General features: G+C 40.7%; 2 protein-coding genes across 2 annotated transcripts in view; both read left to right on the top strand.

Moving 5' to 3' along the window:
• Positions 1-2,504, top strand: part of LOC138015393 (transcription initiation factor TFIID subunit 3-like) — a 14,229-nt gene extending 11,725 nt beyond the window's left edge. Inside the window, exons 6-7 of the mRNA XM_068862419.1 lie at positions 124-218; positions 1,316-2,504. Coding sequence (XP_068718520.1) covers positions 124-218; positions 1,316-1,448 — 228 coding nt within the window. The 3' untranslated portion in view covers positions 1,449-2,504. The remainder of the gene's footprint in view (positions 1-123; positions 219-1,315) is intronic.
• Positions 2,505-18,619: 16,115 nt separating this feature from the next.
• LOC138017482 (transcription initiation factor TFIID subunit 3-like) lies at positions 18,620-33,945 on the top strand. Its single transcript, XM_068864557.1, has 7 exons — positions 18,620-18,698; positions 20,423-20,668; positions 22,837-24,023; positions 27,643-27,785; positions 27,940-28,114; positions 29,636-29,730; positions 31,350-33,945. Exons 1-7 carry the CDS (start codon positions 18,620-18,622, stop codon positions 31,480-31,482), a joined length of 2,058 nt encoding a protein of 685 aa, XP_068720658.1. The 3' UTR covers positions 31,483-33,945.
• Positions 33,946-72,089: the final 38,144 nt, after the last annotated feature.

The raw sequence follows: 72,089 nt of genomic DNA, 5'->3' as shown, positions 1-72,089 counted from the left end.
CGATCGCTACGCACCAAACTGCGTTTTGGCTTCCCTCAATCAAATTCTCAACATATCCAGGTTAACTAGGTGTAATTGACATCTAACTAAATCACATTATTTAGGTATCTGTTGTATTTTCAGGGTTACAGCAAGGAGTATTTTTGTCCTGTTTGTGGGGACCCTGATGATGGTAGTTTTATGATCGGCTGTGACGGCTGTGATGAATGGTATCACGGGTGAGTTTAAAATAGACTTAGGCATGCCGGGGATTATAGTTAACCATGTGCTTATCTGTTTCTGTGAAGGACTTGATGAATGAAACGAATGTGCCTGGAAGTGCGGGTTGTAGACAACAGATGAGCCCAACAAAAAAATGAGTTCTGATCCCAACTGTGTTTCTTCATGGCGCAGTTGGAACAGCATTGCACTGGAATCGCAGAGATTATGGGTTCGAATCCGGTTGGAGCCACCTAAATTTCTCAGGGCCTGGTTGTTCAAATGCCAGTTAACACTAATCCCAGATTAAAAATTAACCAAGGAGTTTATTTCTCTACTCCCAAATGCTACATTCAACGCTGATATTCGGCAAAACTTTACATTAGAGGAAGTCAATCTTGGAAAACAAGAATAAGCAAAACAAACTTTCACCAAAAAGTTGAAAACATGAAAGAAATGTTTACGCTAATTCTGGATTAAGTTAATCGGCTTTCGAACAACCGGGCCCAGGTGTCTATTTGAGACATTTACTTAAATTCTCTAGCTTCATAAATGCGAGGATCACTTCTCTCATTTGTCTATAACTGACACAAATTACATTCATTTCATTCAAGAACAGCAGCAATTAAAATAGTACTGTACTTCAAGTTTGTTCAGTTGAGTGTTTTGTTAATTTAGCATGACAGCACCAATTGGGAACCACCGCAGAGAAACTAAACATTACATGTGTGGGGATTTTAGAGGGGAAAATTGGAGGACTTCCGGATACCTGAAAAAAAACCTGATCAGGATAGAAAACAATTAAATTCAGCCCGCTTATGTCAGTCTGCACTGTCGAACTCAGAACACACTGGTGAAGGGCAAGTGCTCTTTGTCATATTCACACCCGTCTTAATATGGCTGCCACATTCTCTTCCTTTGAGTGATAAGTCATACAGGACACTTGGCAGTGAATCAAGTGATGTTTGACAAAGGGTTGGCTGTTGGTATTATTACATGTATGTAGTAATGGTTTATTTCAATTTCCACTGTTGAATATAAATTATGAACATTTCATAAGATTTCACTTTTTCTTCTAAACTATCAGTGATAATACTATCTCCTTGTCTTGTTGCAGGAGATGTGTTGGAATTTTAGATGATCCCGGCAATGATTGGTTCTGTTCCTCTTGTCTCGCAAAGAAAGACAACGACAGCAAAGACAAGCCAAAGAAAAAGAAAAAGAAGAAAAGTAAGGACAAGGGAAAATGATTCAGTCTGAGCATTGAATCAGATTGTCTGGCAAACCACTGTATCATTCAGTGAATGGAGGTAGCAAAAGAAAGATGGTGTGACATGGTGAGCCAATGTTCTTGGAAAACTGGACCTGTCTTTTTATCTTTGAAAGGGAAATTGAAAATAATGAAACTGGGTTCAAAAAATGGAGTCTGGTAACCCTTGGGCTTGCTAACATTTTGTAAAATGTGAAAGGGAGAGGTGATCATTGCACTTATCTGGACAATTAATTTTAAGCAATTATCTCTTTTAGTCAGAGACAAAAAAGGTGGCTTTAACGCGACTCAAACCCATGTCCCCCTGCGGTGCTGGTGCATGCTTTCGCCCCTCAGATGGGAGCAGGTCAATTTGTTGGGCTCGTGTTCCCGTGAAAGGACTTGATGTCAGTGATACATGTGAAGTGCAAGGAAGAATTCATTATCTTGGTAGAACAAATGCACCGGCATGATGCAGAGGTCACGAGTTTGAATCCTTTTAGAGCCACTGGAATTTTTTGTCTCCCCAGATGAGTGTGAGGATCAGACGTACTCATAAGTTTATTTAACTCATTTCATTGACGATTTGTACTGTGAGCCACCATAAAAAATTATCCTATGGCTTATCTCTTCTACTAAGCCCGTTCGTCACTAGCATTTCAAGTGCAAGCACAACTCATTACCAAAATATCCTTTGTGAGGACAAAATACACGAATAAACCTCAATTTAATGAGGCTGGCTGCATAATGTGCTTGTGCTTGCATCATCGCTGGTGAAAACCAGGTTTTGCAGTTTTTATCTGTTGACTGGAATCCTGCCATTTCTATTTTGTTGGTTATTGCTGACTGTACACATTATATTAATGACCACTCCTCATTTTAACACAGGTGACCTTTATATACTTTCTTAACATTTTTTATTATTATTGTCAATGCATTTAGTGCAACAGTGTTGCAGGTCATAAGAGGAGCCACTGGTATACGAAGTGAATTGACCACATGAAAATAGTATTCCGTTGCTGTATTTGGTCAAAATAAAAAAAAAATGCTGGCCTACTGCACGAATGCTTTTCATTAATTTTGTTTCTTGTGTCAATTTCCATGTCATGCATTTTTGGCAGTTTTGTTAAAGAAGAACATTGCTGTGTTTTTTTGTCATAGTATGCCAAAAAGACGCCAACACAACGGCATAGAAAGTCACACAAGTAAACATCATTTTGTAACGATGTCAACAATACAGCAATTTTACCTTTTTAAATGGTCCATAAGTTCCCTATACTTGTTGCTGCAATATGAGCAAGGCTTGGATAAACTGTGAGTTTAAGGACGGTGCCTACTATTGTTATTGCGCATATGTTGTGCGCATCTCGAGATACTCGGGTTTCCTATCGGTGATGCTTACTAATACAGTGATATTTTGCGCGGTATAAAACTATCCGGAGAAAGCAGATCTTAGTAAGTACTATTGGTATCCAAAAAGAAAATTGGGGGTAACCATGCATTTTTGAGAGAGAATTAGAGAAAGAACGCCATACATTGCTTTGTATTTTAAAGCTTTTTACAAATATTATTCATCCATCATCTTTGAAAAATGCGTGGTTACCCCCAATTTTCTTTTTGGATTTCAATAACACTTGTTAAGATCTGCATTTCCTACATTATCATAAACCGAAGCAAAAATACCTTTGAATTAATAGGCACTGTCCTTAATATTTTGGGTGTAGCTGTATGCAGTACTGTAAAATGTGGTGGTGTTACAAGTAATCACACTTGGAGCTCCAAGTTTACTGTAAATATTTTTTAAAAGGTTTGACTGTTCACTGCAAACAATGAATGCCTGTTAATTGAATTGTGTTTGTTAGGTCTGTTCCAGAAAGTTTACAGCGTTTTTTTTTACTCAAAGATTTGTTCGGTATAGTTGTACAAGCTTGTATATAAGTAGAGTGTACATGTAGAATGGCTGTCTTGGTGCAAATTATATTTTAACCGTATAGCAGTGTAATGAGGGGAAAACCTCTGGTTGGAAAGTTGTGAGTTGTGAAAGAGACAACATTATTGGATTGTGGTTTATGTAATTGGACTGGGAAAAAGATTCAAAATAGGAGTTATTTATGGCGCTGACTTGCCAAACAGTTTTGATTTGGGGATTTGCGACTACGGGTCGTTACGCAATACAACAGACGACACCCTCGTGAATTCGTCCGAGCTTCAATTGTTGGATTTCATTATATTATTTGAGATCTTTGCTTTCGAGTTTTTGACTTAATTAAAATATAATTATTGGCTAGAAAGTAAACCTCCAACTTTCAGCTTGCTTGGTGAGAAGTTCGGTTAAACTAGTGCGGTGATGATTTGTGGAAGTCTGCTCGGCGCTGGAGTGGTTCACCATCAACCTGCGTTCCTTGGCTCTTTTGTTACGCGCAAAGTTAAGTGTTAATTTGAACTCTCCTGAGCAGAGATTAAAATACACACCAAACCCAGCAAAAACACTCCCTATTCCACTTTTAAAAGTAAAAAAAAAATCACGCTTAATGCTTTTTTTCACCACCTAACGGTTAACTTTTCTTGACGTGTCACGGCTAACGGTTAACCCCATTGAGACCCTCACCTAACAAAGCCAACAACAGCTCTATTCCACAAACCAATGCCTTATGCAATATCTAACACTAACAGACAAGATGGCATGCATCCTTCATAGAAACAAGTGTTAAAACTTGGTGCACAAAAGAGGTTGCTCCAACATGACGGCCCCATACAAAACTCTGCAAAGTTGCGGGAAATAATTCGACAAATAACTCAGAAACGATGCACCACACAGACCTGAGAATTGGAGAGGAGGTTTCTAAATTTGTCTCCTACAACATTCAAGTTTTTGGCTATTTTCATTCGTGAAATAGACACGAAAGTGATGTTCCAAAATTTGTCATAAATGTTACAGGAAATTTTCATGACGATGCCATGTTGCGGCAGATCACCGAGGCGGTCATGATTATTACTCCCCACTCTTTGTATCACTTGTTAACCTTTTAAGTGCTAAGTGCTTCTTTGTTTTTGCTTTTGTTTTTGTTTTTGTTTTTTGTTTTTTTTTTAATTTTTCGGCGATAAACGGTCTGCAGAACTTAGCTCCGCCGTGCAAGGGTCCGTGTAAGAAGTACTCATTGAAACATTGCTGTTTCAGTCAATTCTCCCTTGTCACACGGCGGCCATATTGTCCCGGGAGACCAAAAGAGCTTTGTTTGACCACGCCCAAGCTTATTTGGTCTCCCGGGACAATATGGCCGCCGTGTGACAAAGGCGAATGTGGGCTCAGGTACCAAAATCACGTGACAAATGCCAGTTCATATTAGGAGAGCGAGCGAGTTCGCCTTAATCTGGTAGCTTTATCATTTTAGAAGTGGTTTTGAAGGCCATCTTCGACCACAGAAGCCCCCAGGTTGGCATCATTAAGCCAGAATGTGGGTAAAGGCAAACCTTTGAAAGAAAACAGAGGTGAGAGATCATTTCATGCAGACTGGGACGCCTAAAATGCTCTGTTGTAAACATGGCGGTTCACGAGTGAAGTTGTCTCTCTGGCCTTTCTGTGGACGAATTCCAGGACCTACCGATACAATTTGGGCACGTTCTGAAAGCTAAACACCTCACTCGATGCGGCATTTTGCTGGTAGGACTGGGTGGCCCGACACTTATGAAAACAAATATATCATTTATATAAAATGAGAATCGGGAGTCTTCCCTTGTCATGGAATGGCAGAATTACCCAGAATTCTTTTTGGGCATGAGCGAGGCAACTTGAGAAGCACGAGACTGGCCCTCATCGAATGGCTGAAGCGCGGCCAGAGAAAAAGATTTATAGCCAGATACTCAGGAGTAGGCCTGGAGTGTGCTTTTAACGTAGAGTTTGGATTTCTAAACAAGTTTTTATCATAGAAGATTTGCGAGAAAGTTGTGCTTTCATTTCGCTGTAATCCTCGCGTCAAAGAAACGGTGTAATGTAAATAAGAGAATAACCAGATTTATATTTGCAGATCGCCTGTCCTCTTACTACTAAAGTCAAACTCTACATCTCTATGCAATAAGCGCATTCAAATTTCTTCATTTTACTTTATAAAAGTATGGCGTTTTTTTCTGGAAAAAACGAGGGTTTTTCTGCTTACATGAAAATTACGTTTTCTCTCCCGTCCTCTTCTTATGCATGATCTTCGCGGAAAGTACATTTTGTCCCTCAATAAACCTAGAACAACCAGTTATGGTCTTAGTTCTCTCTTCTTACGTATCAGCTAAATTGTGGAATGCGATACCTGATTTTATCCGTACCCCCTATGAGTTTACTGGTTTAAAAAGAGAATCCAGGGCCGCATTTTGTACAGCGGCTTTTCTTTTTAATGAATTTATCTTTAAATATTATGTATTTAGTATGTATCTGTATATGCTATGTATTTTAGCTGCGAATGTAATGTCTCGAAGACATTAGCCCCTGTAGTTATCCTGAAATTCGAGATGAAATAAAGTTTATGCATGTACGTATGTTACTTTTGGCAGGGCGCGTGCGCAGACTTTGTAATCTGCGACTGCAGTGCTTACCATATGAGAGAAAAAATGACTTAACTTGAATATATAAGCCATCGAATCCTTACGTTAAATTGACAAGGGCGGTCTGGAGCTGTGAGTAGGCGTGGGATTTGTCTCATATGGTTTAGGGGCCGACATATCTCTCCCTCAATGCCGTACCGGGAGGCAAGGTCGGTAGCAGAAAGCAGCGAAGGGCCAACTGCGTCCAAAAGCGATCGCACGGGCCGAAATCCCGGGATGACTCGTTTGGTACGACGCTCCAGCGCCGGATGTCTGGAGGTACTGCGTTTTTCTCTCTTGTTCAAACATTCCGTCAGCGCATGCGCAAATGTTCTGTGGCTCTCCGATACTTAGCCTACCAAAAAAATTAACATGCTGGTCTTTTACCAGCAAATGACATTTCAGTTCACGATTCTACAGGCATAAACGTAACGTAAGAACCGTGCGTGTCTGTTCTTCTCGAGACAGAAGTGAGAGATGGTCTCATGCAGACTAGGACGCCTAAAATGCTCTGTTGTAAACATGGCGGTTCACGAGTGAAGTTGTCTCTCTGGCCTTTCTGTGGACGAATTCCAGGACCTACCGATACAATTTGGGCACGTTCTGAAAGCTAAACACCTCACTCGATGCGGCATTTTGCTGGTAGGACTGGGTGGCCCGACACTTATGAAAACAAATATATCATTTATATAAAATGAGAATCGGGAGTCTTCCCTTGTCATGGAATGGCAGAATTACCCAGAATTCTTTTTGGGCATGAGCGAGGCAACTTGAGAAGCACGAGACTGGCCCTCATCGAATGGCTGAAGCGCGGCCAGAGAAAAAGATTTATAGCCAGATACTCAGGAGTAGGCCTGGAGTGTGCTTTTAACGTAGAGTTTGGATTTCTAAACAAGTTTTTATCATAGAAGATTTGCGAGAAAGTTGTGCTTTCATTTCGCTGTAATCCTCGCGTCAAAGAAACGGTGTAATGTAAATAAGAGAATAACCAGATTTATATTTGCAGATCGCCTGTCCTCTTACTACTAAAGTCAAACTCTACATCTCTATGCAATAAGCGCATTCAAAATTTCCTCATCTTACTTTATAAAAGTATGGTGTTTTTTTTCCGGAAAAAAACGAGGGTTTTTCTGCTTACATGAAAATTACGTTTTCTCTCCCGTCCTCTTCTTATGCATGATCTTCGCGGAAAGTACATTTTGTCCCTCAATAAACCTAGAACAACCAGTTATGGTCTTAGTTCTCTCTTCTTACGTATCAGCTAAATTGTGGAATGCGATACCTGATTTTATCCGTACCCCCTATGAGTTTACTGGTTTAAAAAGAGAATCCAGGGCCGCATTTTGTACAGCGGCTTTTCTTTTTAATGAATTTATCTTTAAATATTATGTATTTAGTATGTATCTGTATATGCTATGTATTTTAGCTGCGAATGTAATGTCTCGAAGACATTAGCCCCTGTAGTTATCCTGAAATTCGAGATGAAATAAAGTTTATGCATGTACGTATGTTACTTTTGGCAGGGCGCGTGCGCAGACTTTGTAATCTGCGACTGCAGTGCTTACCATATGAGAGAAAAAATGACTTAACTTGAATATATAAGCCATCGAATCCTTACGTTAAATTGACAAGGGCGGTCTGGAGCTGTGAGTAGGCGTGGGATTTGTCTCATATGGTTTAGGGGCCGACATATCTCTCCCTCAATGCCGTACCGGGAGGCAAGGTCGGTAGCAGAAAGCAGCGAAGGGCCAACTGCGTCCAAAAGCGATCGCACGGGCCGAAATCCCGGGATGACTCGTTTGGTACGACGCTCCAGCGCCGGATGTCTGGAGGTACTGCGTTTTTCTCTCTTGTTCAAACATTCCGTCAGCGCATGCGCAAATGTTCTGTGGCTCTCCGATACTTAGCCTACCAAAAAAATTAACATGCTGGTCTTTTACCAGCAAATGACATTTCAGTTCACGATTCTACAGGCATAAACGTAACGTAAGAACCGTGCGTGTCTGTTCTTCTCGAGACAGAAGTGAGAGATGGTCTCATGCAGACTAGGACGCCTAAAATGCTCTGTTGTAAACATGGCGGTTCACGAGTGAAGTTGTCTCTCTGGCCTTTCTGTGGACGAATTCCAGGACCTACCGATACAATTTGGGCAAATTCTGAAAGCTAAACACCTCACTCGATGCGGCATTTTGCTGGTAGGACTGGGTGGCCCGACACTTATGAAAACAAATATATCATTTATATAAAATGAGAATCGGGAGTCTTCCCTTGTCATGGAATGGCAGAATTACCCAGAATTCTTTTTGGGCATGAGCGAGGCAACTTGAGAAGCACGAGACTGGCCCTCATCGAATGGCTGAAGCGCGGCCAGAGAAAAAGATTTATAGCCAGATACTCAGGAGTAGGCCTGGAGTGTGCTTTTAACGTAGAGTTTGGATTTCTAAACAAGTTTTTATCATAGAAGATTTGCGAGAAAGTTGTGCTTTCATTTCGCTGTAATCCTCGCGTCAAAGAAACGGTGTAATGTAAATAAGAGAATAACCAGATTTATATTTGCAGATCGCCTGTCCTCTTACTACTAAAGTCAAACTCTACATCTCTATGCAATAAGCGCATTCAAATTTCTTCATTTTACTTTATAAAAGTATGGCGTTTTTTTCTGGAAAAAACGAGGGTTTTTCTGCTTACATGAAAATTACGTTTTCTCTCCCGTCCTCTTCTTATGCATGATCTTCGCGGAAAGTACATTTTGTCCCTCAATAAACCTAGAACAACCAGTTATGGTCTTAGTTCTCTCTTCTTACGTATCAGCTAAATTGTGGAATGCGATACCTGATTTTATCCGTACCCCCTATGAGTTTACTGGTTTAAAAAGAGAATCCAGGGCCGCATTTTGTACAGCGGCTTTTCTTTTTAATGAATTTATCTTTAAATATTATGTATTTAGTATGTATCTGTATATGCTATGTATTTTAGCTGCGAATGTAATGTCTCGAAGACATTAGCCCCTGTAGTTATCCTGAAATTCGAGATGAAATAAAGTTTATGCATGTACGTATGTTACTTTTGGCAGGGCGCGTGCGCAGACTTTGTAATCTGCGACTGCAGTGCTTACCATATGAGAGAAAAAATGACTTGACTTGAATATATAAGCCATCGAATCCTTACGTTAAATTGACAAGGGCGGTCTGGAGCTGTGAGTAGGCGTGGGATTTGTCTCATATGGTTTAGGGGCCGACATATCTCTCCCTCAATGCCGTACCGGGAGGCAAGGTCGGTAGCAGAAAGCAGCGAAGGGCCAACTGCGTCCAAAAGCGATCGCACGGGCCGAAATCCCGGGATGACTCGTTTGGTACGACGCTCCAGCGCCGGATGTCTGGAGGTACTGCGTTTTTCTCTCTTGTTCAAACATTCCGTCAGCGCATGCGCAAATGTTCTGTGGCTCTCCGATACTTAGCCTACCAAAAAAATTAACATGCTGGTCTTTTACCAGCAAATGACATTTCAGTTCACGATTCTACAGGCATAAACGTAACGTAAGAACCGTGCGTGTCTGTTCTTCTCGAGACAGAAGTGAGAGATGGTCTCATGCAGACTAGGACGCCTAAAATGCTCTGTTGTAAACATGGCGGTTCACGAGTGAAGTTGTCTCTCTGGCCTTTCTGTGGACGAATTCCAGGACCTACCGATACAATTTGGGCACGTTCTGAAAGCTAAACACCTCACTCGATGCGGCATTTTGCTGGTAGGACTGGGTGGCCCGACACTTATGAAAACAAATATATCATTTATATAAAATGAGAATCGGGAGTCTTCCCTTGTCATGGAATGGCAGAATTACCCAGAATTCTTTTTGGGCATGAGCGAGGCAACTTGAGAAGCACGAGACTGGCCCTCATCGAATGGCTGAAGCGCGGCCAGAGAAAATGATTTATAGCCAGATACTCAGGAGTAGGCCTGGAGTGTGCTTTTAACGTAGAGTTTGGATTTCTAAACAAGTTTTTATCATAGAAGATTTGCGAGAAAGTTGTGCTTTCATTTCGCTGTAATCCTCGCGTCAAAGAAACGGTGTAATGTAAATAAGAGAATAACCAGATTTATATTTGCAGATCGCCTGTCCTCTTACTACTAAAGTCAAACTCTACATCTCTATGCAATAAGCGCATTCAAAATTTCTTCATTTTACTTTATAAAAGTATGGCGTTTTTTTCTGGAAAAAACGAGGGTTTTTCTGCTTACATGAAAATTACGTTTTCTCTCCCGTCCTCTTCTTATGCATGATCTTCGCGGAAAGTACATTTTGTCCCTCAATAAACCTAGAACAACCAGTTATGGTCTTAGTTCTCTCTTCTTACGTATCAGCTAAATTGTGGAATGCGATACCTGATTTTATCCGTACCCCCTATGAGTTTACTGGTTTAAAAAGAGAATCCAGGGCCGCATTTTGTACAGCGGCTTTTCTTTTTAATGAATTTATCTTTAAATATTATGTATTTAGTATGTATCTGTATATGCTATGTATTTTAGCTGCGAATGTAATGTCTCGAAGACATTAGCCCCTGTAGTTATCCTGAAATTCGAGATGAAATAAAGTTTATGCATGTACGTATGTTACTTTTGGCAGGGCGCGTGCGCAGACTTTGTAATCTGCGACTCCAGTGCTTACCATATGAGAGAAAAAATGACTTAACTTGAATATATAAGCCATCGAATCCTTACGTTAAATTGACAAGGGCGGTCTGGAGCTGTGAGTAGGCGTGGGATTTGTCTCATATGGTTTAGGGGCCGACATATCTCTCCCTCAATGCCGTACCGGGAGGCAAGGTCGGTAGCAGAAAGCAGCGAAGGGCCAACTGCGTCCAAAAGCGATCGCACGGGCCGAAATCCCGGGATGACTCGTTTGGTACGACGCTCCAGCGCCGGATGTCTGGAGGTACTGCGTTTTTCTCTCTTGTTCAAACATTCCGTCAGCGCATGCGCAAATGTTCTGTGGCTCTCCGATACTTAGCCTACCAAAAAAATTAACATGCTGGTCTTTTACCAGCAAATGACATTTCAGTTCACGATTCTACAGGCATAAACGTAACGTAAGAACCGTGCGTGTCTGTTCTTCTCGAGACAGAAGTGAGAGATGGTCTCATGCAGACTAGGACGCCTAAAATGCTCTGTTGTAAACATGGCGGTTCACGAGTGAAGTTGTCTCTCTGGCCTTTCTGTGGACGAATTCCAGGACCTACCGATACAATTTGGGCACGTTCTGAAAGCTAAACACCTCACTCGATGCGGCATTTTGCTGGTAGGACTGGGTGGCCCGACACTTATGAAAAAATATATCATTTATATAAAATGAGAATCGGGAGTCTTCCCTTGTCATGGAATGGCAGAATTACCCAGAATTCTTTTTGGGCATGAGCGAGGCAACTTGAGAAGCACGAGACTGGCCCTCATCGAATGGCTGAAGCGCGGCCAGAGAAAAAGATTTATAGCCAGATACTCAGGAGTAGGCCTGGAGTGTGCTTTTAACGTAGAGTTTGGATTTCTAAACAAGTTTTTATCATAGAAGATTTGCGAGAAAGTTGTGCTTTCATTTCGCTGTAATCCTCGCGTCAAAGAAACGGTGTAATGTAAATAAGAGAATAACCAGATTTATATTTGCAGATCGCCTGTCCTCTTACTACTAAAGTCAAACTCTACATCTCTATGCAATAAGCGCATTCAAAATTTCCTCATTTTACTTTATAAAAGTATGGCGTTTTTTTCTGGAAAAAACGAGGGTTTTTCTGCTTACATGAAAATTACGTTTTCTCTCCCGTCCTCTTCTTATGCATGATCTTCGCGGAAAGTACATTTTGTCCCTCAATAAACCTAGAACAACCAGTTATGGTCTTAGTTCTCTCTTCTTACGTATCAGCTAAATTGTGGAATGCGATACCTGATTTTATCCGTACCCCCTATGAGTTTACTGGTTTAAAAAGAGAATCCAGGGCCGCATTTTGTACAGCGGCTTTTCTTTTTAATGAATTTATCTTTAAATATTATGTATTTAGTATGTATCTGTATATGCTATGTATTTTAGCTGCGAATGTAATGTCTCGAAGACATTAGCCCCTGTAGTTATCCTGAAATTCGAGATGAAATAAAGTTTATGCATGTACGTATGTTACTTTTGGCAGGGCGCGTGCGCAGACTTTGTAATCTGCGACTGCAGTGCTTACCATATGAGAGAAAAAATGACTTAACTTGAATATATAAGCCATCGAATCCTTACGTTAAATTGACAAGGGCGGTCTGGAGCTGTGAGTAGGCGTGGGATTTGTCTCATATGGTTTAGGGGCCGACATATCTCTCCCTCAATGCCGTACCGGGAGGCAAGGTCGGTAGCAGAAAGCAGCGAAGGGCCAACTGCGTCCAAAAGCGATCGCACGGGCCGAAATCCCGGGATGACTCGTTTGGTACGACGCTCCAGCGCCGGATGTCTGGAGGTACTGCGTTTTTCTCTCTTGTTCAAACATTCCGTCAGCGCATGCGCAAATGTTCTGTGGCTCTCCGATACTTAGCCTACCAAAAAAATTAACATGCTGGTCTTTTACCAGCAAATGACATTTCAGTTCACGATTCTACAGGCATAAACGAAACGTAAGAACCGTGCGTGTCTGTTCTTCTCGAGACAGAAGTGAGAGATGGTCTCATGCAGACTAGGACGCCTAAAATGCTCTGTTGTAAACATGGCGGTTCACGAGTGAAGTTGTCTCTCTGGCCTTTCTGTGGACGAATTCCAGGACCTACCGATACAATTTGGGCACGTTCTGAAAGCTAAACACCTCACTCGATGCGGCATTTTGCTGGTAGGACTGGGTGGCCCGACACTTATGAAAACAAATATATCATTTATATAAAATGAGAATCGGGAGTCTTCCCTTGTCATGGAATGGCAGAATTACCCAGAATTCTTTTTGGGCATGAGCGAGGCAACTTGAGAAGCACGAGACTGGCCCTCATCGAATGGCTGAAGCGCGGCCAGAGGAAACGATTTATAGCCAGATACTCAGGAGTAGGCCTGGAGTGTGCTTTTAACGTAGAGTTTGGATTTCTAAACAAGTTTTTATCATAGAAGATTTGCGAGAAAGTTGTGCTTTCATTTCGCTGTAATCCTCGCGTCAAAGAAACGGTGTAATGTAAATAAGAGAATAACCAGATTTATATTTGCAGATCGCCTGTCCTCTTACTACTAAAGTCAAACTCTACATCTCTATGCAATAAGCGCATTCAAATTTCTTCATTTTACTTTATAAAAGTATGGCGTTTTTTTCTGGAAAAAACGAGGGTTTTTCTGCTTACATGAAAATTACGTTTTCTCTCCCGTCCTCTTCTTATGCATGATCTTCGCGGAAAGTACATTTTGTCCCTCAATAAACCTAGAACAACCAGTTATGGTCTTAGTTCTCTCTTCTTACGTATCAGCTAAATTGTGGAATGCGATACCTGATTTTATCCGTACCCCCTATGAGTTTACTGGTTTAAAAAGAGAATCCAGGGCCGCATTTTGTACAGCGGCTTTTCTTTTTAATGAATTTATCTTTAAATATTATGTATTTAGTATGTATCTGTATATGCTATGTATTTTAGCTGCGAATGTAATGTCTCGAAGACATTAGCCCCTGTAGTTATCCTGAAATTCGAGATGAAATAAAGTTTATGCATGTACGTATGTTACTTTTGGCAGGGCGCGTGCGCAGACTTTGTAATCTGCGACTGCAGTGCTTACCATATGAGAGAAAAAATGACTTAACTTGAATATATAAGCCATCGAATCCTTACGTTAAATTGACAAGGGCGGTCTGGAGCTGTGAGTAGGCGTGGGATTTGTCTCATATGGTTTAGGGGCCGACATATCTCTCCCTCAATGCCGTACCGGGAGGCAAGGTCGGTAGCAGAAAGCAGCGAAGGGCCAACTGCGTCCAAAAGCGATCGCACGGGCCGAAATCCCGGGATGACTCGTTTGGTACGACGCTCCAGCGCCGGATGTCTGGAGGTACTGCGTTTTTCTCTCTTGTTCAAACATTCCGTCAGCGCATGCGCAAATGTTCTGTGGCTCTCCGATACTTAGCCTACCAAAAAAATTAACATGCTGGTCTTTTACCAGCAATTGACATTTCAGTTCACGATTCTACAGGCATAAACGTAACGTAAGAACCGTGCGTGTCTGTTCTTCTCGAGACAGAAGTGAGAGATGGTCTCATGCAGACTAGGACGCCTAAAATGCTCTGTTGTAAACATGGCGGTTCACGAGTGAAGTTGTCTCTCTGGCCTTTCTGTGGACGAATTCCAGGACCTACCGATACAATTTGGGCACGTTCTGAAAGCTAAACACCTCACTCGATGCGGCATTTTGCTGGTAGGACTGGGTGGCCCGACACTTATGAAAACAAATATATCATTTATATAAAATGAGAATCGGGAGTCTTCCCTTGTCATGGAATGGCAGAATTACCCAGAATTCTTTTTGGGCATGAGCGAGGCAACTTGAGAAGCACGAGACTGGCCCTCATCGAATGGCTGAAGCGCGGCCAGAGAAAAAGATTTATAGCCAGATACTCAGGAGTAGGCCTGGAGTGTGCTTTTAACGTAGAGTTTGGATTTCTAAACAAGTTTTTATCATAGAAGATTTGCGAGAAAGTTGTGCTTTCATTTCGCTGTAATCCTCGCGTCAAAGAAACGGTGTAATGTAAATAAGAGAATAACCAGATTTATATTTGCAGATCGCCTGTCCTCTTACTACTAAAGTCAAACTCTACATCTCTATGCAATAAGCGCATTCAAAATTTCTTCATTTTACTTTATAAAAGTATGGCGTTTTTTTCTGGAAAAAAACAAGGGTTTTTCTGCTTACATGAAAATTACGTTTTCTCTCCCGTCCTCTTCTTATGCATGATCTTCGCGGAAAGTACATTTTGTCCCTCAATAAACCTAGAACAACCAGTTATGGTCTTAGTTCTCTCTTCTTACGTATCAGCTAAATTGTGGAATGCGATACCTGATTTTATCCGTACCCCCTATGAGTTTACTGGTTTAAAAAGAGAATCCAGGGCCGCATTTTGTACAGCGGCTTTTCTTTTTAATGAATTTATCTTTAAATATTATGTATTTAGTATGTATCTGTATATGCTATGTATTTTAGCTGCGAATGTAATGTCTCGAAGACATTAGCCCCTGTAGTTATCCTGAAATTCGAGATGAAATAAAGTTTATGCATGTACGTATGTTACTTTTGGCAGGGCGCGTGCGCAGACTTTGTAATCTGCGACTGCAGTGCTTACCATATGAGAGAAAAAATGACTTAACTTGAATATATAAGCCATCGAATTCTTACGTTAAATTGACAAGGGCGGTCTGGAGCTTTGAGTCGGTGTGGGATTTGTTTTTTATGGTTTAGGGGCCGACATATCTCTCCCTCAATGCCGTACCCGGAGGCAAGGTCGGTAGCAGAAAGCAGCGAAGGGCCAACTGCGTCCAAAAACGATCGCACGGGCCGAAATCCCGGGATGACTCGTTTGGTACGACGCTCGAGCGCCATGTCTGGAGGTACTGCGTTTTTCTCTCTTGTTCAAACATTCCGTCAGCGCATGCGCAAATGTTCTGTGGCTCTCCGATACTTAGCCTACCAAAAAATTAACATGCTGGTCTTTTACCAGCAAATGACATTTCAGTTCACGATTCTACAGGCATAAACGAAACGTAAGAAACCGTGCGTGTCTGTTCTTCTCGAGACAGAAGTGAGAGATGGTTTCATGCAGACTAGGACGCCTAAAATGCTCTGTTGTAAACATGGCGGTTCACGAGTGAAGTTGTCTCTCTGGCCTTTTGTGGACGAATTCCAGGACCTACCGATACAATTTGGGCAAGTTCTGAAAGCTAAACACCTCACTCGATGCGGCATTTTGCTGGTAGGACTGGGTGGCCCGACACTTATGAAAACAAATATATCATTTATATAAAATGAGAATCGGGAGTCTTCCCTTGTCATGGAATGGCAGAATTACCCAGAATTCTTTTTGGGCATGAGCGAGGCAACTTGAGAAGCACGAGACTGGCCCTCATCGAATGGCTGAAGCGCGGCCAGAGAAAATGATTTATAGCCAGATACTCAGGAGTAGGCCTGGAGTGTGCTTTTAACGTAGAGTTTGGATTTCTAAACAAGTTTTTATCATAGAAGATTTGCGAGAAAGTGTGCTTTCATTTCGCTGTAATCCTCGCGTCAAAGAAACGGTATAATGTAAATAAGAGAATAACCAGATTTATATTTGCAGATCGCCTGTCCTCTTACTACTAAAGTCAAACTCTACATCTCTATGCCTGGTTTTAAAGAGAATCCAGGCTTTTTGTGTACAGCGGCTTTTTTTTTTAATATATTATCTTTAAATATTATGTATTTAGTATGTATCTTATATATTGCTATGTATTTTAGCTGTATTTTAATGTAATGTCTCGAAGATATTAGCTCTGTAGTTATTCTTCTAAAATTTCGAAAAAAAGAAAAAAAGTATATGCATGCTGTATGTATGTTACCTTTAGCAGGGCGCGTGCGCACACACTTTGTAATCTGCGACTCCAGTGCTTACCATATGACAGATAAAATGACTTTTCCCTTGTATATATAAGCCATCTAATTCTTACGTTAAATTGACAAGGGCGGTTTGGAGCTGTGAGTAGGCGTAGCGTGGGATTTGTCACACATGGTTTAGGGGCCGACATATCTCTCCCTCAATGCCGTACCGGGAGGCAAGGTCGGTAGCAGAAAGCAGCGAAGGGCCAACTGCGTCCAAAAGCGATCGCACGGGCCGAAATCCCGGGGGATGACTCGTTTGGTACGACGCTCCAGCGCCGGTGTCTGGAGGTACTGCGTTTTTTTTCTTGTTTGAAAAATTCCCGTCAGCGCATGCGCAAATGTTCTGGCTTCGATACCTAGCCTACCAAAAAAAAAAATTAACATGCTGGTTTTTTTTTTTTTTACCAGCAATTTGACATTTTTTTTTTTTTAAAAAATGTTTGAAGCACCATTTTTGTTTTTTTCATTGAATTTCATGAATGTACCGCCTTTTTTTTTTTTTTTTTGCAACTTTTCGAAGAACTCAGAAAATTTTTTGAGATGGCTTCACATAAAGAACGAGAGGCCTGTGTGCTGGCTAGAGTAAACATGCCAGATACTCAAGAGTAAGTTGGGTGTCTCTGAGCAGTTAACTGTAGATTTTGGATTTCTGAACTACTGGAGACAATCATAGAAAAATTCGCGACTGTTACCTTGCTTCGATGCAAGATTTTGTAGTTCAAACTGGATTCGTCTCAGTGTGCTCCGACACGAAATGAAAAAAAACGCTGAAAAATGAATGTAAATAAGAAAAATAATTACCAGATTTATATTTTCTTGCCTGATTACTTGTCCTTTACTTCTTCACTAATCAAGAATCGGGATTCTTGAAAAAATAATCGAATTTTTTTTTTTCCCTCATTTTTTTTTTTTTGAATTTTTTTTTTTTTTTTTTTTTTTTTTTTGGTTTTTTTTTTCTTATTTAATGAAAAATACGTTTTTCTCTCCCGTCGTCTTCTTCTTATGCATGATCTTCGCGAAAATTACATTCTGTCCCTCAATAAACCTGAACCAGTTATTCTTAGTTGTTTTTTTTTTTCTTACGTATCAGCTAAGTTGCGGAATGCGCTACCTGATTTTATCCGTACCTATGAGTTTACTGGTTTTAAAAGAGAATCCAGGGCCGCATTTTGTACAGCGGCTTTTCTTTTTAATGATATATCTTTAAATATTATTATGTATTTATGTATATATATATCTATGTATATTATGCTGTAAAGTAAATGTAATGTCTCGAAGATATTAGCTCCTGTAAGTTTCTTGAAATTCGAATAAAATGCTTATGCATGCATGCATGTATGTATGTATGTTTTTAGTAGGGCGCGTGCGCACACTTTGTAAATCTGCGACTTCAGTCAGTGCTTACCATATGACAGATAAAATGACTTTTCTTTTTCAATATATATATAAGCCATCTAATTCTTACGCTATATTGACAAGGGCGGTTTGGAGCTGTGAGTAGGCGTGGGATTTGTCACATATGTTTAGGGGGGCCGACATATCTCTCCCTCAATGCCGTACCGGGAGGCAAGGTCGGTAGCAGAAAGCAGCGAAGGGCCAAAAGCTGCGTCCAAAAGCGATCGCACGGGCCGAAATCCCGGGGATGACTCGTTTGGTACGACGCTCCAGCGCCGGTGTCTGGAGGTACTACTGCGTTTTTCTCTCTTGTTCAAACATTCCGTCAGCGCATGCGCAAATGTTCTGGCTCTTCGATACCTAGCCTACCAAAAAAAAAAATTCTGTTTTCTTTTTTTTTTTTTTTTTTTTTTTTTTTTTTTTTTTTTTTTTGACATTTTTTTTTGAACGTTTTTTTTGAAGCATCAAATGTAAAAGTAAAGAACCGTGATGTAAAGTAGTACTTGCAGTGTCTCAGATGTAAACAGAGGCGGTTGTGAGTGCTCAGTTTTGTGGACTTTTGGACTTTTGGATTACGTGAAAATTTGTGCTTTGTTGTAAAAATGGCGGTTCACGACGAATTTGTGCTTTTTTCTTGTGTCTTTCTGTGGACGAATTCCAGGGTTACTGACACAAATATGGGCAAGTTTTTGAAAGCTTTATTTTCAATCGATGCGTTATTTTTTGGTTTTTTACTACATGGGTATGCAATACACGCATTCAAAAATGAAAAATGATGATGAAATGGAATATTTTTTTTTGTTTGTTTTTTTTTTTGAAAAGGGTTTTTCTGCTTATGAAAAATTTTTTTTTTCCCGTGAGCTTCTTTGGCAGATGATCGCGAGACTGGCCCTCATTCTGTCCCTCAATAAAACTGAAACACCAGTTATGGTCTTAGTTTCTTTTTTTTCTTAGTATCAGCTAAGTTGCGGAATGCGCTACCTGATTTTATTTTCGTACCATGAGTTTACTGGTTTTAAAAGTTGTGATTTTTTGCATTTTGTACACAGCGGCTTTTTTTTTTATTAATTATCTTAAAATATTATGTATTTAGTATAGTATCTGTATATGCTATGTCATTTCGCTGTAATTCTCGTGTCTCGAAGATATTAGCTAATGTAGTTATTCTGAAAAAAGATGAAATAATGATATATGCAATGCTGCATGTATGTATGTTTTTTTTTAGTAGGGCGCGTGCGCACACTTTTGTCTGCTGCTTTCAGTGCTTACCATATGACAGATAAAAAAAAAAATTTTCCAAATATAAATATAAGCCATAATTAATTCTTACGTTAAATTGACAAGGGCGGTTTGGAGCTGTGAGTAGGCGTGGGATTGAAATGGTTTAGGGGCCGACATTCTCTCTCCCTCAATGCCGTACCGGAGGTCAAGGTCGGTAGCGGAAAGCATGAAGGGCAACTGCGTCCAAAAGCGATCGCACGGGCCGAAAACCCGGGCTTCGTTTCGGTAATCTAATTCGTCGCTAAAAAGCGAAGTTGAAACTGGGTTTTTCTCTCGCACGAAAAATCCCGTCAGGATGACTGTTTTTTACGAAGCTCCAGCGCCGATTTTGGACAAGGTACTGCGTTTTTTCTCTTTTTTTTAAAAAAAAAAAATTTGAATGAATGTATGATGGCTGTTTCCTTGTCTTGTAATTTCAGAATTAATGAGAATTTTTTTTGGAAAACATTTTAAGATCTCACCTGAACAATTCGCAAAACAATAAGCAAGCTAATGAGGCAGACGCGTATATTGGTATACGCGCATACGCGTATGGTTATACGCACATACGTGTATGGATATACGCACATACGCGTATAGATATACGCACATATGCGTATAGATATACGCGTATTGTGCGCATATTTTGGTTAACATATTTCTGAGCGGTACTGTATTTAGCAGTCATGTACAATGTACTCCTGACTCCTGACAGTCTGTGTGGGTTTACGTAACAAACTACCCTTTTGAGGTCATTAAGGGATTGCAGTGATTACACCTGTACTTCGTTTAAATGATGCCATTTATAAAATTATGAGTATATTGCCGAACAATTTGAAGATTTGCATTTTACATGACTGTATATAATTATGCATATCATCCAGCCATATCCATTTTTCCATCTTACATGTATTGACAAAACTATCCTTCATACATGTACAGTAGATCTAATAAAATACACCGCATATTTCAAGCACAACATTTTCTCATTGAAGAAAAATGAACTTTGTATTAATCCCTTCACTCCTAGTAGTGACACTCTTGGATTTTACCCCGCCCAATTCCAGACAATGTTTCTTGTCATTGGTGAACCCGTTGGGAGTGCAATGATTAAAACCCAGACACTTTTTACCTCAAATCAACAGATTCTCGAACAGAACCAAACCTAGATGACCTGAACCAAGCCTTCCAAGACGTTGGTGTCTGTCTGCACGAACTGGAAGACTTTGTCAGCCAGGTAGACCAAGTTCCGTTTATACACCAGTTGCCACGGTTCCCCAAGCCCAAACCTTGTTCCCTTCATCATCCGCGTAATGGAGAGTTCGCTGAGAGACTGGAGCAGTACTATGACTACCTGCCTCCGCTCGTCTCGAAGCTTCTTCAAAACGAAGGTATTCCTGCCAACTTTTTGTGAAGCCTAATGGTGAGACTTCTGTGGAGTTTTCAAGTCTTTCTACTCTTTTTCCTTTCTGAACTTCTTTGATACAGTCTCTGTCATTTCTTTTCTCGATAATTATTATTGCTTTATTCTTATATTGTATGAGTTTGCATAATTCTTGGAAGTTGGCAGGTCATTGCTGCATTATTTTTTTAAATCTTGGACATACAATGTAGTTCTCTCTTAGGGAACCTTGCATTTTTTGCTAAAAAGTATCTATCATGATCCTAGTTACTGACCACCTCATTTTATGCATCTAAATGCAATTTACTATGGGCTTACACATGTAAGTTAAACTCAAGATTGCACGGGCCAGCAGTTTCCCTTTCAGATTATTTGGGGGTGGTCACAGGACCCTGGCAGAGGCTAACCTGCGATCAGACATACTTTTCTTTAGAGAGGGTGGGAAAAGGTACGCCTGATGCAATTTCTTATCAAGTCGTCTGTCGCCCACCTGTCAAGAGTGATGCTATCTTGTCATGTATAACGGTGAGCCAATCAGATTTCAGGAGGAATTACACGTACCCGCACGTTGCAATTCAAGGGAAGACGACGAAAACAAAATAGAACTCTGGCTGGAATGTCTGTGAAGGCAGAATTAATCTACAATCAAAGCTATTAGTATTGCTTTCTGCAAATACCACTGGTCATTTGGTGCGGTTTTTCTGTTTATCAAGGAACAAGGAATTTCGAGATAAAATCACAGAAAAAGCCGAATCCATCATGTCATCGGGAGCAATCAACAGTACAATAAACTCAAATAATTATTTAAGTCAAGGATGCCATCAAAAGATGCTAATATCTCATTTAGGAAAATGGACTTTGAGAAATTCTAGTTTTCCAGGAACAGCAGCTACACAACTACATTGTATTATTTTGTAAGTGTCACTAAACCATTGTTCAACGCTTCCGTAAACAATGTCAAAATTATTTCTCTGTCAAACTCGGCTGATTCCCCAATTGTGGCAGCAAATCCCGTAGGAAGTACAATTACTATAATGTCTTCTTTCAGACAAACCATTCTTTGGATGCATTGTCTCTACTCTTCCTTAAAGATCTTAAGTCAAAGCAACAGCAGCTGTAAACAGAGCTTAAACATCATTCATGTTCAAATCCTTCTCGGCGGCCATTATAGTAAACATGTGTGATCAGAAGTTATCCGATTTTATTAAAGTATGATTTGCATTTCTGTGACCAATCGGAGCGAGGCTCCAAGAGCCCTATTGTTTTTAGGACAATTAGAGTAAAGTTTTACATTCGGGACTACAGGCAGACGACTCGTTAAGAAATAATTGTATCAGGTGTACCTTTTTGCGCCCTCTCTAAAGAAAAGTACACCTGATCTCAGGGGAGTCATGGGCGTGCGAGTTTTTGCATCTCTCTCACATACAGTACATCAGCACTTTCCGCTTGTGTTTGCATTTTGCAATTTTTCTGCTACCCTGGCCTCTCTGTGATGAGTACAGGGGAAGTGTATTTAGCTTTCCACTGGCTAGCAGTGTACTCGTCTGGTGCTTGAGTGGAGGCCACTCGCAAGATTGTCTCTTTTACCTGTTACAACCAGTCGTGGCACTAGGTGCCCTTGGCTTCCCGGGGACCTCTCCCACACTCATCGTTGTCGATAAGTTTAATAAATTCTTACGATTAAATTTGTGAATTTTTATTCACCTACATGTATTAGAGAGGAAAGATCCACAATCCCCTCCCATAAATGGAAGCCTTTTTTGTCCTTTTTGAATAACTGTAGTCTGCCATAGTCTCCAGTAAAATCGATCTGTACGAATCTGTAGAACAATTTCATGGTTCCCCAATCCAAAAGCACTTCTACACCATACAAAGTCATACAAACAATGTTATACATATTTTCTTTTCTTTCATTTTAATTTATTTTTGTTTTCCTTTCTTGCAGAATCTCTTTAATTTAAAAATATATATATTTTTATTTCAATCACTACAAGTCAACTGTGTCAAGAAATCTTTCTCAAAGTTCGTTTGTGAGTGATCTTTCAAACCCAGAGATTTGAAAAGTTACAATGTCTAGTTAAAGAAACAAAAATATATTATTTCTAGCCCTGTGTTAAACTGATATATCTTATTAAAATACTACTACTTTTTTTTCAGATGAAGAAAAAGCAGCAAGAGAAGATACAGAATCAGCAGATGATGCTAGAGAACAAGGACCCACAGAAGGGTTTGTAAGGAGTGAAATTAAAACAGTTGGTGAGGAAACGTCGAATTCACAAGTAGCTGTGAAAAGACCTCATGATTCCCCACTTGCCTTGGAAAATGAAGCTAAGAAACGTCGAGTTGACCTTCCTTTTCTACCAAAAGCAAACAGGGGAAATGAAATGGACATTTTGGATGCATTGCAAGGGAACTTATCGTCGCCGTCACCAACTCCTTCACCTGACATATGGAGCACAGGAAAGACATTTGAACTTCCTCCGACATCTGGACCACCCCAAGTTACAGCTGTCAATTCTGCTGCAATTGCGGCTCCTTCAAAATCTAGCAAAAAAACTACTGTAACAGAGAAAAAGGAGGCAGTTGCAGAAAAACCACTTGTAAAACAAGAAATTGTCGAACCCAAGGCAAGTCCAAGGAAGAAAGTTAAGGCTTCCAAAAATGAAACTAGTCCTGTAGCAAAATCAGCCTCGCCAGTAATAACTTCTCCACCAACACATACAAAGAAAGAATCACCATCTGTTGTTAAGTCTCCCTTGGGAAAGAAGAAAAAGCCTTCAACTCCCAAGACCCCAGTAAAAGTGAAAACAAAAACTACACCAAAGAAAGGAAAAAAGTCAGCAGATAAACTAAATACGCCTGAAATAAAGTCCCCACCAAGTATAAAATCCCCACCTACAAAGAAAGCACCAGCGTCTAGAAAAGAAAATATTGCGGCAAAAGAAGGAATGCCAAAGCTGATTATCAAACCAATTATTAAGAAAGAGAACAATAAAGAACCCCAGTCTTCATTTCCAGAATTCTTGCCTCCTGGTGAGGTGTTAAAACCAGAAAACTCGGAACAGAAGAAAACCAAAGCAAAAGATGGTACTTTGAAGAAAAAGAAAACAAAAAAAGAGAAAGAAGGAGCAGTTCCAGTATTTAAAGCAGAAGTTAGTGAACCAGAAGCACCGTCGACCAGTGAAGGACTGCAGAAGTTTTCCTTGGCAGAATTTGCAATTGCAAAGCCTGTTGCTCCTGCTGGAGAGATTTACACAGAGCATGGAATGGAGCACAAGAAGAAAAAGAAGAAAAGAAAGGAAAAAGAGAAAGACAAGGAAAAGAAAAAGGAGAAAAGCAAAAAGGTTAGTTGAATCAATTGTACTACTAACCCAATTTTAATAATAATTCACTGTTGTAATAATACATGTAATATTATTATAATTGTCACCCTCCTTACTGCCAATAGCTCCTTTTTGTCTTTTTTTTAAAAGAGAAAGAAGTAGTGCTCTGAAAAACCTTTTTATCTGAGAGCCGTCATTATCTTTCTAAAAATAATGCGACTGTAAGAGAATGCCGGTATGTCGCTAAAAACTATTATACCGCTAGTTTGCAAGCTTTTTAAGGTTGAGGAGGGATCTTAGCTCTGACCAAAAAGTCTTTGAGTGATTTGTCCTTCTTGTAAGCGATAATGGGGGCATTTGGAAAAATTCATGGAAGATTCGGGTTGTTAGTGATCAAAAACCAGTTCTTCTTTAGGATCTCTTTGAGTTTTGGGACACCTGGGTTGTAGTTGGTGACGAACGCTAGATCTGAATTGTTTTTGGCTGTCTTTGGTTTGTATTTCACAGCGTTATTTCGCGATGAGAATTCAACTTCGACTTGTATTTTGTTAACAAGCTCTTGTGGGTAGCCATGTTTGAGTAGGCAGAATTTTAAATCCAATCTCTCTTTAATTTTTAATTGAGTTCATTCGTAACAAGCGCAGTGTCTCGATCTTGTGTTAACCCACTGCCTCGCTTAAGTGGAAGGTGGGTGCCTGGGATACCCAGGGGCTTCCACTGTGGCCAGCCAGCCCCTACATGTAGATAGAATACTGCCCCCATGGCTGGAAAATCCCCGCAACCCAGCCATGAGCCCCGGCCCATTCCAGGAACCCATCACACTGATGAAACAGACTGTGGAAGGAAGAAAAATAAGGGATCGGATGGGGGGTGGGGGGGGGGGAGGGGGAACACTAAAAGAACCGCTCCACAGACCACTGCACAATCGCTTGATGAAGAACTCTCAGATCCTAGCAGTGTACAAAGCTACAATGCCTGCACTTATGGGATTGACTGCTGGATGCCCACTAAGCCCATAGGCTGCTTGACCACTATGCTAGTAGACTGCGTCACTGCTTAACTTGTGGACTGCTTCACTGCTAAGCTTGTGAACCGGTTAACCCCTAAGCTTGCGAACCGCTTGACCGCTAAGCTTGTGAACTGCTTGACCGCTAAGCTTGCGAAGTGCTTGACCGCAAAGCTTGTGAACTGCTTGACCGCTAAGCTTGTGGACCGCTTGACCGCTAAGCTAGTGGTGGTTAACTTAGTTAAATTACATTTAACCAAAGTTATTGTACATGTATGTGGGTTGGGTTTGCTGGTTCTCTACTCTGCTTCGGGAGATTTTTCTCTCCGGGTACTCCGGTTTTCCCCTCTCCTCAATATGATTTGATAAAATTAATTATGATGAAATGGTATATGAAATGAATCATATGAACTGCGGATATGAAATCAAGTGAAGCTATGATCTTCGCAGTTATGAACGCAATTTTTACAATTGCGTAGAGAAGCCTGAAAAATTCAGGACTTCAACAGGGTGCAGTGTACAAAGAAGTCTTGAATTTTTCAAGCTTCTCTATGCAATTGTAAAAATTGCATTCATACATGTAATTGCGAAAATCACTAGCTTCATTTGTGCACTCAACCCCAAATGTTATCTAAACTCAAGGTGCGTCTTATATCCGAGTACCTTCTTGCAACAAAACTCGTGCAGGGATGATTCTTCCATCCTTTACCACCATCTTGTATGTTAAACTCGCCCCAGTCTTCCCCTTACTGCGATTCCAAAATGGTGGCCTCACACCAATGTCAATTCTTAGCATTGTACAACAAAAACACCCGCAAGAGGTACTGTCTACTAACAGCAGAATTTAAAGGTTTTTCTCAAAATGCAAGTTCAATTTCCTTCTACCACTTTTCTTGACTTACACTGCAATCTTCAGTTGAGACAACATAACTAGCGATGAGTTGAACCAAATTCCTCTATTTGAGATGCATCTTATAACTGAGTATTGTGATGAGATTTTCAGTTTGTGACATAAATGCCATCAAGTTTGAAGGTTAAAGGTGTGTCTCATAACCGAGTGTGCCTTGCATCCGAAAAACTACGGTGTTTTGGTCTATAAAGGTGACTGAGAAGGCTACTTCCATTTTTGTGCCCATTGCTATACCGTGCGTCTGTGGAAAGTGCTTACCATTTAAAAATGGAACACATTTTCTTTTAACCCTTTGATGCCAGACGATTTTACTCTTCGATGGGAAACCCCCAGGAGTCAATGGGCTAATCACTCAGTAGAAAAGTATGTCCCCTTTAATATCAGCTTCATAAGAGTGAAGCTCTCCACTCTCCAAGAGTGGATGTGGGGATTGGCGGGTTAGTACTTTAGTACCAATGACTAAGAGTAAAAAATACACAAAAGGCTCCTAAAACAGGCAGCATATGTTTTTAGGTGGGTGTATGGCAATTCCAGCAGGAGTTGGTTGGAAGAGCAGGGAGTCTCAGCAGGTGTTTAGGGTGTCAGTACATGTAGATCAGTACATATTGTGGTGCCATGTGCCGTTTAGGGCTTTGAAAGTCAGGAAGAGTATCCTGTAGCAGATGCACTGTTTGACAGGCAGCCAGTGTAGTGTAGCCAGTGCATCCAGTATTTTAGTCTTTTTGTTGGGGTGGCGCAGTGGTGAGAGCACTCGCTTCCCACCAATGTGGCTCGGGTTCAATTCCCAGACTTGTTGTCACAAATGCGTTGAGTTTGTTGGTTCTTTACTCTGCTCTGAGAGGTTTTCTCTGGGTACTTTGGTTTTTCTTTTCTCCTAAAAAGCAAGCTATGAGTTGATATGAGCTGGTTTGATTTAAACCAGGGTCCCATTGCTAAATACACATAAACTACAGCTCATCAACTTTAGATTGCAAGCAACTTACATGTACATGTACCGGTATGTTTGCCTTTTCTCATTACAGGCATCTTAAAATCTTGTCACTACTGGTATGAACAAGATTGTTCTAATTTTTTGCTAATGCCATGTGCATTTTCCAAGAACTTGCTGTAACAAATTTGTTTTAATTTTCGTGAGACATTTCTATTTAATCAAGAGAGAAAAATAGTATATCTAGAGAACTTTCATATCCCAACCTGGAAGTAATCATGAGCTGAATGCAGCTTTTAGCTACATGTAGTTGGAAAAAATTTAAGTACAGTTTAATTAAAATTGTTCAACTTGAAATACACATGTAATTACATTTTTGTATGAAACATGCAACAATTTCAACGACCAAAAATGCTTTTTACTGATCTCGTAACAAGCCCATCAACTACTACGAAAACCACCGATCTTTTGAAATTATGGGTGGGAATTTACATATCTGTGCCCGCCCACGTTCAGATTCTTAAGAGGTATTGGCAGAACTGAGCATGTATGGAAGGTTCTATAATGATCGTACAAAAGCTCCCGGAGAAGACTTGAGAATGGTACACCTTAGGCCAGTGAGAAAGGAATGTTCATCAAAATGTTTCACAAAAGTGGGCAGGGCAGTGACTCGGTAATTCGGGCCCATTCCACAGATTGGTGGTTTTCGGTATTGAATGTGACTTATTTATTTGTGTCAGTTGTGCAGTTAGCACAGATTTTAGGCATCTCCTTTACCTTTTTCGTCATGTTCCAGATTAAGACAGATCATACAGAACCCCTGCAGACTTCTTTATTCACTGCTCCTCCTATTCCACGCATCACTGTAAAACTGGATCCTCCGTCCCAGTCTACTGCTTCAGCGAGCAAGGCAACAATCAAGGCAGAGACTTCAGCAGTGTATGTATAATTATAGAAAATGTTTTAGTTGGTGAAAAAATGGAGGGTAATGTTTGAAGCACACAAGGGGCATTTAAAACCTTGTCATCAGACTCAATCTTGCATTAATTGTCACGAAATGCTAACTAAAGGTTTTGTTTCCTCACCTTCACAGGTCTCTTGGAACAACGAGTAATCAAGTGGTAGGAAGCTCAAGTCCTTCTTCTCCAAGGCTATCAGACAAACAAGAGCCTGTTGGTGTCACATCTCCAGCACCAAAACTAACCATCAAGAATGAACCACTGAAGAGAACGGTTGTGGCACAGACAGTTTCAACCACTGTTGTACATGTAAGTAATCATTTCATATCAACACTCTTTCCAACGCATTAGTGAGTGTAAGTAACGAGAATGCTGATGCCATGGGATTCATAATTATAACAACTGAAAGTTGAGTTTTCTCTTTTTCAGTGCTCTGATTTGATACAATGCCACAATGGTTAAAACAAAAGCTTCTCACTTAAAGTTTGCCTTTTTAACCCTTTCCTCCATAGAGGACTTCTCCCATTGATAACCAAAATCGTCTGGCAGGGGTGGGTTGACGGGGAGGGTGCAGGGGGTGTACACCCCCTCCCCCATCCCCCCTGCCTGGTGTTGATGTTCCTGAGGGAGGAAACGGTTAGAGGAATCTTTGTTTTTAAGTGGACCAAGATATTTTTAACCCTTAGGGGCAAATAGGTTTCTCTGTTAACAAGTACACTGTAGAGTCACCTATAGTTAGACTGATTGAAATCTGTAAGTGGCCGCTTTAGAAGGCAAAGGGTTGGGGCTGAAACATTCCATCCAGCAAAGCATGAAACTTCTGGTTGCTTTTCATCAATAGTTCTGCTGCTTAAGCTTTTCTGATGTTTCAAATGTGTTTTGCTTTTACGGCCTGCCTTCTTTCTATGGAATGTGACTGCCTGGGATACATTGTATCCACAGGCTTCCACTGTGGCTGGCCATTCCCCATAATTTATACAAATCCTACCGTGGTGGATGGGAAATTTTTGCAACCCAACCACCTGTCGATATTCCAGACACCTATCATGTATTCACAGAATGCATGTAAAACAAACTCTCAAGACTGCTATTGTGGTTATCACAAAAATTTTCCAGTAGACAGTTGTGTTTCATGCCAAATTCCACACTTCTTTATGCCTCAACTAAAAACCTGCACTGTGGATACCAGGCTATCTAGTTCTTTTTCGTTTTCAGCAAAGAGCTTAAGGTCGTCCATAAAGAGCAAGTGATTCACTTTGATGTCATCCAGCATGCATCCTGCTTTGGCTTTTCTTAAGATCTTTGTTAACGGTATCATACACAGTACAAACAGCAGCTGTGATAGACTATCACCCTGGAATATACCTCTTCTAACTTTTACCATACCTGATGTTTGCCCACAAGATATTAGTTCAGTGGTCCAGCTCATTATCGATCTTTCCACAAAGGCGATCACATTTTGTGCTACTTGGGCGAGTTTTAGGCTTTTAATAATGCAAGAATGTGGGACCATGTCGTTAGCTTTCTCATAGTCCATTATTATTATTATTATTATTATTATTATTATTATTATTATTATTATTATTATTATTATTATTATTATCATCATCTCATGGCGTTTACGCTCTGGCAGATGTTACATGTATACTGCATTGAAACCAAAGGAGCGAGCCATAGCCAATGGCCAATTCTGTGGAATCTCACCTACGATCGCTACGCACCAAACTGCGTTTTGGCTTCCCTCAATCAAATTCTCAACATATCCAGGTTAACTAGGTGTAATTGACATCTAACTAAATCACATTATTTAGGTATCTGTTGTATTTTCAGGGTTACAGCAAGGAGTATTTTTGTCCTGTTTGTGGGGACCCTGATGATGGTAGTTTTATGATCGGCTGTGACGGCTGTGATGAATGGTATCACGGGTGAGTTTAAAGTGGTACTATGATCAAAAAATCATTTCCTTTTTTTCTTCAGATTTTGAAAGCGTGTTCGCTTAACACCTAACTGGCAAAATTTTGAGCTTTGAGTTTTATCCAAAGGCTGTTTATTTTGAGTGTAAGTTTTGGATTTCATGGTCCGCCATTACTCACATTCAAAACTGGCCGATTGGACCTCAGAGGGTTGGATCTAGAGAAAATGACGTCATTTACTCACTAGCTTAAAATTTCAGCGTGTAAACGCAATTTATTATATATGCAAAACACGGGTTGAAAAGTCTGAAAGCCCGAAGCTCCCGTGCTGCATGTTAATTAGGCCGAGTACACAGGCATTGCATTCTTAAACTAGTGAGTGTTTGACGTCATTTTCTCCTCTACCCAGCTCTCTTAAGATTTTAAAGTTAGTAATGGCGGACCAATAAATAAGAAAATTCTCGCTAAAATAAACAGGTGTCTTTTTAAAATCAGAACTTAAAACTTGGGTGAGTTAGTGTTTAGTTAACATAGTTTTGAAATCCAAAGGAAAAACAAATTTTTTTTTTGGTAGTACCACTTTACATACATACATACATACATACATACTCGAATGAAACGAATGTGCCTGGAAGTGCGGGTTGTAGATGACAGATGAGCCCAACAAAAAAATAATGAGTTCTGCTCCCAACTGTGCATCATGGCTCAATTGGAACAGCATTGCACTGGAATCGCAGAGATTATGGGTTCGAATCCGGTTGGAGCCACCTAAATTTCTCAGGGCCTGGTTGTTCAAATGCCAGTTAACACTAATCCCAGATTAAAAATTAACCAAGGAGTTTATTTCTCTACTCCCAAATGCTACATTCAACGCTGATATTCGGCAAAACTTTACATTAGAGGAAGTCAATCTTGGAAAACAAGAATAAGCAAAACAAACTTTCACCAAAAAGTTGAAAACATGAAAGAAATGTTTACGCTAATTCTGGATTAAGTTAATCGGCTTTCGAACAACCGGGCCCAGGTGTCTATTTGAGACATTTACTTAAATTGTCTAGCTACATTAATGCAAGGATCACTTCTCTCATTTGTCTATAACTGACACAAATTACATTCATTTCATTCAAGAACAGCAGCAATTAAAATAGTACTGTACTTCAAGTTTGTTCAGTTGAGTGTTTTGTTAATTTAGCATGACAGCACCAATTGGGAACCACCGCAGAGAAACTAAACATTACATGTGTGGGGATTTTAGAGGGGAAAATTGGAGGACTTCCGGATACCTGAAAAAAAACCTGATCAGGATAGAAAACAATTAAATTCAGCCCGCTTATGTCAGTCTGCACTGTCGAACTCAGAACACACTGGTGAAGGGCAAGTGCTCTTTGTCATATTCACACCCGTCTTAATATGGCTGCCACATTCTCTTCCTTTGAGTGATAAGTCATACAGGACACTTGGCAGTGAATCAAGTGATGTTTGACAAAGGGTTGGCTGTTGGTATTATTACATGTATGTAGTAATGGTTTATTTCAATTTCCACTGTTGAATATAAATTATGAACATTTCATAAGATTTCACTTTTTCTTCTAAACTATCAGTGATAATACTATCTCCTTGTCTTGTTGCAGGAGATGTGTTGGAATTTTAGATGATCCCGGCAATGATTGGTTCTGTTCCTCTTGTCTCGCAAAGAAAGACAACGACAGCAAAGACAAGCCAAAGAAAAAGAAAAAGAAGAAAAGTAAGGACAAGGGAAAATGATTCAGTCTGAGCATTGAATCAGATTGTCTGGCAAACCACTGTATCATTCAGTGAATGGAGGTAGCAAAAGAAAGATGGTGTGACATGGTGAGCCAATGTTCTTGGAAAACTGGACCTGTCTTTTTATCTTTGAAAGGGAAATTGAAAATAATGAAACTGGGTTCAAAAAATGGAGTCTGGTAACCCTTGGGCTTGCTAACATTTTGTAAAATGTGAAAGGGAGAGGTGATCATTGCACTTATCTGGACAATTAATTTTAAGCAATTATCTCTTTTAGTCAGAGACAAAAAAGGTGGCTTTAACGCGACTCAAACCCATGTCCCCCTGCGGTGCTGGTGCATGCTTTCGCCCCTCAGATGGGAGCAGGTCAATTTGTTGGGCTCGTGTTCCCGTGAAAGGACTTGATGTCAGTGATACATGTGAAGTGCAAGGAAGAATTCATTATCTTGGTAGAACAAATGCACCGGCATGATGCAGAGGTCACGAGTTTGAATCCTTTTAGAGCCACTGGAATTTTTTGTCTCCCCAGATGAGTGTGAGGATCATAAGTTTATTTCACTCATTTCATTGACGATTTGTACCGTGAGCCACCATAAAAATTATCCTTTTCTCTTCTACTAAGCCCGGTCGTCACTAGCATTTCAAGTGCAAGCTCAACGCATTACCAAAATATCCTTTGTGAGCACAAAATACACGAATAAACCACAATTTAATGACGCTGCGTAATGTGCTTGTGCTTGCATCGCTGGTGAAAACCAGGTTTTGCAGTTTTTATCTGTTGACTGGAATCCTGCCATTTCTATTTTGTTGGTTATTGCTGACTGTACACATTATATTAATGACCACTCCTCATTTTAACACAGGTGACCTTTATATACTTTCTTAACATTTTTTATTATTATTGTCAATGCATTTAGTGCAACAGTGTTGCAGGTCATAAGAGGAGCCACTGGTATACGAAGTGAATTGACCACATGAAAATAGTATTCCGTTGCTGTATTTGGTCAAAATAAAAAAAAAATGCTGGCCTACTGCACGAATGCTTTTCATTAATTTTGTTTCTTGTGTCAATTTCCATGTCATGCATTTTTGGCAGTTTTGTTAAAGAAGAACATTGCTGTGTTTTTTTGTCATAGTATGCCAAAAAGACGCCAACACAACGGCATAGAAAGTCACACAAGTAAACATCATTTTGTAACGATGTCAACAATACAGCAATTTTACCTTTTTAAATGGTCCATAAGTTCCCTATACTTGTTGCTGCAATATGAGCAAGGCTTGGATAAACTGTGAGTTTAAGGACGGTGCCTACTATTGTTATTGCGCATATGTTGTGCGCATCTCGAGATACTCGGGTTTCCTATCGGTGATGCTTACTAATACAGTGACATTTTTGCTCGGTTTAAAACTATCCGGAGAAAGCAGATCTTAGTAAGTACTATTGGTATCCAAAAAGAAAATTGGGGGTAACCATGCATTTTTGAGAGAGAATTAGAGAAAGAACGCCATACATTGCTTTGTATTTTAAAGCTTTTTACAAATATTATTCATCCATCATCTTTGAAAAATGCGTGGTTACCCCCAATTTTCTTTTTGGATTTCAATAACACTTGTTAAGATCTGCATTTCCTACATTATCATAAACCGAAGCAAAAATACCTTTGAATTAATAGGCACTGTCCTTAATATTTTGGGTGTAGCTGTATGCAGTACTGTAAAATGTGGTGGTGTTACAAGTAATCACACTTGGAGCTCCAAGTTTACTGTAAATATTTTTTAAAAGGTTTGACTGTTCACTGCAAACAATGAATGCCTGTTAATTGAATTGTGTTTGTTAGGTCTGTTCCAGAAAGTTTACAGCGTTTTTTTTTACTCAAAGATTTGTTCGGTATAGTTGTACAAGCTTGTATATAAGTAGAGTGTACATGTAGAATGGCTGTCTTGGTGCAAATTATATTTTAACCGTATAGCAGTGTAATGAGGGGAAAACCTCTGGTTGGAAAGTTGTGAGTTGTGAAAGAGACAACATTATTGGATTGTGGTTTATGTAATTGGACTGGGAAAAAGATTCAAAATAGGAGTTATTTATGGCGCTGACTTGCCAAACAGTTTTGATTTGGGGATTTGCGACTACGGGTCGTTACGCAATACAACAGACGACACCCTCGTGAATTCGTCCGAGCTTCAATTGTTGGATTTCATTATATTATTTGAGATCTTTGCTTTCGAGTTTTTGACTTAATTAAAATATAATTATTGGCTAGAAAGTAAACCTCCAACTTTCAGCTTGCTTGGTGAGAAGTTCGGTTAAACTAGTGCGGTGATGATTTGTGGAAGTCTGCTCGGCGCTGGAGTGGTTCACCATCAACCTGCGTTCCTTGGCTCTTTTGTTACGCGCAAAGTTAAGTGTTAATTTGAACTCTCCTGAGCAGAGATTAAAATACACACCAAACCCAGCAAAAACACTCCCTATTCCACTTTTAAAAGTAAAAAAAAAATCACGCTTAATGCTTTTTAATCATTTTTTTCTTGACGTGTCACGGCTAACGGTTAACCCCATTGAGACCCTCACCTAACAAAGCCAACAACAGCTCTATTCCACAAACCAATGCCTTATGCAATATCTAACACTAACAGACAAGATGGCATGCATCCTTCATAGAAACAAGTGTTAAAACTTGGTGCACAAAAGAGGTTGCTCCAACATGACGGCCCCATACAAAACTCTGCAAAGTTGCGGGAAATAATTCGACAAATAACTCAGAAACGATGCACCACACAGACCTGAGAATTGGAGAGGAGGTTTCTAAATTTGTCTCCTACAACATTCAAGTTTTTGGCTATTTTCATTCGTGAAATAGACACGAAAGTGATGTTCCAAAATTTGTCATGAATGTTACAGGAAATTTTCATGACGATGCCATGTTGCGGCAGATCACCGAGGCGGTCATGATTATTACTCCCCACTCTTTGTATCACTTGTTAACCTTTTAAGTGCTAAGTGCTTCTTTGTTTTTGCTTTTGTTTTTTTTTCTTTGTTTTTTTAATTTTTCGGCGATAAACGGTCTGCAGAACTTAGCTCCGCCGTGCAAGGGTCCGTGTAAGAAGTACTCATTGAAACATTGCTGTTTCAGTCAATTCTCCCTTGTCACACGGCGGCCATATTGTCCCGGGAGACCAAAAGAGCTTTGTTTGACCACGCCCAAGCTTATTTGGTCTCCCGGGACAATATGGCCGCCGTGTGACAAAGGCGAATGTGGGCTCAGGTACCAAAATCACGTGACAAATGCCAGTTCATATTAGGAGAGCGAGCGAGTTCGCCTTAATCTGGTAGCTTTATCATTTTAGAAGTGGTTTTGAAGGCCATCTTCGACCACAGAAGCCCCCAGGTTGGCATCATTAAGCCAGAATGTGGGTAAAGGCAAACCTTTGAAAGAAAACAGAGGTGAGAGATCATTTCATGCAGACTGGGACGCCTAAAATGCTCTGTTGTAAACATGGCGGTTCACGAGTGAAGTTGTCTCTCTGGCCTTTCTGTGGACGAATTCCAGGACCTACCGATACAATTTGGGCACGTTCTGAAAGCTAAACACCTCACTCGATGCGGCATTTTGCTGGTAGGACTGGGTGGCCCGACACTTATGAAAACAAATATATCATTTATATAAAATGAGAATCGGGAGTCTTCCCTTGTCATGGAATGGCAGAATTACCCAGAATTCTTTTTGGGCATGAGCGAGGCAACTTGAGAAGCACGAGACTGGCCCTCATCGAATGGCTGAAGCGCGGCCAGAGAAAAAGATTTATAGCCAGATACTCAGGAGTAGGCCTGGAGTGTGCTTTTAACGTAGAGTTTGGATTTCTAAACAAGTTTTTATCATAGAAGATTTGCGAGAAAGTTGTGCTTTCATTTCGCTGTAATCCTCGCGTCAAAGAAACGGTGTAATGTAAATAAGAGAATAACCAGATTTATATTTGCAGATCGCCTGTCCTCTTACTACTAAAGTCAAACTCTACATCTCTATGCGATAAGCGCATTCAGAATTTCCTCATATTACTTTATAAAAGTATGGTGTTTTTTTCTGGAAAAAAACAAGGGTTTTTCTGCTTACATGAAAATCACGTTTTCTCTCCCGTCCTCTTCTTATGCATGATCTTCGTGGAAAGTACATTTTGTCCCTCAGTAAACCTAGAACAACCAGTTATGGTCTTAGTTCTCTCTTCTTACGTATCGGCTAAGTTGCGGAATGCGATACCTGATTTTATCCGTATCTATGAGTTTACTGGTTTAAAAAGAGAATCCAGGGCCGCATTTTGTACAGCGGCTTTTCTTTTTAGTGAATTTATCTTTAAATATTATGTATTTAGTATGTATCTGTATATGCTATGTATTTTAGCTGTGAATGTTATGTCTCGAAGACATTAGCCCCTGTAGTTATCCTGAAATTCGAGATGAAATAAAGTTTATGCATGTACGTATGTTACTTTTGGCAGGGCGCGTGCGCAGACTTTGTAATCTGCGACTGCAGTGCTTACCATATGAGAGAAAAAATGACTTGCCTTGAATACATAAGCCATCGAATCCTTACGTTAAATTGACAAGGGCGGTCTGGAGCTGTGAGTAGGCGTGGGATTTGTCTCATATGGTTTAGGGGCCGACATATCTCTCCCTCAATGCCGTACCGGGAGGCAAGGTCGGTAGCAGAAAGCAGCGAAGGGCCAACTGCGTCCAAAAGCGATCGCACGGGCCGAAATCCCGGGATGACTCGTTTGGTACGACGCTCCAGCGCCGGATGTCTGGAGGTACTGCGTTTTTCTCTCTTGTTCAAACATTCCGTCAGCGCATGCGCAAATGTTCTGTGGCTCTCCGATACTTAGCCTACCAAAAAAATTCACATGCTGGTCTTTTACCAGCAATTGACATTTCAGTTCACGATTCTACAGGCATAAACGTAACGTAAGAACCGTGGGTGTCTGTTCTTCTCGAGACAGAAGTGAGAGATGGTCTCATGCAGACTAGGACGCCTAAAATGCTCTGTTGTAAACATGGCGGTTCACGAGTGAAGTTGTCTCTCTGGCCTTTCTGTGGACGAATTCCAGGACCTACCGATACAATTTGGGCACGTTCTGAAAGCTAAACACCTCACTCGATGCGGCATTTTGCTGGTAGGACTGGGTGGCCCGACACTTATGAAAACAAATATATCATTTATATAAAATGAGAATCGGGAGTCTTCCCTTGTCATGGAATGGCAGAATTACCCAGAATTCTTTTTGGGCATGAGCGAGGCAACTTGAGAAGCACGAGACTGGCCCTCATCGAATGGCTGAAGCGCGGCCAGAGAAAAAGATTTATAGCCAGATACTCAGGAGTAGGCCTGGAGTGTGCTTTTAACGTAGAGTTTGGATTTCTAAACAAGTTTTTATCATAGAAGATTTGCGAGAAAGTTGTGCTTTCATTTCGCTGTAATCCTCGCGTCAAAGAAACGGTATAATGTAAATAAGAGAATAACCAGATTTATATTTGCAGATCGCCTGTCCTCTTACTACTAAAGTCAAACTCTACATCTCTATGCGATAAGCGCATTCAGAATTTCCTCATATTACTTTATAAAAGTATGGTGTTTTTTTTCCGGAAAAAAACGAGGGTTTTTCTGCTTACATGAAAATTACGTTTTCTCTCCCGTCCTCTTCTTATGCATGATCTTCGCGGAAAGTACATTTTGTCCCTCAATAAACCTAGAACAACCAGTTATGGTCTTAGTTCTCTCTTCTTACGTATCGGCTAAGTTGCGGAATGCGATACCTGATTTTATCCGTATCTATGAGTTTACTGGTTTAAAAAGAGAATCCAGGGCCGCATTTTGTACAGCGGCTTTTCTTTTTAGTGAATTTATCTTTAAATATTATGTATTTAGTATGTATCTGTATATGCTATGTATTTTAGCTGTGAATGTTATGTCTCGAAGACATTAGCCCCTGTAGTTATCCTGAAATTCGAGATGAAATAAAGTTTATGCATGTACGTATGTTACTTTTGGCAGGGCGCGTGCGCAGACTTTGTAATCTGCGACTGCAGTGCTTACCATATGAGAGAAAAAATGACTTGCCTTGAATATATAAGCCATCGAATTCTTACGTTAAATTGACAAGGGCGGTCTGGAGCTGTGAGTAGGCGTGGGATTTGTCTCATATGGTTTAGGGGCCGACATATCTCTCCCTCAATGCCGTACCGGGAGGCAAGGTCGGTAGCAGAAAGCAGCGAAGGGCCAACTGCGTCCAAAAGCGATCGCACGGGCCGAAATCCCGGGATGACTCGTTTGGTACGACGCTCCAGCGCCGGATGTCTGGAGGTACTGCGTTTTTCTCTCTTGTTCAAACATTCCGTCAGCGCATGCGCAAATGTTCTGTGGCTCTCCGATACTTAGCCTACCAAAAAAATTCACATGCTGGTCTTTTACCAGCAATTGACATTTCAGTTCACGATTCTACAGGCATAAACGTAACGTAAGAACCGTGGGTGTCTGTTCTTCTCGAGACAGAAGTGAGAGATGGTTTCATGCAGACTAGGACGCCTAAAATGCTCTGTTGTAAACATGGCGGTTCACGAGTGAAGTTGTCTCTCTGGCCTTTCTGTGGACGAATTCCAGGACCTACCGATACAATTTGGGCACGTTCTGAAAGCTAAACACCTCACTCGATGCGGCATTTTGCTGGTAGGACTGGGTGGCCCGACACTTATGAAAAAAATATATCATTTATATAAAATGAGAATCGGGAGTCTTCCCTTGTCATGGAATGGCAGAATTACCCAGAATTCTTTTTGGGCATGAGCGAGGCAACTTGAGAAGCACGAGACTGGCCCTCATCGAATGGCTGAAGCGCGGCCAGAGAAAAAGATTTATAGCCAGATACTCAGGAGTAGGCCTGGAGTGTGCTTTTAACGTAGAGTTTGGATTTCTGAACAAGTTTTTATCATAGAAGATTTGCGAGAAAGTTGTGCTTTCATTTCGCTGTAATCCTCGCGTCAAAGAAACGGTGTAATGTAAATAAGAGAATAACCAGATTTATATTTGCAGATCGCCTGTCCTCTTACTACTAAAGTCAAACTCTACATCTCTATGCGATAAGCGCATTCAGAATTTCCTCATATTACTTTATAAAAGTATGGTGTTTTTTTTCTTGAAAAAAACAAGGGTTTTTCTGCTTACATGAAAATTACGTTTTCTCTCCCGTCCTCTTATTATGCATGATCTTCGCGGAAAGTACATTTTGTCCCTCAATAAACCTAGAACAACCAGTTATGGTCTTAGTTCTCTCTTCTTACGTATCGGCTAAGTTGCGGAATGCGATACCTGATTTTATCCGTATCTATGAGTTTACTGGTTTAAAAAGAGAATCCAGGGCCGCATTTTGTACAGCGGCTTTTCTTTTTAGTGAATTTATCTTTAAATATTATGTATTTAGTATGTATCTGTATATGCTATGTATTTTAGCTGTGAATGTAATGTCTCGAAGACATTAGCCCCTGTAGTTATCCTGAAATTCGAGATGAAATAAAGTTTATGCATGTATGTATGTTACTTTTGGCAGGGCGCGTGCGCAGACTTTGTAATCTGCGACTCCAGTGCTTACCATATGAGAGAAAAAATGACTTGCCTTGAATATATAAGCCATCGAATCCTTACGTTAAATTGACAAGGGCGGTCTGGAGCTGTGAGTAGGCGTGGGATTTGTCTCATATGGTTTAGGGGCCGACATATCTCTCCCTCAATGCCGTACCGGGAGGCAAGGTCGGTAGCAGAAAGCAGCGAAGGGCCAACTGCGTCCAAAAGCGATCGCACGGGCCGAAATCCCGGGATGACTCGTTTGGTACGACGCTCCAGCGCCGGATGTCTGGAGGTACTGCGTTTTTCTCTCTTGTTCAAACATTCCGTCAGCGCATGCGCAAATGTTCTGTGGCTCTCCGATACTTAGCCTACCAAAAAAATTAACATGCTGGTCTTTTACCAGCAATTGACATTTCAGTTCACGATTCTACAGGCATAAACGTAACGTAAGAACCGTGGGTGTCTGTTCTTCTCGAGACAGAAGTGAGAGATGGTCTCATGCAGACTAGGACGCCTAAAATGCTCTGTTGTAAACATGGCGGTTCACGAGTGAAGTTGTCTCTCTGGCCTTTCTGTGGACGAATTCCAGGACCTACCGATACAATTTGGGCACGTTCTGAAAGCTAAACACCTCACTCGATGCGGCATTTTGCTGGTAGGACTGGGTGGCCCGACACTTATGAAAACAAATATATCATTTATATAAAATGAGAATCGGGAGTCTTCCCTTGTCATGGAATGGCAGAATTACCCAGAATTCTTTTTGGGCATGAGCGAGGCAACTTGAGAAGCACGAGACTGGCCCTCATCGAATGGCTGAAGCGCGGCCAGAGAAAAAGATTTATAGCCAGATACTCAGGAGTAGGCCTGGAGTGTGCTTTTAACGTAGAGTTTGGATTTCTGAACAAGTTTTTATCATAGAAGATTTGCGAGAAAGTTGTGCTTTCATTTCGCTGTAATCCTCGCGTCAAAGAAACGGTGTAATGTAAATAAGAGAAAAACCAGATTTATATTTGCAGATCGCCTGTCCTCTTACTACTAAAGTCAAACTCTACATCTCTATGCAATAAGCGCATTCATAATTTCCTCATATTACTTTATAAAAGTATGGTGTTTTTTTTCCGGAAAAAAACGAGGGTTTTTCTGCTTACATGAAAATTACGTTTTCTCTCCCGTCCTCTTCTTATGCATGATCTTCGCGGAAAGTACATTTTGTCCCTCAATAAACCTAGAACAACCAGTTATGGTCTTAGTTCTCTCTTCTTACGTATCGGCTAAGTTGCGGAATGCGATACCTGATTTTATCCGTATCTATGAGTTTACTGGTTTAAAAAGAGAATCCAGGGCCGCATTTTGTACAGCGGCTTTTCTTTTTAGTGAATTTATCTTTAAATATTATGTATTTAGTATGTATCTGTATATGCTATGTATTTTAGCTGCGAATGTAATGTCTCGAAGACATTAGCCCCTGTAGTTATCCTGAAATTCGAGATGAAATAAAGTTTATGCATGTATGTATGTTACTTTTGGCAGGGCGCGTGCGCAGACTTTGTAATCTGCGACTCCAGTGCTTACCATATGAGAGAAAAAATAACTTGCCTTGAATATATAAGCCATCGAATTCTTACGTTAAATTGACAAGGGCGGTTTGGAGCTGTGAGTAGGCGTGGGATTTGTCTCATATGGTTTAGGGGCCGACATATCTCTCCCTCAATGCCGTACCGGGAGGCAAGGTCGGTAGCAGAAAGCAGCGAAGGGCCAACTGCGTCCAAAAGCGATCGCACGGGCCGAAATCCCGGGATGACTCGTTTGGTACGACGCTCCAGCGCCGGATGTCTGGAGGTACTGCGTTTTTCTCTCTTGTTCAAACATTCCGTCAGCGCATGCGCAAATGTTCTGTGGCTCTCCGATACTTAGCCTACCAAAAAAATTCACATGCTGGTCTTTTACCAGCAATTGACATTTCAGTTCACGATTCTACAGGCATAAACGTAACGTAAGAACCGTGCGTGTCTGTTCTTCTCGAGACAGAAGTGAGAGATGGTCTCATGCAGACTAGGACGCCTAAAATGCTCTGTTGTAAACATGGCGGTTCACGAGTGAAGTTGTCTCTCTGGCCTTTCTGTGGACGAATTCCAGGACCTACCGATACAATTTGGGCACGTTCTGAAAGCTAAACACCTCACTCGATGCGGCATTTTGCTGGTAGGACTGGGTGGCCCGACACTTATGAAAACAAATATATCATTTATATAAAATGAGAATCGGGAGTCTTCCCTTGTCATGGAATGGCAGAATTACCCAGAATTCTTTTTGGGCATGAGCGAGGCAACTTGAGAAGCACGAGACTGGCCCTCATCGAATGGCTGAAGCGCGGCCAGAGAAAAAGATTTATAGCCAGATACTCAGGAGTAGGCCTGGAGTGTGCTTTTAACGTAGAGTTTGGATTTCTAAACAAGTTTTTATCATAGAAGATTTGCGAGAAAGTTGTGCTTTCATTTCGCTGTAATCCTCGCGTCAAAGAAACGGTGTAATGTAAATAAGAGAATAACCAGATTTATATTTGCAGATCGCCTGTCCTCTTACTACTAAAGTCAAACTCTACATCTCTATGCGATAAGCGCATTCAGAATTTCCTCATATTACTTTATAAAAGTATGGTGTTTTTTTTCCGGAAAAAAACGAGGGTTTTTCTGCTTACATGAAAATTACGTTTTCTCTCCCGTCCTCTTCTTATGCATGATCTTCGCGGAAAGTACATTTTGTCCCTCAATAAACCTAGAACAACCAGTTATGGTCTTAGTTCTCTCTTCTTACGTATCGGCTAAGTTGCGGAATGCGATACCTGATTTTATCCGTATCTATGAGTTTACTGGTTTAAAAAGAGAATCCAGGGCCGCATTTTGTACAGCGGCTTTTCTTTTTAGTGAATTTATCTTTAAATATTATGTATTTAGTATGTATCTGTATATGCTATGTATTTTAGCTGTGAATGTTATGTCTCGAAGACATTAGCCCCTGTAGTTATCCTGAAATTCGAGATGAAATAAAGTTTATGCATGTACGTATGTTACTTTTGGCAGGGCGCGTGCGCAGACTTTGTAATCTGCGACTGCAGTGCTTACCATATGAGAGAAAAAATGACTTGCCTTGAATATATAAGCCATCGAATCCTTACGTTAAATTGACAAGGGCGGTCTGGAGCTGTGAGTAGGCGTGGGATTTGTCTCATATGGTTTAGGGGCCGACATATCTCTCCCTCAATGCCGTACCGGGAGGCAAGGTCGGTAGCAGAAAGCAGCGAAGGGCCAACTGCGTCCAAAAGCGATCGCACGGGCCGAAATCCCGGGATGACTCGTTTGGTACGACGCTCCAGCGCCGGATGTCTGGAGGTACTGCGTTTTTCTCTCTTGTTCAAACATTCCGTCAGCGCATGCGCAAATGTTCTGTGGCTCTCCGATACTTAGCCTACCAAAAAAATTCACATGCTGGTCTTTTACCAGCAATTGACATTTCAGTTCACGATTCTACAGGCATAAACGTAACGTAAGAACCGTGGGTGTCTGTTCTTCTCGAGACAGAAGTGAGAGATGGTCTCATGCAGACTAGGACGCCTAAAATGCTCTGTTGTAAACATGGCGGTTCACGAGTGAAGTTGTCTCTCTGGCCTTTCTGTGGACGAATTCCAGGACCTACCGATACAATTTGGGCACGTTCTGAAAGCTAAACACCTCACTCGATGCGGCATTTTGCTGGTAGGACTGGGTGGCCCGACACTTATGAAAAAAATATATCATTTATATAAAATGAGAATCGGGAGTCTTCCCTTGTCATGGAATGGCAGAATTACCCAGAATTCTTTTTGGGCATGAGCGAGGCAACTTGAGAAGCACGAGACTGGCCCTCATCGAATGGCTGAAGCGCGGCCAGAGAAAAAGATTTATAGCCAGATACTCAGGAGTAGGCCTGGAGTGTGCTTTTAACGTAGAGTTTGGATTTCTGAACAAGTTTTTATCATAGAAGATTTGCGAGAAAGTTGTGCTTTCATTTCGCTGTAATCCTCGCGTCAAAGAAACGGTGTAATGTAAATAAGAGAATAACCAGATTTATATTTGCAGATCGCCTGTCCTCTTACTACTAAAGTCAAACTCTACATCTCTATGCAATAAGCGCATTCAGAATTTCCTCATATTACTTTATAAAAGTATGGTGTTTTTTTTCCGGAAAAAAACGAGGGTTTTTCTGCTTACATGAAAATTACGTTTTCTCTCCCGTCCTCTTCTTATGCATGATCTTCGCGGAAAGTACATTTTGTCCCTCAATAAACCTAGAACAACCAGTTATGGTCTTAGTTCTCTCTTCTTACGTATCAGCTAAATTGCGGAATGCGATACCTGATTTTATCCGTATCTATGAGTTTACTGGTTTAAAAAGAGAATCCAGGGCCGCATTTTGTACAGCGGCTTTTCTTTTTAGTGAATTTATCTTTAAATATTATGTATTTAGTATGTATCTGTATATGCTATGTATTTTAGCTGTGAATGTAATGTCTCGAAGACATTAGCCCCTGTAGTTATCCTGAAATTCGAGATGAAATAAAGTTTATGCATGTACGTATGTTACTTTTGGCAGGGCGCGTGCGCAGACTTTGTAATCTGCGACTGCAGTGCTTACCATATGAGAGAAAAAATGACTTGCCTTGAATATATAAGCCATCGAATCCTTACGTTAAATTGACAAGGGCGGTCTGGAGCTGTGAGTAGGCGTGGGATTTGTCTCATATGGTTTAGGGGCCGACATATCTCTCCCTCAATGCCGTACCGGGAGGCAAGGTCGGTAGCAGAAAGCAGCGAAGGGCCAACTGCGTCCAAAAGCGATCGCACGGGCCGAAATCCCGGGATGACTCGTTTGGTACGACGCTCCAGCGCCGGATGTCTGGAGGTACTGCGTTTTTCTCTCTTGTTCAAACATTCCGTCAGCGCATGCGCAAATGTTCTGTGGCTCTCCGATACTTAGCCTACCAAAAAAATTCACATGCTGGTCTTTTACCAGCAATTGACATTTCAGTTCACGATTCTACAGGCATAAACGTAACGTAAGAACCGTGGGTGTCTGTTCTTCTCGAGACAGAAGTGAGATATGGTCTCATGCAGACTAGGACGCCTAAAATGCTCTGTTGTAAACATGGCGGTTCACGAGTGAAGTTGTCTCTCTGGCCTTTCTGTGGACGAATTCCAGGACCTACCGATACAATTTGGGCACGTTCTGAAAGCTAAACACCTCACTCGATGCGGCATTTTGCTGGTAGGACTGGGTGGCCCGACACTTATGAAAACAAATATATCATTTATATAAAATGAGAATCGGGAGTCTTCCCTTGTCATGGAATGGCAGAATTACCCAGAATTCTTTTTGGGCATGAGCGAGGCAACTTGAGAAGCACGAGACTGGCCCTCATCGAATGGCTGAAGCGCGGCCAGAGAAAAAGATTTATAGCCAGATACTCAGGAGTAGGCCTGGAGTGTGCTTTTAACGTAGAGTTTGGATTTCTGAACAAGTTTTTATCATAGAAGATTTGCAAGAAAGTTGTGCTTTCATTTCGCTGTAATCCTCGCGTCAAAGAAACGGTGTAATGTAAATAAGAGAATAACCAGATTTATATTTGCAGATCGCCTGTCCTCTTACTACTAAAGTCAAACTCTACATCTCTATGCGATAAGCGCATTCAGAATTTCCTCATATTACTTTATAAAAGTATGGTGTTTTTTTTCCGGAAAAAAACGAGGGTTTTTCTGCTTACATGAAAATTACGTTTTCTCTCCCGTCCTCTTCTTATGCATGATCTTCGCGGAAAGTACATTTTGTCCCTCAATAAACCTAGAACAACCAGTTATGGTCTTAGTTCTCTCTTCTTACGTATCGGCTAAGTTGCGGAATGCGATACCTGATTTTATCCGTATCTATGAGTTTACTGGTTTAAAAAGAGAATCCAGGGCCGCATTTTGTACAGCGGCTTTTCTTTTTAGTGAATTTATCTTTAAATATTATGTATTTAGTATGTATCTGTATATGCTATGTATTTTAGCTGTGAATGTAATGTCTCGAAGACATTAGCCCCTGTAGTTATCCTGAAATTCGAGATGAAATAAAGTTTATGCATGTACGTATGTTACTTTTGGCAGGGCGCGTGCGCAGACTTTGTAATCTGCGACTGCAGTGCTTACCATATGAGAGAAAAAATGACTTGCCTTGAATATATAAGCCATCGAATCCTTACGTTAAATTGACAAGGGCGGTCTGGAGCTGTGAGTAGGCGTGGGATTTGTCTCATATGGTTTAGGGGCCGACATATCTCTCCCTCAATGCCGTACCGGGAGGCAAGGTCGGTAGCAGAAAGCAGCGAAGGGCCAACTGCGTCCAAAAGCGATCGCACGGGCCGAAATCCCGGGATGACTCGTTTGGTACGACGCTCCAGCGCCGGATGTCTGGAGGTACTGCGTTTTTCTCTCTTGTTCAAACATTCCGTCAGCGCATGCGCAAATGTTCTGTGGCTCTCCGATACTTAGCCTACCAAAAAAATTCACATGCTGGTCTTTTACCAGCAATTGACATTTCAGTTCACGATTCTACAGGCATAAACGTAACGTAAGAACCGTGGGTGTCTGTTCTTCTCGAGACAGAAGTGAGAGATGGTTTCATGCAGACTAGGACGCCTAAAATGCTCTGTTGTAAACATGGCGGTTCACGAGTGAAGTTGTCTCTCTGGCCTTTCTGTGGACGAATTCCAGGACCTACCGATACAATTTGGGCACGTTCTGAAAGCTAAACACCTCACTCGATGCGGCATTTTGCTGGTAGGACTGGGTGGCCCGACACTTATGAAAAAAAATATATCATTTATATAAAATGAGAATCGGGAGTCTTCCCTTGTCATGGAATGGCAGAATTACCCAGAATTCTTTTTGGGCATGAGCGAGGCAACTTGAGAAGCACGAGACTGGCCCTCATCGAATGGCTGAAGCGCGGCCAGAGGAAAAGATTTATAGCCAGATACTCAGGAGTAGGCCTGGAGTGTGCTTCTAACGTAGAGTTTGGATTTCTGAACAAGTTTTTATCATAGAAGATTTGCGAGAAAGTTGTGCTTTCATTTCGCTGTAATCCTCGCGTCAAAGAAACGGTGTAATGTAAATAAGAGAATAACCAGATTTATATTTGCAGATCGCCTGTCCTCTTACTACTAAAGTCAAACTCTACATCTCTATGCGATAAGCGCATTCAGAATTTCCTCATATTACTTTATAAAAGTATGGTGTTTTTTTTCCGGAAAAAAACGAGGGTTTTTCTGCTTACATGAAAATTACGTTTTCTCTCCCGTCCTCTTCTTATGCATGATCTTCGCGGAAAGTACATTTTGTCCCTCAATAAACCTAGAACAACCAGTTATGGTCTTAGTTCTCTCTTCTTACGTATCGGCTAAGTTGCGGAATGCGATACCTGATTTTATCCGTATCTATGAGTTTACTGGTTTAAAAAGAGAATCCAGGGCCGCATTTTGTACAGCGGCTTTTCTTTTTAGTGAATTTATCTTTAAATATTATGTATTTAGTATGTATCTGTATATGCTATGTATTTTAGCTGTGAATGTTATGTCTCGAAGACATTAGCCCCTGTAGTTATCCTGAAATTCGAGATGAAATAAAGTTTATGCATGTACGTATGTTACTTTTGGCAGGGCGCGTGCGCAGACTTTGTAATCTGCGACTGCAGTGCTTACCATATGAGAGAAAAAATGACTTGCCTTGAATATATAAGCCATCGAATCCTTACGTTAAATTGACAAGGGCGGTCTGGAGCTGTGAGTAGGCGTGGGATTTGTCTCATATGGTTTAGGGGCCGACATATCTCTCCCTCAATGCCGTACCGGGAGGCAAGGTCGGTAGCAGAAAGCAGCGAAGGGCCAACTGCGTCCAAAAGCGATCGCACGGGCCGAAATCCCGGGATGACTCGTTTGGTACGACGCTCCAGCGCCGGATGTCTGGAGGTACTGCGTTTTTCTCTCTTGTTCAAACATTCCGTCAGCGCATGCGCAAATGTTCTGTGGCTCTCCGATACTTAGCCTACCAAAAAAATTCACATGCTGGTCTTTTACCAGCAATTGACATTTCAGTTCACGATTCTACAGGCATAAACGTAACGTAAGAACCGTGGGTGTCTGTTCTTCTCGAGACAGAAGTGAGAGATGGTCTTATGCAGACTAGGACGCCTAAAATGCTCTGTTGTAAACATGGCGGTTCACGAGTGAAGTTGTCTCTCTGGCCTTTCTGTGGACGAATTCCAGGACCTACCGATACAATTTGGGCACGTTCTGAAAGCTAAACACCTCACTCGATGCGGCATTTTGCTGGTAGGACTGGGTGGCCCGACACTTATGAAAACAAATATATCATTTATATAAAATGAGAATCGGGAGTCTTCCCTTGTCATGGAATGGCAGAATTACCCAGAATTCTTTTTGGGCATGAGCGAGGCAACTTGAGAAGCACGAGACTGGCCCTCATCGAATGGCTGAAGCGCGGCCAGAGAAAAAGATTTATAGCCAGATACTCAGGAGTAGGCCTGGAGTGTGCTTTTAACGTAGAGTTTGGATTTCTAAACAAGTTTTTATCATAGAAGATTTGCGAGAAAGTTGTGCTTTCATTTCGCTGTAATCCTCGCGTCAAAGAAACGGTGTAATGTAAATAAGAGAATAACCAGATTTATATTTGCAGATCGCCTGTCCTCTTACTACTAAAGTCAAACTCTACATCTCTATGCAATAAGCTCATTCACACTTTCCTCATATTACTTTATAAAAGTATGGTGTTTTTTTTCCGGAAAAAAACGAGGGTTTTTCTGCTTACATGAAAATTACGTTTTCTCTCCCGTCCTCTTCTTATGCATGATCTTCGCGGAAAGTACATTTTGTCCCTCAATAAACCTAGAACAACCAGTTATGGTCTTAGTTCTCTCTTCTTACGTATCGGCGAAGTTGCGGAATGTGCTACCTGATTTTATCCGTATCTATGAGTTTACTGGTTTAAAAAAGAGAATCCAGGGCCGCATTTTGTACAGCGGCTTTTCTTTTTAGTGAATTTATCTTTAAATATTATGTATTTAGTATGTATCTGTATATGCTATGTATTTTAGCTGTGAATGTTATGTCTCGAAGACATTAGCCCCTGTAGTTATCCTGAAATTCGAGATGAAATAAAGTTTATGCATGTACGTATGTTACTTTTGGCAGGGCGCGTGCGCAGACTTTGTAATCTGCGACTGCAGTGCTTACCATATGAGAGAAAAAATGACTTGCCTTGAATATATAAGCCATCGAATCCTTACGTTAAATTGACAAGGGCGGTCTGGAGCTGTGAGTAGGCGTGGGATTTGTCTCATATGGTTTAGGGGCCGACATATCTCTCCCTCAATGCCGTACCGGGAGGCAAGGTCGGTAGCAGAAAGCAGCGAAGGGCCAACTGCGTCCAAAAGCGATCGCACGGGCCGAAATCCCGGGATGACTCGTTTGGTACGACGCTCCAGCGCCGGATGTCTGGAGGTACTGCGTTTTTCTCTCTTGTTCAAACATTCCGTCAGCGCATGCGCAAATGTTCTGTGGCTCTCCGATACTTAGCCTACCAAAAAAATTCACATGCTGGTCTTTTACCAGCAATTGACATTTCAGTTCACGATTCTACAGGCATAAACGTAACGTAAGAACCGTGCGTGTCTGTTCTTCTCGAGACAGAAGTGAGAGATGGTCTCATGCAGACTAGGACGCCTAAAATGCTCTGTTGTAAACATGGCGGTTCACGAGTGAAGTTGTCTCTCTGGCCTTTCTGTGGACGAATTCCAGGACCTACCGATACAATTTGGGCACGTTCTGAAAGCTAAACACCTCACTCGATGCGGCATTTTGCTGGTAGGACTGGGTGGCCCGACACTTATGAAAACAAATATATCATTTATATAAAATGAGAATCGGGAGTCTTCCCTTGTCATGGAATGGCAGAATTACCCAGAATTCTTTTTGGGCATGAGCGAGGCAACTTGAGAAGCACGAGACTGGCCCTCATCGAATGGCTGAAGCGCGGCCAGAGAAAAAGATTTATAGCCAGATACTCAGGAGTAGGCCTGGAGTGTGCTTTTAACGTAGAGTTTGGATTTCTAAACAAGTTTTTATCATAGAAGATTTGCGAGAAAGTTGTGCTTTCATTTCGCTGTAATCCTCGCGTCAAAGAAACGGTGTAATGTAAATAAGAGAATAACCAGATTTATATTTGCAGATCGCCTGTCCTCTTACTACTAAAGTCAAACTCTACATCTCTATGCAATAAGCGCATTCAGAATTTCCTCATATTACTTTATAAAAGTATGGTGTTTTTTTTCCGGAAAAAAACGAGGGTTTTTCTGCTTACATGAAAATTACGTTTTCTCTCCCGTCCTCTTCTTATGCATGATCTTCGCGGAAAGTACATTTTGTCCCTCAATAAACCTAGAACAACCAGTTATGGTCTTAGTTCTCTCTTCTTACGTATCGGCTAAGTTGCGGAATGCGATACCTGATTTTATCCGTATCTATGAGTTTACTGGTTTAAAAAGAGAATCCAGGGCCGCATTTTGTACAGCGGCTTTTCTTTTTAGTGAATTTATCTTTAAATATTATGTATTTAGTATGTATCTGTATATGCTATGTATTTTAGCTGTGAATGTTATGTCTCGAAGACATTAGCCCCTGTAGTTATCCTGAAATTCGAGATGAAATAAAGTTTATGCATGTACGTATGTTACTTTTGGCAGGGCGCGTGCGCAGACTTTGTAATCTGCGACTGCAGTGCTTACCATATGAGAGAAAAAATGACTTGCCTTGAATATATAAGCCATCGAATCCTTACGTTAAATTGACAAGGGCGGTCTGGAGCTGTGAGTAGGCGTGGGATTTGTCTCATATGGTTTAGGGGCCGACATATCTCTCCCTCAATGCCGTACCGGGAGGCAAGGTCGGTAGCAGAAAGCAGCGAAGGGCCAACTGCGTCCAAAAGCGATCGCACGAGCCGAAATCCCGGAATGAATCGTTTGGTACGACGCTCCAGCGCCGGATGTCTGGAGGTACTGCGTTTTTCTCTCTTGTTCAAACATTCCGTCAGCGCATGCGCAAATGTTCTGTGGCTCTCCGATACTTAGCCTACCAAAAAAATTAACATGCTGGTCTTTTACCAGCAATTGACATTTCAGTTCACGATTCTACAGGCATAAACGTAACGTAAGAACCGTGGGTGTCTGTTCTTCTCGAGACAGAAGTGAGAGATGGTCTTATGCAGACTAGGACGCCTAAAATGCTCTGTTGTAAACATGGCGGTTCACGAGTGAAGTTGTCTCTCTGGCCTTTCTGTGGACGAATTCCAGGACCTACCGATACAATTTGGGCACGTTCTGAAAGCTAAACACCTCACTCGATGCGGCATTTTGCTGGTAGGACTGGGTGGCCCGACACTTATGAAAAAAATATATCATTTATATAAAATGAGAATCGGGAGTCTTCCCTTGTCATGGAATGGCAGAATTACCCAGAATTCTTTTTGGGCATGAGCGAGGCAACTTGAGAAGCACGAGACTGGCCCTCATCGAATGGCTGAAGCGCGGCCAGAGAAAAAGATTTATAGCCAGATACTCAGGAGTAGGCCTGGAGTGTGCTTTTAACGTAGAGTTTGGATTTCTGAACAAGTTTTTATCATAGAAGATTTGCGAGAAAGTTGTGCTTTCATTTCGCTGTAATCCTCGCGTCAAAGAAACGGTGTAATGTAAATAAGAGAATAACCAGATTTATATTTGCAGATCGCCTGTCCTCTTACTACTAAAGTCAAACTCTACATCTCTATGCGATAAGCGCATTCAGAATTTCCTCATATTACTTTATAAAAGTATGGTGTTTTTTTCTGGAAAAAACAAGGGTTTTTCTGCTTACATGAAAATCACGTTTTCTCTCCCGTCCTCTTCTTATGCATGATCTTCGCGGAAAGTACATTTTGTCCCTCAGTAAACCTAGAACAACCAGTTATGGTCTTAGTTCTCTCTTCTTACGTATCGGCTAAGTTGCGGAATGCGATACCTGATTTTATCCGTATCTATGAGTTTACTGGTTTAAAAAGAGAATCCAGGGCCGCATTTTGTACAGCGGCTTTTCTTTTTAGTGAATTTATCTTTAAATATTATGTATTTAGTATGTATCTGTATATGCTATGTATTTTAGCTGTGAATGTAATGTCTCGAAGACATTAGCCCCTGTAGTTATCCTGAAATTCGAGATGAAATAAAGTTTATGCATGTACGTATGTTACTTTTGGCAGGGCGCGTGCGCAGACTTTGTAATCTGCGACTGCAGTGCTTACCATATGAGAGAAAAAATGACTTGCCTTGAATATATAAGCCATCGAATCCTTACGTTAAATTGACAAGGGCGGTCTGGAGCTGTGAGTAGGCGTGGGATTTGTCTCATATGGTTTAGGGGCCGACATATCTCTCCCTCAATGCCGTACCGGGAGGCAAGGTCGGTAGCAGAAAGCAGCGAAGGGCCAACTGCGTCCAAAAGCGATCGCACGGGCCGAAATCCCGGGATGACTCGTTTGGTACGACGCTCCAGCGCCGGATGTCTGGAGGTACTGCGTTTTTCTCTCTTGTTCAAACATTCCGTCAGCGCATGCGCAAATGTTCTGTGGCTCTCCGATACTTAGCCTACCAAAAAAATTCACATGCTGGTCTTTTACCAGCAATTGACATTTCAGTTCACGATTCTACAGGCATAAACGTAACGTAAGAACCGTGGGTGTCTGTTCTTCTCGAGACAGAAGTGAGAGATGGTCTCATGCAGACTAGGACGCCTAAAATGCTCTGTTGTAAACATGGCGGTTCACGAGTGAAGTTGTCTCTCTGGCCTTTCTGTGGACGAATTCCAGGACCTACCGATACAATTTGGGCACGTTCTGAAAGCTAAACACCTCACTCGATGCGGCATTTTGCTGGTAGGACTGGGTGGCCCGACACTTATGAAAAAAATATATCATTTATATAAAATGAGAATCGGGAGTCTTCCCTTGTCATGGAATGGCAGAATTACCCAGAATTCTTTTTGGGCATGAGCGAGGCAACTTGAGAAGCACGAGACTGGCCCTCATCGAATGGCTGAAGCGCGGCCAGAGAAAAAGATTTATAGCCAGATACTCAGGAGTAGGCCTGGAGTGTGCTTTTAACGTAGAGTTTGGATTTCTAAACAAGTTTTTATCATAGAAGATTTGCGAGAAAGTTGTGCTTTCATTTCGCTGTAATCCTCGCGTCAAAGAAACGGTGTAATGTAAATAAGAGAATAACCAGATTTATATTTGCAGATCGCCTGTCCTCTTACTACTAAAGTCAAACTCTACATCTCTATGCAATAAGCGCATTCAAAATTTCCTCATATTACTTTATAAAAGTATGGTGTTTTTTTTCCGGAAAAAAACGAGGGTTTTTCTGCTTACATGAAAATTACGTTTTCTCTCCCGTCCTCTTCTTATGCATGATCTTCGCGGAAAGTACATTTTGTCCCTCAATAAACCTAGAACAACCAGTTATGGTCTTAGTTCTCTCTTCTTACGTATCGGCTAAATTGCGGAATGCGATACCTGATTTTATCCGTACCCCCTATGAGTTTACTGGTTTAAAAAGAGAATCCAGGGCCGCATTTTGTACAGCGGCTTTTCTTTTTAATGAATTTATCTTTAAATATTATGTATTTAGTATGTATCTGTATATGCTATGTATTTTAGCTGTGAATGTTATGTCTCGAAGACATTAGCCCCTGTAGTTATCCTGAAATTCGAGATGAAATAAAGTTTATGCATGTATGTATGTTACTTTTGGCAGGGCGCGTGCGCAGACTTTGTAATCTGCGACTCCAGTGCTTACCATATGAGAGAAAAAATAACTTGCCTTAAATATATAAGCCATCGAATCCTTACGTTAAATTGACAAGGGCGGTCTGGAGCTGTGAGTAGGCGTGGGATTTGTCTCATATGGTTTAGGGGCCGACATATCTCTCCCTCAATGCCGTACCGGGAGGCAAGGTCGGTAGCAGAAAGCAGCGAAGGGCCAACTGCGTCCAAAAGCGATCGCACGGGCCGAAATCCCGGGATGACTCGTTTGGTACGACGCTCCAGCGCCGGATGTCTGGAGGTACTGCGTTTTTCTCTCTTGTTCAAACATTCCGTCAGCGCATGCGCAAATGTTCTGTGGCTCTCCGATACTTAGCCTACCAAAAAAATTCACATGCTGGTCTTTTACCAGCAATTGACATTTCAGTTCACGATTCTACAGGCATAAACGTAACGTAAGAACCGTGGGTGTCTGTTCTTCTCGAGACAGAAGTGAGAGATGGTCTCATGCAGACTAGGACGCCTAAAATGCTCTGTTGTAAACATGGCGGTTCACGAGTGAAGTTGTCTCTCTGGCCTTTCTGTGGACGAATTCCAGGACCTACCGATACAATTTGGGCACGTTCTGAAAGCTAAACACCTCACTCGATGCGGCATTTTGCTGGTAGGACTGGGTGGCCCGACACTTATGAAAACAAATATATCATTTATATAAAATGAGAATCGGGAGTCTTCCCTTGTCATGGAATGGCAGAATTACCCAGAATTCTTTTTGGGCATGAGCGAGGCAACTTGAGAAGCACGAGACTGGCCCTCATCGAATGGCTGAAGCGCAGCCAGAGGAAAAGATTTATAGCCAGATACTCAGGAGTAGGCCTGGAGTGTGCTTTTAACGTAGAGTTTGAATTTCTAAACAAGTTTTTATCATAGAAGATTTGCGAGAAAGTTGTGCTTTCATTTCGCTGTAATCCTCGCGTCAAAGAAACGGTGTAATGTAAATAAGAGAATAACCAGATTTATATTTGCAGATCGCCTGTCCTCTTACTACTAAAGTCAAACTCTACATCTCTATGCAATAAGCGCATTCAAAATTTCCTCATATTACTTTATAAAAGTATGGTGTTTTTTTTCCGGAAAAAAACGAGGGTTTTTCTGCTTACATGAAAATTACGTTTTCTCTCCCGTCCTCTTCTTATGCATGATCTTCGCGGAAAGTACATTTTGTCCCTCAATAAACCTAGAACAACCAGTTATGGTCTTAGTTCTCTCTTCTTACGTATCAGCTAAATTGCGGAATGCGATACCTGATTTTATCCGTATCTATGAGTTTGCTGGTTTAAAAAGAGAATCCAGGGCCGCATTTTGTACAGCGGCTTTTCTTTTTAGTGAATTTATCTTTAAATATTATGTATTTAGTATGTATCTGTATATGCTATGTATTTTGGCTGTGAATGTTATGTCTCCAAGAAATTAGCCCCTGTAGTTATCCTGAAATTCGAGATGAAATAAAGTTTATGCATGTACGTATGTTACTTTTGGCAGGGCGCGTGCGCAGACTTTGTAATCTGCGACTGCAGTGCTTACCATATGAGAGAAAAAATGACTTGCCTTGAATATATAAGCCATCGAATCCTTACGTTAAATTGACAAGGGCGGTCTGGAGCTGTGAGTAGGCGTGGGATTTGTCTCATATGGTTTAGGGGCCGACATATCTCTCCCTCAATGCCGTACCGGGAGGCAAGGTCGGTAGCAGAAAGCAGCGAAGGGCCAACTGCGTCCAAAAGCGATCGCACGGGCCGAAATCCCGGGATGACTCGTTTGGTACGACGCTCCAGCGCCGGATGTCTGGAGGTACTGCGTTTTTCTCTCTTGTTCAAACATTCCGTCAGCGCATGCGCAAATGTTCTGTGGCTCTCCGATACTTAGCCTACCAAAAAAATTCACATGCTGGTCTTTTACCAGCAATTGACATTTCAGTTCACGATTCTACAGGCATAAACGTAACGTAAGAACCGTGGGTGTCTGTTCTTCTCGAGACAGAAGTGAGAGATGGTCTCATGCAGACTAGGACGCCTAAAATGCTCTGTTGTAAACATGGCGGTTCACGAGTGAAGTTGTCTCTCTGGCCTTTCTGTGGACGAATTCCAGGACCTACCGATACAATTTGGGCACGTTCTGAAAGCTAAACACCTCACTCGATGCGGCATTTTGCTGGTAGGACTGGGTGGCCCGACACTTATGAAAACAAATATATCATTTATATAAAATGAGAATCGGGAGTCTTCCCTTGTCATGGAATGGCAGAATTACCCAGAATTCTTTTTGGGCATGAGCGAGGCAACTTGAGAAGCACGAGACTGGCCCTCATCGAATGGCTGAAGCGCGGCCAGAGAAAAAGATTTATAGCCAGATACTCAGGAGTAGGCCTGGAGTGTGCTTTTAACGTAGAGTTTGGATTTCTAAACAAGTTTTTATCATAGAAGATTTGCGAGAAAGTTGTGCTTTCATTTCGCTGTAATCCTCGCGTCAAAGAAACGGTGTAATGTAAATAAGAGAATAACCAGATTTATATTTGCAGATCGCCTGTCCTCTTACTACTAAAGTCAAACTCTACATCTCTATGCAATAAGCGCATTCAAAATTTCCTCATATTACTTTATAAAAGTATGGTGTTTTTTTTCCGGAAAAAAACGAGGGTTTTTCTGCTTACATGAAAATTACGTTTTCTCTCCCGTCCTCTTCTTATGCATGATCTTCGCGGAAAGTACATTTTGTCCCTCAATAAACCTAGAACAACCAGTTATGGTCTTAGTTCTCTCTTCTTACGTATCAGCTAAATTGTGGAATGCGATACCTGATTTTATCCGTACCCCCTATGAGTTTACTGGTTTAAAAAGAGAATCCAGGGCCGCATTTTGTACAGCGGCTTTTCTTTTTAATGAATTTATCTTTAAATATTATGTATTTAGTATGTATCTGTATATGCTATGTATTTTAGCTGCGAATGTAATGTCTCGAAGACATTAGCCCCTGTAGTTATCCTGAAATTCGAGATGAAATAAAGTTTATGCATGTACGTATGTTACTTTTGGCAGGGCGCGTGCGCAGACTTTGTAATCTGCGACTGCAGTGCTTACCATATGAGAGAAAAAATGACTTGCCTTGAATATATAAGCCATCGAATCCTTACGTTAAATTGACAAGGGCGGTCTGGAGCTGTGAGTAGGCGTGGGATTTGTCTTATATGGTTTAGAGGCCGACATATCTCTCCCTCAATGCCGTACCGGGAGGCAAGGTCGGTAGCAGAAAGCAGCGAAGGGCCAACTGCGTCCAAAAGCGATCGCACGGGCCGAAATCCCGGGATGACTCGTTTGGTACGACGCTCCAGCGCCGGATGTCTGGAGGTACTGCGTTTTTCTCTCTTGTTCAAACATTCCGTCAGCGCATGCGCAAATGTTCTGTGGCTCTCCGATACTTAGCCTACCAAAAAAATTCACATGCTGATCTTTTACCAGCAATTGACATTTCAGTTCACGATTCTACAGGCATAAACGTAACGTAAGAACCGTGCGTGTCTGTTCTTCTCGAGACAGAAGTGAGAGATGGTCTCATGCAGACTAGGACGCCTAAAATGCTCTGTTGTAAACATGGCGGTTCACGAGTGAAGTTGTCTCTCTGGCCTTTCTGTGGACGAATTCCAGGACCTACCGATACAATTTGGGCACGTTCTGAAAGCTAAACACCTCACTCGATGCGGCATTTTGCTGGTAGGACTGGGTGGCCCGACACTTATGAAAACAAATATATCATTTATATAAAATGAGAATCGGGAGTCTTCCCTTGTCATGGAATGGCAGAATTACCCAGAATTCTTTTTGGGCATGAGCGAGGCAACTTGAGAAGCACGAGACTGGCCCTCATCGAATAGCTGAAGCGCAGCCAGAGGAAAAGATTTATAGCCAGATACTCAGGAGTAGGCCTGGAGTGTGCTTTTAACGTAGAGTTTGGATTTCTAAACAAGTTTTTATCATAGAAGATTTGCGAGAAAGTTGTGCTTTCATTTCGCTGTAATCCTCGCGTCAAAGAAACGGTGTAATGTAAATAAGAGAATAACCAGATTTATATTTGCAGATCGCCTGTCCTCTTACTACTAAAGTCAAACTCTACATCTCTATGCAATAAGCGCATTCAAAATTTCCTCATATTACTTTATAAAAGTATGGTGTTTTTTTTCCGGAAAAAAACGAGGGTTTTTCTGCTTACATGAAAATTACGTTTTCTCTCCCGTCCTCTTCTTATGCATGATCTTCGCGGAAAGTACATTTTGTCCCTCAATAAACCTAGAACAACCAGTTATGGTCTTAGTTCTCTCTTCTTACGTATCGGCTAAGTTGCGGAATGCGATACCTGATTTTATCCGTATCTATGAGTTTGCTGGTTTAAAAAGAGAATCCAGGGCCGCATTTTGTACAGCGGCTTTTCTTTTTAGTGAATTTATCTTTAAATATTATGTATTTAGTATGTATCTGTATATGCTATGTATTTTAGCTGTGAATGTTATGTCTCCAAGACATTAGCCCCTGTAGTTATCCTGAAATTCGAGATGAAATAAAGTTTATGCATGTACGTATGTTACTTTTGGCAGGGCGCGTGCGCAGACTTTGTAATCTGCGACTGCAGTGCTTACCATATGAGAGAAAAAATGACTTGCCTTGAATATATAAGCCATCGAATCCTTACGTTAAATTGACAAGGGCGGTCTGGAGCTGTGAGTAGGCGTGGGATTTGTCTCATATGGTTTAGGGGCCGACATATCTCTCCCTCAATGCCGTACCGGGAGGCAAGGTCGGTAGCAGAAAGCAGCGAAGGGCCAACTGCGTCCAAAAGCGATCGCACGGGCCGAAATCCCGGGATGACTCGTTTGGTACGACGCTCCAGCGCCGGATGTCTGGAGGTACTGCGTTTTTCTCTCTTGTTCAAACATTCCGTCAGCGCATGCGCAAATGTTCTGTGGCTCTCCGATACTTAGCCTACCAAAAAAATTCACATGCTGGTCTTTTACCAGCAATTGACATTTCAGTTCACGATTCTACAGGCATAAACGTAACGTAAGAACCGTGGGTGTCTGTTCTTCTCGAGACAGAAGTGAGAGATGGTCTCATGCAGACTAGGACGCCTAAAATGCTCTGTTGTAAACATGGCGGTTCACGAGTGAAGTTGTCTCTCTGGCCTTTCTGTGGACGAATTCCAGGACCTACCGATACAATTTGGGCACGTTCTGAAAGCTAAACACCTCACTCGATGCGGCATTTTGCTGGTAGGACTGGGTGGCCGGACACTTATGAAAAAAATATATCATTTATATAAAATGAGAATCGGGAGTCTTCCCTTGTCATGGAATGGCAGAATTACCCAGAATTCTTTTTGGGCATGAGCGAGGCAACTTGAGAAGCACGAGACTGGCCCTCATCGAATGGCTGAAGCGCGGCCAGAGAAAAAGATTTATAGCCAGATACTCAGGAGTAGGCCTGGAGTGTGCTTTTAACGTAGAGTTTGGATTTCTAAACAAGTTTTTATCATAGAAGATTTGCGAGAAAGTTGTGCTTTCATTTCGCTGTAATCCTCGCGTCAAAGAAACGGTGTAATGTAAATAAGAGAATAACCAGATTTATATTTGCAGATCGCCTGTCCTCTTACTACTAAAGTCAAACTCTACATCTCTATGCAATAAGCGCATTCAAAATTTCCTCATATTACTTTATAAAAGTATGGTGTTTTTTTTCCGGAAAAAAACGAGGGTTTTTCTGCTTACATGAAAATTACGTTTTCTCTCCCGTCCTCTTCTTATGCATGATCTTCGCGGAAAGTACATTTTGTCCCTCAATAAACCTAGAACAACCAGTTATGGTCTTAGTTCTCTCTTCTTACGTATCAGCTAAGTTGCGGAATGCGATACCTGATTTTATCCGTATCTATGAGTTTACTGGTTTAAAAAGAGAATCCAGGGCCGCATTTTGTACAGCGGCTTTTCTTTTTAATGAATTTATCTTTAAATATTATGTATTTAGTATGTATCTGTATATGCTATGTATTTTAGCTGCGAATGTAATGTCTCGAAGACATTAGCCCCTGTAGTTATCCTGAAATTCGAGATGAAATAAAGTTTATGCATGTACGTATGTTACTTTTGGCAGGGCGCGTGCGCAGACTTTGTAATCTGCGACTGCAGTGCTTACCATATGAGAGAAAAAATGACTTGCCTTGAATATATAAGCCATCGAATCCTTACGTTAAATTGACAAGGGCGGTCTGGAGCTGTGAGTAGGCGTGGGATTTGTCTCATATGGTTTAGGGGCCGACATATCTCTCCCTCAATGCCGTACCGGGAGGCAAGGTCGGTAGCAGAAAGCAGCGAAGGGCCAACTGCGTCCAAAAGCGATCGCACGGGCCGAAATCCCGGGATGACTCGTTTGGTACGACGCTCCAGCGCCGGATGTCTGGAGGTACTGCGTTTTTCTCTCTTGTTCAAACATTCCGTCAGCGCATGCGCAAATGTTCTGTGGCTCTCCGATACTTAGCCTACCAAAAAAATTCACATGCTGATCTTTTACCAGCAATTGACATTTCAGTTCACGATTCTACAGGCATAAACGTAACGTAAGAACCGTGGGTGTCTGTTCTTCTCGAGACAGAAGTGAGAGATGGTCTTATGCAGACTAGGACGCCTAAAATGCTCTGTTGTAAACATGGCGGTTCACGAGTGAAGTTGTCTCTCTGGCCTTTCTGTGGACGAATTCCAGGACCTACCGATACAATTTGGGCACGTTCTGAAAGCTAAACACCTCACTCGATGCGGCATTTTGCTGGTAGGACTGGGTGGCCCGACACTTATGAAAAAAATATATCATTTATATAAAATGAGAATCGGGAGTCTTCCCTTGTCATGGAATGGCAGAATTACCCAGAATTCTTTTTGGGCATGAGCGAGGCAACTTGAGAAGCACGAGACTGGCCCTCATCGAATGGCTGAAGCGCGGCCAGAGAAAAAGATTTATAGCCAGATACTCAGGAGTAGGCCTGGAGTGTGCTTTTAACGTAGAGTTTGGATTTCTGAACAAGTTTTTATCATAGAAGATTTGCGAGAAAGTTGTGCTTTCATTTCGCTGTAATCCTCGCGTCAAAGAAACGGTATAATGTAAATAAGAGAATAACCAGATTTATATTTGCAGATCGCCTGTCCTCTTACTACTAAAGTCAAACTCTACATCTCTATGCGATAAGCGCATTCAAATTTCCTCATATTACTTTATAAAAGTATGGTGTTTTTTTCTGGAAAAAACAAGGGTTTTTCTGCTTACATGAAAATTACGTTTTCTCTCCCGTCCTCTTCTTATGCATTATCTTCGCGGAAAGTACATTTTGTCCCTCAATAAACCTATAACAACCAGTTATGGTCTTAGTTCTCTCTTCTTACGTATCGGCTAAGTTTCGGAATGCGATTCCTGATTTCATCCGTATCTATGAGTTTACTGGTTTAAAAAGAGAATCCAGGGCCGCATTTTGTACAGCGGTTTTTCTTTTAATGAATTTATCTTTAAATATTATGTATATTATGTATATTATCCAAAATTTGCTCATGTTACTTTGTAAGTCTTTTTTTTTGTTTTGAGGTATTTATATATATTCACCCTTTGTCATTTACCGTCATTACCTTCAATCACGTTCATTTACCGTCCTTTACCTTTATTCATGTTCATTTACCTTAATATACTTTCATAAACCTGCATTCACATTGATTTACTTTAAATGTACCTTCATTCACATTCATTTACCTTCATCTACATTCATTTACTTACATCTACCTTTAATCATGTTTATTCACCTTAATATGCCTTCATTCGCTTCAATCTCCCTTTTTTTACGTTCATTTACCTTCATCGACCTTCAATCACATTCATTTTCCTTCATTCACGTTCATTTACCTTAACATACCTTCATCTACATTCATTCACGTTCGTTTGCATTCATTTTCATTCACATTTATTACTGGGTTGCCAGTATGGCAAACCCAGTCGGGGTCTGCGTTTAGTTTGTTTGTTTTCTTTTTTTTCTCTTTTTTTCCGTGTCGGTAAAATGTTGCCTGTCACTCCCCTGCTAAGTGGTGTCTTTGTGCATAGAGCCTTCTGCGCGTATTTTCTTAGGATCGAGAGGGTAGTGGGAAATGCGTAGATTTCTCTGGTGGACACAGTAGAACGATTAACTTAACCGGCAATGACGTCGAAAGTCATGTAACGCGAATGGCGTTTTAGTGGATCTTTGAACAAAATATACCCTTATGAAGCTCAATAATGGCAAGTCAATTGGATATACAGGCGGTGGAATCTTAAAAGCGACGAGTAATGGACTTCGACAACAATCTATCGCCCGTCGAGCCGAAATCAAAGTGAGCTGTATTTCAAATATTTTACCAAGTGTGCTGTTATGTAGAACACTGAAACCAAATGAAAAAATCGAACACCTTACGTGGATCTGTGATCAACTCTGCACAGTCTTCAGTAAAAACATAATTGGAAATGTGACAGCCAAGAATTATTTGAAAGAAAGCATGTCGTGTATTTTGTGCCTCATTATTCAAGGAAAAGGTTCTTCATGAAAACGGTTTGATCCTGAAATTTAGTTTGTTGCAATATTGCGCATATTTGACACGATTGATTTTCTTCTCTTCACGCACGTAATGAAATAGAAGGAGTTTTTGCCTCTAATAGTAAATATGTTGTTTACTTCAAAAAATTGTTCGCAGGAAAAAATGGCCTTTGTGAATTCATCATGTTTTATGATATGCGAGCTTAACTGGATAGTTTTATGGCAATAGAAGAAGCACTTTCTTGTTATTCAAGGAAAAGGTTCTTACATGGTAATACATAATTACATGGTAATTTGACACGATTGAGTTTCTAGTCTTCACGCACGCAATGAAATAGGAAGAAGTTTTCGCCTCTAAGAGCAAATATGTTGTTTTTTTCAATAAATTTTTCGCTGGAAAAGGATTCTGTGGTATTTTCTGCCTTTGTGAATTATCATATCATGTTGTGTATTGAATTTTCGAGCTTAAGGTTGAATTTTTTTAGTATTGCTCTGTAAGTAAGAAGGGTTCACAGGCCTGTTGGAAGCGTGCTTGAGTTTCAACAAATGAGCCCCAAAATCAGTGAAAAATTGTGACGCAGATGAATAATAAAGTAGCTGCTATTTCCAAAATGATGGAATTACCTGGTGATAAATAATGTCGTACACGTCGTGGAGAGTAAATTTTGACTTTGCATAAACAAATTGTCAACCTCAACAGTTGGGCGATTGTGATCTTTGTTTTGAATTTGCTTGTATCATTGTCAAACTTTATAACACTTGACAGAAAAAGAAACTTACAAAAACCCGGTATCTTGCCATCATTTGACTCAGATGCTTCACTGTTTGGTGAGTAAACATGCCGCGGTAACTTAATCACGGCGCCCGCTGAATTCCGGCCATGTCACTTTCGATTTTGCGATTTATTTGAACGTAGCAAAAATCTCCCAAAATGTTTGTCGCTGATCGTAACTTTTTATATTCTATATTCACGGTTCAAAATTAATGTTGTTTTCATGTCGTAAATATTTTATTCTCGATCGACCGTCCCGGAAACTTCCTTCTAATAATAATAATAATAGTTTATTGATATCCCTCTCGCAGCCTAAAGGCTGAATTACAAGGATGGTCAGTGACAATAACAGACATGAGATACAAAGACAGTCAAATAGATAATTATATAAATATGATTAAAAGCACTAAATAACAGAGAAAAAATAACAGAGAAGAGGTTTACAACTGATCTTGATACTTAATGGTGCAGAAATCTGCAAACCGCTTTGTCTTAGGGACAAAGCGCACCTGAACGAAGGCAGTATGGCCTGTCAATTGACACACAAGGAATTAATGGCTTTCATGCCTCTTAAGGAAGCATATGTATAGATATCGAATACTGTAAATGATAGGTAAGATGGCGAGCACCTAGGGATGATTTTCATGGCAGTAGCATCACCTACATACTTGACTCTGCTTTTACACTTAGCTGCCATTCCATTTACGAGAATGCAAAAGAGCAGGGGGGCGAGTTTGGTACCCTGTGGTGTCCCGCCATTGAGCCCAATAGGGGGAGATAACGAATTTCCAACCCTAACCCGCTCACTCCTATTTGTTAAGAAAGCAGCAATCCACCTAACAATATGGGAGTCAACATCTAAGTTATTTAGTTCACTTAAAGTGGTACTACGACCAAAAAAAATAAATTGTTTTTCCTTTGGACTTCAAAACTATGTTAACTAAACACTAACTCACCCAAGTTTTAAGTTCTGGTTTTAAAAAGACACCTGTTTATTTTAGCTGGAATTTTCTTATTTATTGGTCCGCTATTACTAACTTTAAAATTTTGAGAAAGCTGGGTCGAAGAGAAAATGACGTCAAACACGCACTAGTTTAAGAGTGCAATGCGTGTGTACGCGGCCTAATTAATATGCAGCACGGGAGTTTCGGGCTTTCAGACTTTTCAACCCGTGTTTTGCATATATAATAAATTGCGTTTACACGCTGAAATTTTAAGCTAGTGGGTAAATGACGTCATTTTCTCTAGATCCAACCCTCTGAGGTCCAATCGGCCAGTTTTGAACGTGAGTAATGGCGGACCATGAAATCCAAAACTTACACTCAAAATAAACAGCCTTTGGATAAAACTCAAAGCTCAAAATTTTGCCAGTTAGTTGTTACGCGAACGCGCTTTCAAAATCTGAAGAAAAAAAGGAAATGATTTTTTGATCATAGTTACCACTTTAACAGTACATTGTGGTCCACAAGGTCGAAGCCTTTACTGAAGTCTGAGAAGAAAATTCTAATGTATTTGCCACAAGTGTCCAGTGTTTCCAAAATAGTGTGCATAAAGAAGATAAGAGCCTGAGTTGTCGAGCGTCCTGGGAGAGCAAATTGCTTATTGTCCAAATTGTTAAACACACTGATAATCAGAGATTCGGCAGAAAATCCTTCAAGTACTTAACTTTAGCTATCGGAGAGGTCAGTGAGGTGGGTCTCAAGTTATTTTCAACGGACTTTGGAGGTCGGATCTTTGGAACTGGAAATAACCTTGTTCTAATGACGAGTTGTAGATATCCGCCAGACCTGGGGAAAGCTCAAAGGCGAATTCTTTCCATACAACACTAGGATTTCATCCGGACCCGGTCCTTTCTCTGCCTTCAAAGCGCAAAGAGTCTTATAGACTTTGTAGTCTGAGACGTAGAGATGCTCTGACACAGGGCCCATCATAGCAGGCAGATGTTGTAAAGGCTTGAAATGGCTTGTAAGTCCGCCAAGGAAATCATGATTAAACGTCTGTGCGAGAGAGGCATCGTCGGTGATCTCACCACGGATCAGGTGACTAATCTAATCACCAGAGTGAGTGAGACCTCCCAGTTCTTTGAAATCTTTCCACCAGCGTGCACTGTTACATTGTTGGAAGCTTGAGACCTTGTTGTTATAAAACCTTTATCTACACATGGAGCACTCTCTCTGTACCCTATTTCTCAGCGCCTTGTAGACCTGAGAGGATTTTCCGTGTATGACCAAGGCTTTCTGACGCTTGGCTATGAGGAGCTTCAAACCAGCCGAGATCCATGGCTTGTCAGTTGACGACACCTTCACCTTACGCAAAGGGAGAAATAAATTCACAGCAAAAGTTAGACAGCTCTACAGGAGATCAACTTTCTCTTGGACACTTGGGATCTGTTTAATGACTGACCAGTCCATTGATGAGACCCAAGCCCCAAACTCTGCTCTTTCTAAAAACTGTGTATCAATAGTTATTTACTTTTGCATCAATATTTGTTTTGCATAAAGCAAGCTAACAAAATCTGTACCTTGCTGAGTTCGCATTTGTTAGCGTTAATAGTATTTTCGGTCCGATGCTTCTGTTTTACGAGGGGTATATTGTTTTGGTCTCCCATCCTGATACTAACCCCGCCGGACACGGGGATAAACTTCAGTGAACTTAAATATTACAAAGCTGTCAGGTGCTCAGAGGGCACGCTTAAACTTGTGGCGAAAAGAAGTTGTGAGGGAACTTGAAAATTATCAACATGTCAGCCCAGAAGCCAATGTTTCTCGCTTCTCTCTTATTTGTTATTCTTCAGAGACTGGAATGCTGTAGTTCAATACCACACAATTCAATGCCTTCTGATTTTCTGTAACACGTACCACAGGCAACCCATTGTATGCTTCACGGAAGCATCTCGTTTACTTTAATATACCTTCATTGACGTTCATTTATCTTCAGCTACATTCATTTACCTTCATTCACCTTCATCTAACTTGATGCGCCTTCATTCACCTCCATTTACCTTCACTGATGTTTCTCTTCCTTCCTCTACCTTGATTTACCTTCCTCTACCCTCATCATCCTTCATTCACATTGATCTACTTCATTTACCTTCATTCATGGTCATCAAGCGGCATTCACATTCATCTATTTTCATCTACTCTCATCTACCTTTATTCGCATTCAGTTGCCTTTAGTTAATATACCTTCCGTCATTCACGTTTATCTACAATCACGGTCATAAGTCGTTGGAACACCCACCCCCTTTCCCCCGTTCAATGTTGCATAGCGCAACGCACCCAAACTAACTGTTCAGTACGTTTTAGTTTATAAGCAACATTGACAGCTGGGGGAGGGACGGATGCTCGATTTACCGCGTCGGTGTACCAACATTGTGTCCCTGATTGTACCTTCTGCTACCCACATCTCTTTTCATCCGCCTTCATGTATTATCATTTACCTTTATTCACGTTCATTTACCTTCATTCACGTTCATTTACCTTCATTTACCTTTATTCACATTCATCTACCCTCAACTAACTTCATTTATCTTTATTTACCTTCATCTAGCCTAGTCTACCTTCAATAGCAATCATCTACCTTCATATGCATTCACCTTAATATACCTTCATTCACGTTCATTTAGCTTCACCTGCCTTTCTTCACGTTCATTTACCTTCGTTTACCGTCGCTTACCTTCATATACCTTCATTTACGTTCATATACCTTGATTAACATTCCTTTACCTTAATATACCCTTATTCACGTTCATTTACCTTCAGCTACCCACATCTTTTTTCAACCGCGTTCATTTATCTTCATTTACCTTTATTCGTGTTCATTTACCTTCATCTACCTTCATTTACCTTTATTTACCCTCATCTACCTTCATCTTCCTTCAATCGCAATCATCTACCTTCAATCACCTTAATATACCCTCATATACTTTCATTTACCTTCATCTGCCTTTATTCACGTTCATTTACAGTTCATCTACCTTCACTTATCTTCATATACCTTTATTCACGTCCATATACCTTCATTGACATTTATTTACCCTAATATACCTTCATTCACGTTCATTTACCTTCATCTACCTTCATTTACCTTCACTAACGTCCATTTACCTTCAGCTACCTACATCAACCTTCATTCACGTTCATTTACCTTCATCTACCTTTACTTACCTTCATATACCTTTACATGATTCAGTCACGTTCATATATATACCTTCATTAACATTCATTTACCTTATTATACCTTCTTTTACGTTCATTTACCTTCATCTACCTTCATTTACCTTCACTAACGTCCATTTACCTTCAACTACCTACATCTACCTTCATGAGCGTTCATTTACCTTCATCTATCTTGTTTTACCTTCATCTACCTTCATTCACGTTCATTTACCTTAAAATATACCTCCAGCTACCTTCAGTCACGTTCATTTAATTACCTTCATATCTACCAGGGTATTAAGTGACAAATGACACTCCCACAAAATAGGAAAATAGGAAAGACAGTGGCCAAAAATAGGAAAATGTAGGAGTTCTCATCTCAAAATAGGAACAAAACAGGAAACTTGCCTTGAATGCTACCCTCACAAGAGGGCCTCAATGGGAGGATAGCTTTCACGACAGAGGTTTGAAAATTTGCCTTATTCAGGGCTAATGATTGTTATTCCCGTCACGGTTAACTTACATGAAAAACAAAAAAACGTCCCTCGTTGAAAATGAAAGTCTTCTAATTTTTTGCTTTTTGGGGTTCTCTGTGTTAGTTAGTAGGGTGTTCGTGCACAGTGAAAAGAATAAGTCATCGGTCATCAGAATGCGACATGCATTTTTGTCATGCAAGACTCCCAACTGGGGGCAAGAGAGGATGAGGTAAGAGAACGGCTCCCCCATACACGGACCAATGATAGTTCTTTTTTAAATGTAATCTTAGCTACGCAGCTATTCTTAGAGAGGCACCTGATTGGCCAGTTGTAATGAGGTAATGAAATTTTAAATATGCGTGGCGTTGGGAACGAGAACTTAAAATAGCTTTGCGAAACCAAAAATAGATTTTTAAAAGCTGTGATGGGGCATGGGGATCCGTTCTCTTACCTCATCTTCTCTTGCTGGGGATTATTTGGTACTTGTTGTGTCTTGTCAGACAAGCTTAGCGAGATGGAATGTCCACGAGAAGAGCAAAGGAGGTAAAACGGTGTCGAGTGCTCTGAAGTCTCTAAATACTTCGAAATACTCTCTATTCCACTTTTAAAAGTAACTAATGCCTAATACAATCTCTAAGAGACAAGATGGCATGCACCCTTCATAGAAACAAGTATTTAAACTTGTCCTTCACCCACCAAATTATATCACATACAGTACTTTATATAGAATGTAATTAATTTAAGTCCATAGTTGTTTTAAACTGAGAAAGATAAGCCGCAAGAAAATTTTCAGAAGGTGAATAAAATTTTCTTATGTTCAAAAAGTTTAGTCAAAGTTACGGTATTTAAAGTTAAGTCTTGTCCTTTTTTGGACATGAATGGGTTACCACTCTAACAGCCATCAAATAACGTATCAGGCTGAAAAATATTTGAACTTTTTTAAAATTCAATATTGCTGTAAAGACAAAGATACAACTGTATTTACAGAGATGACATATTCAAACAACTATAGTTCGAAATCAAATAGATGAAATTGGATTGAATTACCTGCCTCCTTAATTCTACAAGGCATTTGCACAAGCATGCAAATATCCCAGGCTCCTTTGCATGCTACCAAAAACAAAAGTCTGAGCACGAGTTTTAGAAGGTTATCAATCAAACAGGCTTTAAGTTTGAAGCAAGCAACCGTGGACAATCTTCCTGTCGGTGTACGTTGGATCAGTGGGTTGATCTAATTGGCGTAATTACAAGTTGAAAAGCTAAATTTTTGAGCAAGAGCCGATACAACGTAGATTTGATTTTAGTGGTGCAGTATATTTCAGCTGCCCAAACCAGCCTAAATTAATTATCAGCGCTTTTTTTGGCAGAAAGGTTTCTTTTTGAAAAATTTATCAATTTTATTGAGAATTTAATCTCAAATATATCAAAATGTTCTCTTGCACTTAGTAAAACCCTAAAAAATAGAGAAAAAATAGAAATTTCTTGAAAAAATAGGAGAAAATAGGAAGCAGGCCAAAAACTAGGAAAAAATAGAAACTTGACGCCCTGATCTATTTTAATTTACCTTCCCGTGCACTCTTGCAGAGGCGTGGGCGAGCGTAGATCGCCTGAAATAGGACAAAAACTTTTCGCAAAATGGTAATTTCGGCCTCATTAATATTTCTCGATCTGGATCGAAATTTTTCAGAAATTTCGACTTTTTCGGAGCACCGAGTCCCATGGCTGCAATCAATCATTACTGCGGCAGAATTTCAATCCGTTTCGCAAAATAGTGATGTGACCAAAATTACCATTTTGCGAAACGTGCTGTTTTTGACATATTTGGGGGGATTTTAATACGCTCGAACGCGCCTCATTCCGCAAAATAGTAATGCAATCAAAATGGTTTGAAGTACTTGTCATCTCGTTTATCGAAATAGTAAATTCACAAAACAACCAAGATTCGATGATATTTTTACCCTTCTTAAATTTTTTTGGCATGAAAGGAAAACAGATAGAAAATAATATCTTTTGTGGAAATACGTCGCGTGCTTAAGCTCTAAACGATATTAACCGAAAAGAGCCTTTAATTAATTAACTCTTTCACTGATGACTTTTCTACCGTCAGTATACCCCTTCACTGCTGCATTTTTTCGCAACATAAGACACCAGAGAAACCACTCTCAAAGAATGAACTATATCTTTCGTTGAAAGATATATATGAAATACATCATATATTGCACTGCGGGTATGAAATCAAATGAAACCATGTTGTCTCGCAGTGATGAGCGCAAATTTCTATTGCGTCGAGAAGCCTGAAAAATTATCAGGACTTCAACGGGATTTGAACCCGCGACCTCGCGAAAACGGTGCGATGCTCTAACCAACCGAGCTATGAAGCCACTGACGTTGGGAGCTGGTCACTTCTGGGTTCACAACTTCCCGTGATAAGTAATTATGAGTGAAAGATATATATGAAATACATCATATATTGCACTGCGGGTATGAAATCAAATGAAACCATGTTGTCTCGCAGTGATGAGCGCAAATTTCTATTGCGTCGAGAAGCCTGAAAAATTATCAGGACTTCAACGGGATTTGAACCCGCGACCTCGCGATACCGGTGCGATGCTCTAACCAACTGAGCTATGAAGCCACTGACGTTGGGAGCTGGTCACTTCTGGGTTCACAACTTCCCGTGATAAGTAATTATGAGTGAAAGATATATATGAAATACATCATATATTGCACTGCGGGTATGAAATCAAATGAAACCATGTTGTCTTGCAGTATTTCATATATATCTTTCACTCATAATTACTTATCACGGGAAGTTGTGAACCCAGAAGTGACCAGCTCCCAACGTCAGTGGCTTCATAGCTCACTTGGTTAGTGCATCGCACCGGTATCGCGAGGTCGCGGGTTCAAATCCCGTTGAAGTCCTGATAATTTTTCAGGCTTCTCGACGCAATAGAAATTTGCGCTCATCACTGCGAGACAACATGGTTTCATTTGATTATATCTTTCGTTATATTGACGCAATTTTAATTAAGGGGCGATTTGTTCAATAGTTTATTTTGGGTGACCAGTTACTATACACTGTTTAATATATTTAATTTACGAATGCTCTTGTAACAACTAGTTTTTCAACCTTACAGTATCAATAAATGTTGTTGTTGTTGATTCGGGCGGCTTACACTAATTTAAGAAACCAAACGAAACGAAATGGATGCAATCAATCATCACAACGGCAAAATTTCGATCCGTTTCGCAAAATAGCAACTACACCGAGATTACCGTTTTGCGAAACGTTTTTGTCCCATTTGAGGCTATCTACGCTCACACACGCCTCTGCAAGGGTAAATGAAAGTACTAGATGGAGGTAGCTGAAGGTAAATGAAGGTAGATGAAGGCAAGTTAATGAATGTGATTGAAGGTAGATGGAGGTATATTTCTATGGTAAATGAACGTGAATGAAGGTAAATGAAGGTCTAGATGAAGGTAGATGACGGTAAAACAAGATAGATGAAGGTAAATGAACGCTGATGAAGGTAGATGTAGGTAGTTGAAGGTAAATGAAAGTAAAAGAAAGTATATTAACTTATGTAAATAAATGTTAATGAAGGTATGTGAACGTGAATCATAGTGAAGGTATATGAAGGTGAGTGAAGGTAGATGAAGATAAATGAACGTGAACAAAGGTAAATGAAGATGAATGAACGGGGATGAAAAAAGATAAGTGGGTAGCTGAAGGTAACTGAACGTGAATGAAGGTATATTAAGGTAACTAATGTCAATGGAGGTATATGGACGTGAATGAAAGTATATGAGGTAAGTGAAGGTAGATGAACTGTAAATTAACATGACATGATAAAGGCAGCTGAAGGTAAATGAAAGTATATGAAGGTATATTAAGGTGAATGAATGTAGATGATTGCGATTGAAGATAACTGGAGGTAGACGAGGGTAAATAAAGGTAAATGAAGGTAGGTGAAGGTAGATGAATGTTAATGAAAGTATATGAACGTGAACGAAGGTATATGAAGGTAAATGAAGGTAGATAAACATCAAGGTAGATGAACGTGAATGAAGGTATATTAAGGTGAGTGAAGATAGATGATTGCCATTGAAGGTAGATGAAGGTAGATGACGGTAAATAAGGGTAAATCATCGGAAGGTAGATGAAGGTAGATGAATGTGAATGAAGGAGGATGAAGGTACTAGATTAAGGACGGCGCCTACCATTGTTATTGCGCATACGTTCTGCGCATGTCGAGATACTCGGATTTCCTATCGGTGATGCTTACTAATACAGGGATATTTTTGCGCGGTTCAAAACTATCGGGAGAAAGTAGATCTTAGTAAGTACTCTTGGTATCCAAAACGAAAATTGGGGGGTAACCATGCATTTTTGAGAGATAATTAAGCTTCAACTTGAGAAAGAATGCCATACATTGCTTTGTATTCTAAAGTTTTTTACAAATATTATTCATGAATTATCTTTGAAAAATGCGTGGTTACACCCAATTTTCTTTTTGGATTTCAATAACACTTGTTAAGATCTACATTTCCTGCATAATCACACACCGGGGCAAAAATGTCTTTAATTAGTAGGCACCGTCCTTAAGGTGAATGACAGTCGGACATTCTCTTGCTCGCATGGACCCTTTTGAATGAACAAGACAAAAGAATCGGATCTTCTATCTATCGTCACACGATCTCATCGGGAAAACAAAAAGGTCTATTGAGGTTGCTAAACTAATAAATAGAGCGACTTTCATATGACCTTGATCGATAAACGTAAACAAAAATGCAAAACATTTAATTGGCTTAGCCAACGCGGATGCAAACTAAGGAACCTTTCCATTTGACAGAACTGACCGGCCAGGGTACTTACTCAACACCGCTTTCAAATCTTCACACTTTGAGGATGATATGTACTCCTCCAGAAGAGTACGAGTGATTATCATGCAAGTTTTCCTTCAAATTTTTGCATTTTCTTTGCAAGCTGACGGGTCTTGCCGGCCAGT

This window comes from Montipora capricornis, chromosome 9 (assembly GCF_036669925.1).
Source record: "Montipora capricornis isolate CH-2021 chromosome 9, ASM3666992v2, whole genome shotgun sequence".
NCBI classification, from domain to species: Eukaryota; Metazoa; Cnidaria; class Anthozoa; order Scleractinia; family Acroporidae; genus Montipora; species Montipora capricornis.
Note: the sequence above shows the minus strand (reverse complement) of the source record. Positions and strands in the feature narration are given on the sequence as shown.

Bases quoted from the DNA above. Each gene is read 5' to 3' on its own strand.
- LOC138017482 (XM_068864557.1), top strand. From the start codon at position 18,620: ATGGCGGTTCACGACGAATTTGTGCTTTTTTCTTGTGTCTTTCTGTGG. The intron at 18,699-20,422 runs GCAAGTTTTTGA...TCAAATCAACAG, and splicing joins GGTTACTGACACAAATATGG to ATTCTCGAACAGAACCAAAC. The intron at 28,115-29,635 runs GTAAGTAATCAT...TTGTATTTTCAG, and splicing joins TTTCAACCACTGTTGTACAT to GGTTACAGCAAGGAGTATTT.